The sequence below is a fragment of the Mytilus californianus genome, unplaced genomic scaffold (genome assembly GCF_021869535.1).
Source record: "Mytilus californianus isolate M0D057914Y unplaced genomic scaffold, xbMytCali1.0.p SCAF_3, whole genome shotgun sequence".
NCBI lineage: Eukaryota > Metazoa > Mollusca > Bivalvia > Mytilida > Mytilidae > Mytilus > Mytilus californianus.
Window position 1 is genome coordinate 48,587,370 of NW_026262679.1, and position 70,326 is coordinate 48,657,695.

Genomic DNA, 70,326 nt, shown 5'->3' on the forward strand with positions numbered 1-70,326 from the left:
AAGAAGTTTAAAACTAAGTGGTCAGCAAGTATTTAAGATGGAGGCCTTTTAAAATGTGCTGAAAAGTGCCCAGTTTAACAGAAATAATCAAATAAATTCTTACATCTGTTCAAATGTTGCACCAAAATGATTTTTAGTTTTTTAGATTTCCTTGTACCACTTTTAAGAAAATTGTTTAGAATTGTTTTCAGGGAAAAAATGAAATTCTGATTTCTTACACTTTTACCCCATTATTGTTTCATGAAAATTCAAAGAACTTGAAATAAAAAATAATTGTGGCCTATCCATGTTACATTCATAGCTAACTTGGTCTCTGATAGTGAAATGTCCTTTATTTAATTCAAATATCGTTATGCCATTAATTATGGAGCAAGATAATGATCAGTGATAAGAAAATATTGTAAGAAAGTAAAAAATATCTTCTTCATTTGTTAATTTGTCTTTCTATAGTTTTTTTAAAATTGGTATTTTGAGTCCGATTATGAGGTTGTTTTTGTATTTTCATACATGCATTAAAGATGTTATGTAATTGTTTTTTATTCTGAAATTAAAAAAGAAAGATAAAAGAAAACACACTGGTATATAGTTAAGAAAGATGTCACGTAGAATGAAAAAGAAATATGCCGAGGAATTATTAAAATATCAAGAACAAACCAATAGAAAACCTACCATAAAAAGAAATGTTATTTCATATATAGCAAAAATGTTGCTGAAAGCAAGGCAAAGTTTTGCAGTTTATCGAAAGTTAGTATAACTTTACAAGATCAGTTTCTGAATACTGTATTTGGTCTACAGGTAATTTATGAATGTCCATGCCATTCTTACAAGGTAATTGTTAAAGGATTACTGTTTCCCCCCACCCCTTTTTTGCTAATGAAGTTTTGAGGTTATAAAGACATTTTCAGAGTACTGTAAATTCAGAATTTATTGTGTGCATTGATTATTTTGATTTTTGAAGAAAGGACTAAAATGTGAGGTTAATTATCGCGATTTCTAGAAATTCTGCATACAGGTATATGTTTCTGATATCAGAATGTGGGTTCTTATTATTGTGATACTCACCCAGTCACATTATTCACATTATTAAAAAACTTGCAATAATTTCTGAATTACAGTATTATGTAATATTTGGGTCTACACCAGCATTGCAATACATGCTTGAAACAAATTTAAACATTTACACAATTGTTGTCAAAAACCAAAGTAGTAAAATATTCTTTGCTAATTTCCATGTCCATACATTTTTATGAACCTACATAATGATTTTTTGAATTATTGGTTCTCTTCCTGATTATCTATCAAATGGTTGCCACTAGACAAGAAAGACTGAAATGGGTCAATAGAAATAAGAAGATGTGGTATGAGTGCCAATGAGACAACCTTCCATCAAAGTCACAATGTGTAAAAAGTAAACAATTATAAGTCAAAGTACGGCCTTCAACAGGGAGCCTTGGCTCACACCGAACAGCAAGCTATAAAGTTCCCCAAATCTGGCAGAATTTTTGTACATCTTGAATTTCAGTATTACAACATACTACCAAGAAAGATAAAACAGTAAAAATGAATGTAATGGGTTTGTTAGTCCTAATGTCACTGATTGTCTCAATCATATGTTGTGCCAATTGAATTGGGAGTTAAGCTGAAACGCATATAGATGATTAAACCTTTAAAAAATGTGATATGAGTTCAGATTTTAGATGTTTTAGATTCATGTATACCCCAACTCTACAGTTGTTGAAGCAATAGAAGTATTCAGCTAACAGGAAGTATACATAGAACAGATCTGAATCACGAAATATATTTAGAAAAAAATAAAACAAAACAGGCCAATCAGTACCGATCAATATGAAGCTTCATACCGGTATTTTATTTCAAGCAAGATTTGTAGTTGCAGAGAAAATGTAACAAAAAGGGTTACAGATGACAAATTAGAGCATAAATTGATGGACAGTGGTAAAGAAATTTGAATTTTACAGCCTTTTTTGGGGACTGTCAGAGGACATAAAATGAAGTCTTAGATAAAAGCATATAATACAAAAAATATACACTTTTTAGCTCACCTATGCCAGCTCTTGTAATCTCCCAGTAAAGCTAAAATAGAACATGAAAGTAAAATGCATTATTTTTTTAAACCACAGTATCTTACAAAACCATAATGGGTCGAAAAATGGTGCTCAAAATGTTAAGATTTGCCTACCTCCCATTCCACAAAGATATCGGACATCTTCTAGTGAGTAATTTAGAGTTTGGTGCCTGTTCTCTCAATCTATCCAAATGACCTTGCTATAAAGGATACCCCAGATACAGTTAATCATGCCTCATATCATGACTCTCATCTAGAAACTGACGGGAGGGTCGACTGACAATTACACTTTATGACAAAAGAGATGATTTCAATTTCCCCATTGTGAACATTCCATTTCTGTGATGCAACATTCCAGCAGGACCTGCATATTTCTATGAAGCGATTGATAGACTGTTGTTAACCTTTTCATCAATTTTCTATTTGACCATGGTGTTGTCTGGGGTTTTTTTTCGACTAATGATTTTGCTTGTCCACTTTGGTAACTTCTGCTTTTTTTTTTCTTTTATGTTAGACGGTTCTAGTAGACTGTTCAGGAATTAATCTACAATATTTTATATATTATTGGCCGTTAACTTTTGGTCTTTAGCGTACCTTATATTATGCGTTTTATAACTACCACTGGGTCAGTACAGATGCTTATGGATTATCAGTCCTCGAGAGCACCATCCACTAAGAAGACAGTGGTCCGGCATTTTCATGATTCAAATGATATCAACCTCAAGGATTGACCGGGGTATAAAAATATAGTCCTCCATGGAATTCTCCCGCACGGCAGTTAGTAGTTAAACCTTTACCAAAGTGGGCGTTTGTTTGGCTGTGCTGGGTATATCATTTACGAAGCCACGTCAGCGAAAAGAAGACGTAAAATCTGATGCCCCGTGTAATGCAAGTGTCACGTTCTGTTAGAGAATCCTTGTAAAAACCGACAGGTGTTAGCATAAACACGCGCGTACACAACATTCATATCACTCATTTCTTTGACCTTAGGGTGAGGGAGATTCCAGAATTATCCGCTTTTCATTATTGTCAAACTGCATAGTTTTGAGGTTTTTCACAATTTTTACTGAATTATCTTGAAGCGCTGAACAGTTCTTTGCTTGTATTCAACGCTAAAAAAATTGTGAACAAAGTGTTAGCCGTGAAGTAATTTATTCAAGTGTTTACATTGACATATTTAAAGATATTCCTAAATTCTCCATTGAATTTGCCCTTGTAGTCTTATAGGTTGAAATATTCTGCTGATTTTTTTCGTAGTGTGTTTTTGACAATAATGTTTTCTTTTATTTTCCAGCGACTTTCCCGAAACTGAAATGTCAGACATGGGCTTAGATATTTTCCGCAGTTATCTACCTTTTAATTTGTATTTTGTGAAGATGATAAGATCGAATTGTTAGACCTTCTTTAATTGCCGCATATGCAAGTAGAATTTTACTTCTAATCAAAATAAAGATAGTGCTTTACCCACAGTTGCAAATATTTCATGCATGTTAAGGACGAGATCAAGTTATCAATAAATACAATAGGTTGTTCATGTAATAGGGGACGATCTGGATTAAGGACTGGAATTTTGGACTGCCAATGAAAACTACTTATACTAGTAGTAGATTGTACAGGTACAGAAATTTAGGCATGCAACAGGCCACTTGCGGACCCCTAAATGAGTTGTTGTAAGGGTTCTTAACGCACAGAGACCTTGACACTCTACACGAGGCATCGGATTTGACGTCCCCATTTTAAGTAGAAGTGTCTGCTTATTTATACATCCCGCATAACTAAACGAACGCCCCAAATTCGGAATAGGTTTTACTGTCGGTCGGAAGAAGACCAAAAGTGACCATAATTTCTATTCCCCAGCCACCCTTGGAGATTCAAAATAAAGAAAATAGGTTATACATGTTCACTAATTGAAATTTAAAACTTGACTGTCGTATTTTGTGAGGAAAGAATTAATTATAAAGATGACGTGTTAGATTTTAGGTATTCTACAGAGAAAAGGATATACTATATTGATAGACATAGTTCAAATTAATTATTCTTTAGGGACCAAAAACCCATTTTCAACTGACATTTTATTTCCAGAAGAACTCCTACGCTTTGATTTATGACAGCGTTTACCTTATAGAGAACGGAATTATTCCAGACAATAATTGATTTAATAGAATTGGTTTTTGTGACATTTATCAAAATGATAATACTGTCAATGTGCAAAAGAGAGACAAAAGATACCAAAGAGATATTCAAACTCATCAGTAGAAAACAAACTGAAAATGCCATGACAAAAAACTAAAAACAATCAAAAAACAAAAAAAAGTATACAAAACCTAAAATAGAAACCAAAGACTGAGGAACATGAACCCAACTAAAACACGAGGGTGATCTCAAGTGCTCTGGAAGGTTAAGCAGACCCTGCTCCACGTTTTCATTGCAAGGTTTTTTGCTTTCTTTTTCAAAACCAAATTGCAATATGTCATCATTGCCCACAAAGTTGAAATTGTACAATTTTATATAAATTTATGAAATGTCAAATGAAATAAAAAAAAAAACACTTTATAAATTGTATGCGTCCAACGAGCTATTCTTAATTTACCTTCACCAAAACGCTCAGAGCCAAAAAATGAAAGCCAAGGATGTATAAGTACCGAAACACGTTAAGAGCTACACAACCAAAAGGGATATAAAATAATATCCAACTAAGGTCAATTTTGTCTGATGGAGTTGGAACCTATCTTTCTTAATAATTTCTAAATTTATCAAAGGAAAATTTAGGAAAAGTAGGTTATAAATCATGGTAGTACCAATGCACGGACTACAGAGCTGATGATATCTCGGGAAATGATAGTCTATCATCAGTGGTATCGACTCAGTGCTAGAAAATGAAAACAATACTTTATAAATGAGTTTTAATAAGCGTTTGTATTTATTTACCTTCATCAGGAACGCGCAATCCGAAAAAGTAAAGGATGTTAAAGTACCAGAACACGTTAAGAGCTATATATGAACTAAGAGACCTGCAATAATAGTCAAATCAATCTAAGTTCAACTTTGCCTGAAGAATTTAGAGCCTTATATAGTTACTTAATAATTTCTAAATTGATCTTCGGAGATTTGAAGTAAGGTATTATATAAACATTTACTACTGTCAGCTGATTGTATCCTCTAGCTGCGGTATCGACAAAGTGGTGGAAAATTAAAATAACACTTTCTAAATTGATTGCGTCCAAATGCTTTACCTTAATCAAGAACGTACAAAAATTGAAAGCCATGGATGATAAGTATCGAAACACGTTAAGAGCTACATGTATATGACAAAAACAGGACCTAAAATAATAGCAAAATCAATCTATCCATTTGCATGTGTAATTGACGTCACAAGAGATTGTCTTTACGAGTATGGTAGACAGAAGTTCACACATTTTATACATTTTTGATATTATAATATTATTATTTAGCCTATGGTGTAATATTGCAATGAAATCAAGATTTGTAAATCATTGTGTGGGATTTTAAACTGTTACAGATTAGGGGACGACCATTTGATATTCTGGGGGGGGGCAGGAGGATTTTGAAAATAAATAACTCAGCCTTGATAATCACAAAAATAAATGGTTTGTTCTGTGGTAGGTTGAAAATAAATAACCTGACTTGCAATGTATTAAAAATAAATAACTTGGCAGGTCTATTTGAGAGTATGAGATTGCACCAGATTCTTCATAAAATTCAACTTTTTTTTCAAAAAAAATCGGGAATCACTTCCCAAATCTTTGAATAATAAAAGTATAAATATTATTTAAAATACTTGAAATGTCTGAAAAATGGGTTTCATTTAACTTGAGGTATATTGTCTCAGGAACACTTAACTCACTTTTATTACATATGGCAGTAACTACATTCAGGCAAATGCCTCATGTAGGAAATTTCAAAACCAAAAGCTTGTCTTCATATCAAATTGTTTTCACGGCAAGTGTCTTGCAAGAAGCAAGTTCTGTTCTCCCTCAGACGTAGCTCCTGTTTTTTGAGGATCAATGTTTCTTATTTATTTGTCTTTTGTTCATTGATTGCCCTTCTGTATTCTGTTGGTGTTGCATTCCTTTTGTAATTTAGTAATTTTGTTATTAACTTGATCAAGAGTTTAAAAAAAAACAGCAGCCACATACTTAACTATGTGAATTAAATTTTTGCTTTATCTTTGTCTTTTGATGTTGTTCCTAAAAACTCCTAAAAAAGTCTTACACTGAATCTATACATGTTGCTTTGAGACCAAAGTATTGTCAAAAAATGATTAAAACAGAACTTTCATTTTCAGATTAAGAAAGGGTATGGGAAACACATTTTGCATCATTAGTTCTATAGCAACTTGGGGCCTTCAGCGGCTCCAAAACCCTTCAAATTTTTTTTAGCCTCGCTCCGCTCGGCATAAATGATTTGCAATACTTTTAAAAGACACTTATTACAGCCAAACTTTAATATCTTGTATGTATGCAATACATGTATATGCAGTTGGGAATTCAGAAGATTCATTTCTACAGATGATGATGATTAATTCTGATTAAATGGTACATAATGATTGGACTACTCATGTATTATTTATAATAAAAAATGAATTTAAAAATTGTATGTTTTCAAATATTATAAATATAGTGGTGAAAATAAATAATCAGTCCCTTGCTTTAATGAAAATGAAAAATCTTGCTTCAACAGTGCAGAAAATAGATAATCTGTCCTCTTAGTTTACAAAAATAAATAACCGATCAAAAACAAATCCTCCTGCCCCCCCCCCCCCCCCCCCCCAGAATATCAAATGGTCGTCCCCTTACATCACTCTTTATAATTTATCACTTTCTAGGGTTTCATTAATAAATAATCCTTATAGATTATATTATAGTAATGTTATCAGATATTATTGCAAGTAGATACAAAATATTGAAACTCTACCATCGGTGTTGAACATATTTTGTCATAAATTATGAATTCTTCAATATTGAAAAAAGATTCAATAACAGGTATTGATAATTGCGACAATTTCAAGACATTTCACTTTTCTCAGTATATACATTACTATTTAAGATCGTTTACATTGTCTGATTACACAGTGTTTCTTCTACAAGAGTATGAATGTTACAAGTTTCTTGTTTCAAAGCGAGAAAATATGAGTGTATTATGAACTACAGTGATGCTAACAAGAAACGTATGAATTATCAACATGCTAGACTTTATTATCGGTCGCCCTACTGTCTGTAACACTTTGCTCAGCTCTGACCCGGACATATCACGGACGTCATAATGAATGAACCGACGTTAATAAGTTTGACCCGAACTTACCAAGTCATCTTCCGGTTTGCTGGTGAAACAAAGAAAACACCTGTTTCTATAGAAAATATATTTAAGTTATAGATAATATATTTAAGATATGATAATGTATTAATTGTTTCGACACAATATGAAGCCTTTTGAACTCGTTCGCTGTGCTCACTCGACAAAAGGTTTCATATTGTGACTCGCAGCTGATATTTTACAATATCAATATACTGTACAGACAACCTAATAATTGGTACTTATCGACAACATAGTTATCGATCTATAATTTCAATTTTATAAATATTGATGATGTCATACTTACCACTTTTTTTCGGTTAGTACTTTCATCCCAGTATCACTGTGAACGTGCATTTAAGAAAACTAATGCGACAAAAAGTTCTGCTTTATTTGTAGAAATTTTCCCTTGAAATTGATGCAAATTTATAACGGAAAACTACGAAATGAGTTCAGTTTAACTATTGTCAACTTTCCATCTTTTAGCAGAAAAGTACCATCACCTCAAGCCTATGTTGATTACGTATATTTGGTATTTTTTGGATTTTACAAATAGATGAATATTCAACTTAAAAAAAAACCTTAAATTTCCACCAGAATAGGCGATAATAGTGTGGATATTAGACTAAGATTTTAAAACTCATTTGACGTCATGCGTTAACGTATACGTATGACGGAAGTGATAATATGTTGCTTTTTATTTTTGATGACCCATGTTTAAGTATTAGACAGACGATATTAAAGACTAAGCGCTAGCTGTTGTAAGAATTGTATAATATAACAAATTTTCGTTGCATGGTCGAAAAAGACATGCATTATTAACGCCGCCGTCATTTGTGCTAAATATTGGTTGGACTGTTGGCTATTTGTCTGTACGGTATATATTTTCAGTTTCCAACACAAGAAATGAAAATATTATAACCATTTTTCTTACTACGTACATAATAAGTAGTAGTATCTTTACTCAGATTTTTTTTTCGGATCGAGCAGCCGTTTTCACTTCCGGTTTTTTTTTGGGGGGGGGGGGGGGGGGGAGAGGGGGGATTCGTGTAACTTTTTGTTCTGAATGCTTGTGATGAAAGAAGATAGGTTAAAACCATGTGTAATCCACCATTTCTACCTAAGGAAATGCCTGTCATGAATATGACAGTTGTTTTTCATTCGTTTGATGTGTTTGAGCTTTTGATTTTGCCATATGATAAGAGACTTTCCGATTTGAATTTTCCTTGGAGTTCGGTATTTTTGTTATTTTACTTTTTAATAATCCCTATTGGTTATAGTCATTGTAGACCCCCTTTCTTTGAATTAAAAAAAAACTTTTAATTATCAATGTGTAATGCTGTTTCTGAAGTTCAAAAGGAATTATAATGCATCACCGAAAAAATAAATTGTCTTGTCTTAGTGTAAACATATTTTATTAATTAAATTCAAGTTGAATAATGTACACAAGACCGGCCGGTCGGTCTTTTCTAGAAACTTGTTGAAACCTAAAAAGTAGAATTTGAATTTAAAGAGTTTAAATATTACTTACATTTTATTATTTTTTTTATAAATTTACATTAGTTTTATCTGGGACTATTAATAGTCCCAGGTTGTATCCATAAAATCAAAATGTTATTCAGTGTCACACATTGCTGTTGAGGACAATTTTGACTCCATTTTGAAAATGTTAGATAATTTTGTAAAATATTTCACCAAGAACATTATAAAAAAAGAGTTATTTTGTATCTGAAAGACAACAGACAAACATTTACTTCTAATAGATTTTTGGTTTGATTAAGAATGTCCTTCCTTACACATTATTTTAATAAATATTCTCAGCTTACCACAACTTATCAAATTTGCAGTTTTGAGCCACCTCTGACAGGTGTTAAGACATTTCATACATGGTCAAACGTTCAGAAAAACGTCATCATCATGATAATGTTGTCAGAATCAGAAAACAAATACATGAAACTGTGATACTGTGAATTTTAAACAGAGACGAAATATCTTTCAAAATTGTCAAAGTGTAAAATAAAATCAGCGGAAATTGATTTTGACTCTTATTGCATATCAGCCAAAAAACTTTTAGTTGACTTTCGTTCGAGAAATACTGCTGTAACTGTTGTAATGGGGAAAAGTGCCGGAAACTGTTATAATGAGTAACAAGTGCTGTAACTCTTAACCAACAAGTGCTGTAACTCTTAACCAACAAGTGCTGTACAGGTGGCACGGTAGTATTTCCTTGCCCATAAGGGAGAATGATAGCCTTTTATAATTTTCACCACTTTCTAACACTGCAAAAAATTCTACATTCACAGTTAACTGAAGTACTTTCATTTTACTATTCAGAAATGAATTTGAATGTGTATCATGACCGTTTACTTTTTTTGCTATTTTTAAAAATCTAAGGCCACTAGTGCTTTTAGGTCTTTTATCGTGCAGTGAATACAAAATTTAAAAAAAATCTCAAAAATTCATTTTCATCTGTATGTAAAATTATTTCATATTTTTCTACACCTGATTCATCCCTCAGTTTGGGAAAGTATGTTCAGTTGATGCGGTATTTTTTGTCCAATCACACTGTTCAGATACATTGACTTAGGTAGGGTACACAAGAGAGCAACCTAAATACTGGAATGCAAATACTACCGTGCTACCTACACAGTAACTCTTTACCGGTGACTATCATGTTGTCAAAAACTAAATCTATTTCTTTATTAAATGGCTCATGTCATCATTCCAAGACTTCCATATGATTTATCTATGATGGACAATAAAGTATCATTCCAGTGTACACTGCTCTTCCCGCTATGTCTGGAGATGACTTGGTCTGTGTCAATTAATTCCCATCATTGTACTTTATCACCATGTTGGTGTTGTCCAATTTCTGCTTACATTATATATGCACACATACTCTTATACACTAAGTATTTTCTACATGTATACATTCGTCTAAAAACAGAAAAAATATTGCTTTGCCGAATTACAATTTATCTTTTATATTTTTCTTTTAAGTCTTGTTATCAATTGATATTTTTCAAATTGCTTTTAATTAAACGCTAACACCGTTATCGTCATGGAAGTTTGAGTTCCAATTCAATTTGTTTACATACTGATTCAATACATTAAGATTTTCTTGTTTCATGGAATATTTCAGCGTGTAAGGCATCATAATCAATAAATGTTCATTGATCTAGTGATGTATGTTTAAATTGCATGTTACAATTTGTTTTCCTTGTCGTCTGCCAACGAAACATATTAATGGAAAAAAATCTAAACCTCATTTATATAATTTCATATTTGGTTATGTAAATAACAATTAAGTAAAAACAACATCGTTACCCATTAGAACTTATGTGTCCTATAAATATGTCTAATTATGCTTAATTTGAATTAATTATTTAAGTTATAATTATCTGTTGCTGTTCAGTTTCTTTTCAAAAGTACGCATGTGCAGAGCCGCTGTCCTCTTAGAATAACTAGACTTACGTCAAAGACTATCGCACGAAGATTTGTCTAAGAATCGATTGCCATTATTAAACATACGGATGCTGTAAAACTACCTAAATTGTTGTTTAGAATGGACAAGAAATAATGTAGAAATTAAGCTGTAAATTGGAAATTTAAAAAGTAAAAATGGTGAAAACATCTCATCATATCCACGAAAAGCACCAAGACAGTAAGTATTATTAATACATCAATTATTATTTCATCTTTTTATAAACATAAAAAAATAGTTTGGTTATTGCAGTATTTTAATTCATGTAAGCACCGTTTTTATTTAATATCTTTTTGAGCATTGTAAGATTATTAACTAAATGATATACCCTTTTTAACTAGATAAGAGTGGTTTTGTACATTTGTACCATACTGACATAAAATAAACATTGTTTTATAGATAATTATATTTTTTTTATTTATTTAAGGAATTACTGTAATATTTTTTCTGTCTATGAAGAAATAACATCAAAAATGTTGTGCACACTGAATAACCCGCGTAGTGGGTTATCGAAAATTGTGCACCACATTTTTTAGGTTATTTCGAATAGACAGAAAAAAATATTACAGTCATTCCTTATAATTCAATTTTAAATTCCATTTCTAAGGAGAAAATCATGAAAAAACGTTGATGACGTCACGGTCACATGACAAAATTGTGTCTTTGAGTTGATACACAAAAACTTATTTATTATTATACGTAATATGAGATAACACTTCTTTCTCAACAGATACTTCAGCATGTACATTTTGTTAGATTTTTACAATCAGTAACTTCATATTTTCCGGGTCTTCTTTCTTATTTAGAAAAATATAATCAGGATCATTTTTGACTGTTGCTAACAAAATGAAAGTGCTTTCCGTTTGCATGCTAACAAGTCCTCTGGTTTTCAAAAGTCCCTGAATAAGATTAAAAGAGCAATATTAGTTTAAATTCTCTGAGGATTTTACATGTAACTATTGGTAACTTTTCATTTTCCTAATCTTCTTTCCTAGTAAGGCATATATAATCTTAATCGATTTTGACTGTTTTGCAGAAGTGCTTTCCGTTTTCACGATCCGAGCTGATTGTCAAGTTATTTTGTTTTTGTTTCCCCAAGGTACCCGCCTAACAAAGCAAAATGCATTTTTATTTTACGCTATTTTTACTTCAGTTGATAAAATACGTGAAACATTTATTTTTAAATATTTTAGAATGAGAGATTAGTAATTAGAAGCTATTAAATATGAACGTTAAATTGAAAATGCATTAACTATTAATGATTGCAGTTGTTATAGGCTAAGGTTACCAACGTCCCTTTAAATATTTACATTTCATTTCTATTGAGATCTCATATTAATAGAAATCCGCCATTAGGCATATGATTACACGCAAGATCTCGTTGTAGTTTGTTATTATATATTCCGTTTTAAAAACATTAAGGGAATAGGTATTACGTCAAAAATCAGATATTAGAAAAAATAAATGTATAGAAATAAAGAATATGGGAAGAATGTGGATGACACATTTAACAACAATAAAAATACAAATGATACAGTTCCATTACGGTTCAGACTGTGTGGTGTTTCTGTTTTATTCTTATTCAAATTTTCTGTTCTATGGTCTATGGTCGTTTTTACAATAATAATGATATATACCTATATCAGTAATAGACTGTATATTATCAGTAATTACAGCTGTTTAGTATGGGAAAAGTAGTCTGTAAGAATTCTACAGTAGTAGGATATTAAAAAAAGTTTGCGCGTTTTAATTTATTTGCATTACACAGTGACTTGACTGTAAGTGTTGCTCTCCACCTATTGCAGTTTATTAAAAATTCTGACCAAATTGCAATTTGTTTTATCAACCAGTCCAAACTATTCAACTGGTCAGAAATTTTAACAAACTACTGTAGAAAACCACAGTCAAGTTGTGAAAGTGCAAGGTGATAAAATAAAGCATACTTACAATCCTATAATACTTCACTTCCACTTCATTGATATTATTATGAAAATGTTTATAAGAATTTGTATACATTCTTTTATTGTTATTGTCATACCAAAGGTGATAGGTAGTAATTTTCAAAATGCTATAAAAGTGTCTAAACTCAGCTTTCATACAATTTTTCTTTTAAAAAATCTTCTAAATTCATAAGAATAAGACATCAGTTTGAATTAAACCATGTTATATTCAGTAAAATATATGTGAAATTACAATACATTGTTAATAAGTTTGCATGGAAGATAACCTAAAATCATTGATCATTTTAAATATTGATCTTATCTCCCTTTAAAACATATTTAAGCTTAAAGTACATTTCACGAAGTATATAAGAGATTAATTGAAAGAATGCTTTGTAGCATGCATAGAAAAACATCATTTTAGTAGAAATAATTCAAAAACTTAAATTTAGACATTATTTTAGCAGTTCAAAAATTACTACCTATCATAAATGACAATAACAATCAAAGAATGTATAGAAATTCTTATAAACAATTTCATACAATACAATGAAGTGGATTAAAGTCTATTGGGATTGTAAGTATGCTTTATTTTATCACCTTGCACTTTCGCGACTTGACTGTGGTTTTCTACAGCAGTTTGTTACAATTTCTGACCAGTTGAACAACGGTTTGGTTTGATAAAACAAATTGCAATTTGGTCAGAATTTTGAATAAACTGCAATATGTGGACAGTAACACTTACAGTCAAGTCACAGTAAGAAAATTGAGAAAAGTCACTGTAGCGATCCGACTGTGAATGACGTATCGGAACAAATACTGAAAACGTTATAATGACACGTTTTATCTGTTACAAATTAGATGACATACTAACAACCTGTCATCAGTATCAAAGCGTACACGGAGGCTTAATTGGTGAAATAAAGATCGTTAAAAGCGGCGTATGTTTTATATATCGTGACAAGAAAATATCTTTTGGTCACTAATGACCATAGCTGATATATTAAAAAAATAATTCAACACTACCGACCAGCATCTCATATTTCACTAAAGGGTTTTATGGTATTAATTTAGACATCTTATTCGATATAATACTCCAATATCCCTGGCGGTTAAGAAATCAATGTACAATTAACTTTGTCTTAAACTGCAATTAACTTTGCCTTAAACTTTACAGTCAGTTCCTATCCACGTAGATCCGGAACCATGGGAAGACTCAGGTGGATTTTATAACGGAAAAGATCGATGTCGTTTTCTGAGAAATATCAACTTATTGATTTTAATGTAAAATCAATAATGCAGTCTCTTCGTTACATTTGTACATCAAATGCATATCCTCTATTCCAGTTGAGAAATCAAAAGCCATTTATCTGATAAAAACGTCAAGTCAATCAATTTTCAGTTTTACGTCTTTATAACACAAGTAGATGAAAATTGAATGAAAGTTTTACCGGTAATCGTGATATCAAGTCCTTGTCCATAATTGGTGTAGACATTAAATTTTTCTATAAATGAGTATACTAGTGCTCATATAAACGAATAATATAATCAACACTTATTGGGAGACTAGATATGTCGTAAATCATTTTGCGGATGCGTTGATTGTCTGATATTTTCGTTTGTTTCACAGTCGTGGGAGTAATCATAATGACATTCCTACACATGTTGAATGCTTATAACAGATCTGCTTTGAATGAACCAAATATATTCAACAGTAGACTTTGTGTCACATTTCTTAACAATGAGTCCAAAATGCTATTGAAAGTCAAACAACTTACAATCTTACATTTTTCCTGGTTTAATTTTACTAATCAATAGTTATTGTTTCATGCAATAATAATTTAAAAACACGAAGTGTCTCTTCGTCCTGAACATGTAATAAACATAAGCCATGGATGTTAAGCAACCAACTAATTATTTGAATCTGCAGAATCCTTTTCCAGTGACAAAACGTGATTAGCAGAGAGGGCCGCGTTGTTTGTATTTTTTTATCAGCTAATACATACAAAAACACGACTGCGCAATATTAGATTTATGGATAAACCGTATTAGAAATGGTGTAAAAAAATAAAACAGACTATTCGATTTGTTTAAAAATCTGTCCTTTTCCAGATTTACAACTAACCATGACAACATTGAATCCTTGTTTACGTCTTGTTTTTGTAGCTCTGTCATTTTGTCTTGGATATGTAAAAGGATTTGAACAATTTGCAATTCAAACTACATGTATTGATTAAACTTGGTTTTAAAACCTGTCAAAGGGACAATTTGACATGGACAATTTATTGAAAGTTAATTTATAAAGTTTAAAAATAAGCGCTTAGTAATGAGAAGCTATTAAATATGAACGTTAAATTGAAAATACATTAAATATTAATGATGGCAGTTGTTATCAAAGTACCCTCAAATATTTACATTTCATTTCTACTGAGATCTCTTATTAATAGAACACCGCAATTAGGCATATGATTACACTCAATATCTCGTTGTTTTTTGTTATTGTATATTCCGTGATAAGTAAACATAAAGGGAAAGATTTCGTCAAAAATCAGACATTGGAAAAAATAAATGTATCGTATAAAAGATATGAGAAGAATGTGGATGACAAATTTAGCCACAAAATAAAAATAAAAAGAGTACACAAATAGCCACAAAAATACAAATGCTACAGTTCCATTAAAGAAGATAAAGGGTTGTTTGTTTTATTCTTCTTATTATTTGTTCTGTTCTACAATGCGGTTCTTTTTACCATATAATGATGTAAATAAAATCAGTTATATATCTCGAGTAATTAACCTATCAAATTATATCAAATTGTAAGTTGCTGTGTGGTATGGGAAAGAAGTCTGTAAGCAGTTTAGAGTAGTAGGGAATTGAAAATGATCTTGCGTTTCTATTTATTAGCATTTATGATAAAAAATTGGGAGAAGTCACTAGAGCGAACTTACACCGAATGACTTATTTCTGCAAAAGAAGTGCAGTTTCTTTTCATTATTCCTGTTTCAGAATCATGTGATTAATACAGACATAAATTCCGAACAAATACTGAAAACGTAATAATGACACATTTTATCTGTTCAAATTAGATTACATACTTACAACGTGTCATCAGTGTCAAAGTGTGCACGCAGGCTAAATGGGTGAAATAAACATCGTTAAATGCGGCGTATGTTTTATATCTTGACAAGAAAATAACTGTGGTCACTATAATGACCATAGCTGATTAAAAAAAAAATATCTCAACGCTACTATTACGCATCAGTATCTCATATTACGGGTTTTATGGTTTTAGTTTAGACATCTTATATTATTCGATATAATAGTTCAATATCCCTGGCGGTTAAGAAATCAATGTACAATTAACTTGGTCTTAAACTGCAAATAACTTTGGCTTAAACTTTACAATCAGTTCCTATCCACGTAGATCCGGAACCATGGGAAGACTCAGGTGGATTTTAGAACGGACATGATCGATTTAGTTTTCTAATAAATTTTTAATGTAAAATCAATACTGCAGTCTCTTTGTTACATTTGTACACCAACTGCATCATCTCTATTCCAACAGGGCCTAAGATATCAAAAGCCATGTATCTGATAAACAAGTCAAGTCAATTTTAGGTTTTTATTAATTACACAAGTAGATGAAAATTTTATGAAAGTTTTATCGGTAATCGCGATATCAGACCATTGTCTATGATTGGTGTAGACATTTAATTTTTCTATAAATGAGTACACTAGTGCTAATAAAAACGAATAATATTATCAACACTTATTGGGAGACTAGATATGTCGTAAATCATTTTGCGGATGCGTTGATTGTCTGATATCTTTGTCTGTTTCACAGTCGTATGAGCCATTCCTCTACATGTTGAATGCTAATAACAGATCTGCTTTGAATGAACCAAATATATTTTCAACAGTAGACTTTGTGTCACATTTCTTAACAATGAGTCCAAAATGCCATTGAAAGTCAAACAACTAACAATCTTACATTTTTCCTGGTTTAATTTTACAAATCGATAGTTATTGTTTCATGCAATGATAATTTAAAAACACGAAGTATCTCTTCGTCCTGAACATGCATGACATATTTGCCACTGGATGTTAAGCAACCAACAATCAATCAATTATTTGAATCTGCAGAATCGTTCCAGTGACAAAATGGATTAGCAGAGAGGGCTGGTTTTTTGTATTTTTTATCAGCTAATACATTCAAAAACACGACTGCGCAATATTAGATTTATGGATAAACCGTATTAGAAATGGTGTAGAAAAATAAAACAGACTATTCGATTCTGATTTAAAAACAAATATCTCAACGCTACTACTACGCATCAGTATCTCATATTTCACAAACGGGTTTTATGGTTTAAGTTTAGACATCTTATTCGATATGATAGTTCAATATCCCTGGCGGTTAAGAAATCAATGTACAATTAACATGGTCTTAAACTGCAATTTACTTTGGCTTAAACTTTAAAGTCAGTTCCTATCCACGTAGATCCGGAACCATGGGAAGACTCAGGTGGATTTTAGAACGGACATGATCGATTTAGTTTTCTAATAAATTTTTAATGTAAAATCAATACTGCAGTCTCTTTTTGTTACATTTGTACACCAACTGCATCATTTCCATTCCAACTGGGTCTTAGATATCAAAAGCCATGTATCTGATAAACAAGTCAAGTCAATTTTAGGTTTTTATTAATTACACAAGTAGATGAAAATTTTATGAAAGTTTTATCGGTAATCGCGATATCAGACCATTGTCTATGATTGGTGTAGACATTAAATTTTTCTATGAATGAGTATATTAGTGCTTATAAAAACGAATAATATTATCAACACTTATTGGGAGACTAGATATGTCGTAAATCATTTTGCGGATGCGTTGATTGTCTGATATCTTTGTCTGTTTCACAGTCGTAGGAGCCATTCCTCTGCATGTTGAATGCTAATAACAGATCTGCTTTGAATGAACCGAATATATTCAACAGTAGAATTTGTGTCACATTTCTTAACAATGAATCCAAAATGTCATTGAAAGTCACACAACTTACAATCTTACATTTTTCCTGGTTTAATTTTACAAATCAATAGTTATTGTTTCATGCAATAATAATTTAAAAACACGAAGTGTCTCTTTGTCCTGTACACGCAATAAACTTAAGCCACTGGACGTTTAGCAACCAATAATCAATCAATTATTTGAATCTGCAGAACCCTGTTCCAGTGACAAAACGTAATTAGCAGAGAGAGCCGCGTTGTTCGTATTTTTTATCAGCTAATACATATAATAACTCGACTGTACAATATTAGATTTATGGATAAACCTGAATGTTAGAAAGGTAGTAAAAATGCTTGTTCGTTTTAAAAAATAAAACAGACTATTCGATTTATTTTTTTCAAAAAAATCCTTTCCCAGATTTGACAACATTGAATCCTTGTTCACGCCTTGTTGTTTGTGTAGCTCTGTTGTTATGTCTTGGGCATGTAAAAGAATTTAACCAAATTGTTATTCGTTTGAAGTTTCATACGACCAATTCAAACTACATGTATTGATTAAAACTTAAGTTTTGAAACAAGTCAAACGGACGATTTGGCTTGGAATTGACAAAATTATCAGGTGCTTACAATTTATTCTCCAAACCAATCTAGATATGATGAAAACTGAAAAATAGAAAACATGTATACAATTTTAATGTCTGATATAAAACAATGGCGCAGTCTGGAGAATGAGAATGAAGTTTCCATTAATAAAACATGGAGTGGGAAATCCAAAATAACACAGAAAACAGTTCAACCATATTGAAAATAGCGTGACAGCATTAAATACAAAGTTTTTAAAGTAACTCATACTAAGCTTAGCTGTCAATTGTATCTGAAAACATTTTATTTTTCTGTTGCAATTTTCTTATCGGCAAGTTCACTTTACGAGAGACATGGGAGAAAGGAAGCAGTATCGATGTTTCGATATTATAAAATATAAAATATTGTGAGGTCCTCTAATTGGCAAAAACATTATTTATTACTATTAAGATAAAAATGAGAAGATATGGTATGATTGCCAATGAGACAACTCTCAACCAGATACCAAATGACGTAGAAGTAAGCGACTATAGGTCACCGTACGGCCTTCAACAATGAGCAAAACCCATACCGCACAGCCAGCTATGAAAGAGTTAACTAGCCTTTTTGTACCAACACATTTATATTTTCCAACAATATGACCAACCCCAGATTTTGCTTATACGAAACTAGGACGTTAACCCGACAATTTTGTTCGGCAGTTTTCTAAAAATAACTTTTCTACAATCTAAATATAATTATGAACATCCTGAACGTGACACTGGTATCCTTTATCTCTTCCACAAAGGCATGCTTTTGGATTGATAAATCTCTGTCTCTAGGGTTCCATTTTATTTTCTTGTAATAATATTATTTTACAGTCTGTATTGATTATTTCTTGTTAATGACGACATGACAGTTTGATGGCATTACTTGGCGTATCCATGGTAAAACTTGTCTTCTATTGTAATAAGGAAGTATGATGCCTAAGCTGTTTGTCCGCATGTTAAATAATCTCTTAATACATTGTATGTCTGATCAGAAATCGTCGATACTTCTGGACTGAATATGTTCTGTTTCTATAGGAGCACAAATAGAACTTTTTTCTATGGGAAACACTATATCAGACATTAAAAGCAACAACTGAACGCTGTTTTCAAACAAAGAAATATATATGCGCTACATAAATATAGATATTTAGCACGTCTATAAAAGTAGGTTGATACTGAAATATTTTATGTCCGGCACATTATTTCTTAAAAACGAACTCTTTTACTAGTAGTTCATTTGAGTGAACGATTCCTTAACACAAATAGGTTTCTAAAACTGATAAACTTAAATTGTTTTGAATCTGTTGAGGTTTCTTCAAATAACTATCTGTTTGCTTTAATTTGAAATAATTCAAATGAATTATGTTTCTAATCTCCCCCATATTCAGGAACAAACCCACATGTTCTGGTATTGGTTAATTAGTTTAAAGTTACAGATTTAGAAATCTCTTGTCATCTGTCTTTCGTGTCTTTCTGTACCAAAAGATATTTCTCTGAGATTCCAAATTAACACGATTACTTTCACTCAGTTTTCGTGACAATCATACAATGCCTTTGTACATCTATCTTCTGACGAGTTGACATTTCAATATTCATTTGTTTCACTCTGTTTCAATATAGAAGTTTAAGTCTTGTTCTAATAAAATACATCGTCTTTATCTTCTTTAAAAGCAGCCTAGGTCGATAATACAAATTAAGACACTAGATTGTTTTACACCAATGAAAAGCCGTTTAAAACTATATTATTACCATGTACTTGCGTCTTCAATGCCAAAAAAAAATGGAATAATTTTATTACGCTCAATTTACTTGGGTTTATACATGAAACCATCTTTCCTTAAAACAGTTTTTTCTTTAAGTCCTTATTGTCAAGCAAAACTTATTTTCTATTAGGGTTTCAGTATTTCAAATAAATGCAATGTTAAATTGCTCCGTGTTGAAGGCCGTACCTTGATCTATAATGGTTTACTTTTATAAATTGTAACTTGGATGGAGAGTTGTCTCATTGGCACTCATACCACATCTTCCTATATCTAAATTAAATGCCAGGTAACTTGAATTGCAGATCAACAGTTCGCTTTGGTCTATTTCTGATTTATACGATGTTATTTGTGTAGTGATTAATGTTTCTTGGAACTGCTATATGAACATCAGTGCATTTCTGTATAAAAACAGTTGATCAGTGTTTATGATTTGAAGTTAAACATATTGTATATACTACAGTCTATTGATGAGACTATGTTGACAGGTAGTATCTTTTGGTTATTTGTGGCGTTCAGTTGCTGTCTCATTGGCGTTTACCCAACATCTTCTTGTATTTATAATCATATTCTGGCCTGTCATTGAACAGGTAATCGAATTTAAGCCAACTTATATTTTTTGTTGTCCAGTGGCAAAATCAATTAATAAACAAACATACTTGGCCATTCCCTTGAAACATACCAGGACTTATTCTGTGGCATTGATGTTTTGGAACTTCATTATCTAGTATAAAATCGATATTAACAATCCCGAAGACTTTTATGAAGAGTTGCAGTTATCAATTGATTTAACCAATCCTGTTTAGAATTTGATATACTGTTGCTTTAATCCTATTATGAGTGCAATACACCAGCAGCGTTTGCAGTTAATAGACTCAATGATTTAAAAGTAACATGGAAATGAAATAGTTATTGATCGACCTGTCTTGCACGGATTCAGCAGAAATTTGTTGCTATCAAAGTATTATTTACATTGTTGATTGCTTTGTAAGAATCCTTCAGAAGAAATTTTACTGATGAAATGGTGTAGTAAAACACAAAAATAGGCGGACAAATTACCAAACACCTTGACTAAACTCAATTTGGCTCGTTTAATTTTCATAAAATTTTGACAAAAATATTTACTTTGACCATTTGACAAAAATATAAAAATTTTAAAAAACTTGAACCACACACTTTATCGAAAAAATTTCATTGGATATATAGCAGTTTGATAAACACTAATTTTGATCATTGAGAAGCTTAATATTTCCTTAACAATAGAACGTGATTGAAACGTTCAGCTGATTTTTACAGAGTTATCTCCCTGTAGTGTTATCTACCACCTTAACAATATTTTACAAAGTAAGTTGATCTTCCTTAACCAGTAGTCGAGTTCGGAAATATTTTAACAAAGTTTAGGGTATGAATGTTCAGCGCCAATTAGGTCAAACTCTTTTCCGTTACTATATTATTATCAGATGGGCCTGAGTTACCCTAGAATTTTTTTCAGAGGTCAGCGTTATCTTGCATTTTTTGTGTTGATTGTATTTTGTGATAATTTATTTTTCAAATGACTTTGCTGTTTCTTTATATAATGGTCTCGTCTGTCTTTGTCTTGAAACATATATTTCATTTCCAACTTTTGTCACATTGTCACAAATAATGGTTAAAAAGTTTACACAAAATGATAGTTTACAAATTTGATAATGTCCTCAGGTTCAACAAAATACGTCTACCAATCCACTATCGTGTTGTATATCATCACCGGATATGACTCATCAATTGTTCTTAATTGGGGTATCGCGACGGGTGTCAGTATTTCAGTCGGTGCATTACATTTGCGCGCATAACCAGTACATTTGCGCGAAAAAAATCATTACGTTAGCGCGCAGCTTTTGATTACATTTGCGCGCATTTATTTTACAGACAAACACAGGCAAATTATATATTGCAACTACCCGTCAATCTATGTCCTCTGTTCACCAACAAGGAGGTGATAGTGGGGTTTCGAGTGGAGTAAGTCCGTTTTATTATGCACAAGCAGTAAGTCCTGGAAATATATACATGTACAGTTGAAAATGCAAAAATCTGAAGAGGAAAAATTCCGATTTTACATGTCGGTACGTGCTGCATATTTGAAGACCATCGCTTATAATATTTAAAACGATAAATATGTTAAAAGTTAACATTTACAATGGATTTTGAACACTATCGTAAATAAAATGTCGACAAATTTATTATGAACTATCTTCATATTTACCTGTATTGCCTGTAAAAAGGAATGCGCGCAAATGTAATAAAAAAAAGCTTCGCGCAAACGTAAACAAACCTTTAATCCCCAAATGCGCGCAAATGTAATGCACCCAATTCAGCAGGAGCGGCTTATTCCTCTGAGCAGTATGTTTTATAGTTACATGTACAGTATTGTGTGATTTTATATGGTTATGGTTTAAATGAGGATTTCCTCGATCTTCTATATTTGAGGTGAAGATTAATTACAAATACAGTACCTGAATTCGCCCCCAAATCATTGGGAACATCGTGTTGCTACATCTTTTTTTTTTTTTGTGTATTGCAATATTTCTCAAAAAAATGTGAACAGGAAAATCTCGATTTTTAATGGAATTTTCACATTATTAATTTTACTTTTAATTCCATTGGCGATAGAAATTTCAAATGGCGTAAATATTAAAATTATCCTTTAAAATAAGGTTGACGTTCTATGATTAAGTTATTTTTTCACAAAAGAAAAACATTATTCTAATTAAGCTTAAAATTCAGCAGCTTACATCTTCTAAACCATTTCATACTTGCTTATTGTATGAAAATAAACCGTCACGTCATATTTAAAAATTCTCTGGCTTTATAACATTGTTGCAGTACGAATTTTAAAGCTGATTGAAATTGAAATGCCTTTAAATCCGGGAGAGCTATCAAGTCAGACGAAATGAACGCAAGTCGATCTTTAGTAGGTAGGGCTGATTTTAATTACAAGAATATTCTTTTGAAAGACGCCTTCTTCTGATTAAATAGTATTTACATTCCATTTTTCGATTGATTTTCGCATCAATATTACTTCATTACTTTGATAGTAACTTTGTACTTTCTGGCATTAAGCTGAAAAATTACAGTACATATCAATTAACTTTAAAAAAAAAATAATCATGAAATAATTCCAATTACACGTTGCGCAAGTATTTAATGTGCTGCTGTTGTCGCGATTGGAACACGACATGTTAATTGAAGCCAAAAACAATTTTAACGTGATCTTTGTCCTTGATTTTTTGGGATAATGTCATTATCAGTTTTTAAAATCATGCAATTTGAAGCACAAAATGTATGTGTTGGACGAATTTGATGTCATAAATAGTTCTAATGTAAAAACAACAAATACCGTCTTTTTTGTTATTGTATGATCATGTTTGTGTAGTTGGATTGACTCCTTGGTGTATGTTTACACCATATTACCATGTATTTATTCATTTCAAGACTCGTGCAAAAGACAACATTAAATAACAGAAGAAAGAGAAAGTATGTTTAAAAAACGCAGTGTATTGTTTAGAAAAATAAAAATTAAACTCTCTAAAACAAATTTTCTGTATTGTTTCTTTGCTGTCCTGTCTAGGTTTGCTGGACCTATCTCATTTTATTCACATCCTGGTGAGCATCCTGGCATCTTAAAACGTGTAACTAAAAGTGAAACATTTCATATAAAAGTGCATGCATGATTGTTCTGCCGATAAAAAAAGAAATCCGTTGGTCTTTTAAAATTTAAAAAAAAAAAAAAACCCATTTAACCCAAAATGCCAAAATTTTGTTCATGGCAGCGTCAACATATTCTTACATTTCAACTGGATATTTCCTTGTCGACAATGCACATTTTCCACGAAGCAAACATGTTGTTTTAAGTCTGCCTTTCAAGAAAACATTAGTAACCACTTTTAGCTATCTAGGGAATTCTGGTCGTCTTATTGATTAAATTGTACTTTCTGACTTGTCTGGCATTTAAATAAATGTCAGGTTTAGCACTCAAATTGTAATAAAGGTAGAAATGTAAACACCGACGTAGTATACTGATGTTTGTTCAAATGTTGACGCCATCAAATAAAAAAAAATGAATTAAACAAGCAAAAAATAGATATGTAAATTGAAAAGCAAACAAACAAATACATGGCAGTACGAATATAGGTTGTTATCTTTTATCAAATTACAGCTTTTGAAACGGCTTCAAGTTTATTTACATTAGCGGTTATTTTTTTGACGTAGGTTTTTTTTTTAATTTTTATTTCCAACAAGGGAATTATCCTATAAATTATTATCCAACACAACTGATCTTGTGTTTCATACCTTTTTGTATGGATAAAGTGTTTGGCTTTTAAGAAAGCAACTCCCGAAAACTGCAACATCAAATTAGCTTCTTCTCTCGTAAAATTACATGTTCGTCGCAGGACCTAAACGGAACTGTCTGTAATATGTGTAAACGACTTACTGTTGTCGTGAACCTGTACTTCTGTGTTTATTCGGGCTTTCGTCATTAGAAATATGTCTGTTGACACGGAATAGTAACTGTTCAATCCTTCGTGTCTGAGATCAAAATTGCTTAAACATGTACATTTCGGTTTGTTTTATTTGCTTATGAATTGCTTTTGACTGTCGATCTGATACTAGATTTTATGACTTGCCGTTGCCATTTATTTTTTGATCAAGAATGATATAAAATAAAATAACAATCACATCCATCTTTGAATACAGGTTAGACATGTATTCTGTTTAACGTTTATTTTATGTCCGCCGGGATTTTTGTATTAATGTCTTTTTAAACATTTGGTCCACGTTTTTAATGCAATTTCATAACATTTTGGGGTGAAATTGATGAAGCGTTTAAATGATAAATATACATACACTACATTAAATGCACTGTGGTATTTTAAAAACGAAGTAGATGCAAGATCTAAATCTGCATACATTAGTGAAGAAAGGTTAACCAAAACAACTCTAGTTTTAGAATTACAATACGCACATCTATTCTTGCTTATAAATACACATTCGTTTGGGTTTTTTTGAATCTTTTTTTATTTCCTAACATTTCGGAAGTAGACCTAATGCACTCTTATCCGTACCAAAGATTTTTTTCTAAATGAATCGATGCCAAGCATATATATTTGTCAGAAATTGTCATATCATATTAATTTGAATTCGAATAGAACATTTTTTTCTGGCTAGATTATACCACTGACTTCTTTTTATTTCCCTCTCTTACTGATCAAATTTCCCATGCTAGTTCTCTACAGTAGGTGTTGCCTTGTTAGATTTCTCTCTGTGTACTGTTTGACTTGTCTAGGGTTAAGATATATATATTTAAATTCTGCAAAGAATAAAGAAAATATGATAATTATGTATATAAACACCACCTGTCTATGAAATACAATAAAATAAAATTGAAAAAAGCTAATTATGTAAATTTAAACAATTCCCTATAGGTATGGAAAGTTTAATAGATATAAGAAGATGTGGTATGAGTGCCAATGAGACAACTCTCCATTTAAGTCACAATTTGTAAAAGTAAACCATTATAGGTCAAAGTGCGGCCTTCAACACGGAGCCTTGGCTCACACCGAACAGCAAGCTTGTATTTTAGTTAAATTACATTTCTTTAACTCAACGTTGATATTGCTTTCGAGGTTTGTTTCGTGTAAACTCTATATATTTACATGTAGTATCACTAATCAATTGAGTATATTGGGATTGAAACCAGTAGATCTGAAAAGTTAAAGTCAGCTAATTGGTAAACTATTTGTATCTCAGATGGTAGTTTCCTTCTATCTATCTTTTTTGTCTTTCATTTCCCCCATGGTATTTGTGTGTTTAAACTATGGGTAATGATGATTTAGTACTGGACATTTTGATTATAACACTATATGGTGGAATTTTTATCAAATACCGCAAGTATTCTTTATGAGTGCGTGTGTTTTCGGGCTGACACGTCGTTTCTTTAAATTCGTATTGAGAAGACAAAGGTTGCCCTTAGGTTGAGAGTAGAGCAGGATATGCTTTCTTTGTCGGATCAACCGATATCACACCCGCTTTGGGTGGGGGTGTTCAGAGGGGAGGGTCAAATGGCCCAGTTTTTAGCCTTCTGTGTAGTGTTTTGTAAACAACGGTTTGTCTTTTCGTCGTTATTCGTTTTGGCCATGACATCGTCTGTTATTATTCTTCTTATGGCTTTGGGTTGTCCCCTTGGTATCTTTCCATTGCATCTTTTTATATTTATGAATGCTCACGCAATAGTACCAAAACATGATGTACCCTGAAAAAATTATTTCATCGTATAAATGCAATGTTTAGATTAATTTAAATCATAGAATATTTGCGGTATTTGATAAACTATTGCATCGTACATGTATATATCATTTGATAAAATGAAGAATTATAGATTTTCACTCGGTTGACAAATTAGTAATACATATTAATATTAAACGATGCCATAATAATTTTTCCAGAACAGTACTTTTCGGTACATTTAAACTCACTTTAATACTAGTGATATAACATTGTAAGTTATGCATGTATCTAAAACATATAACACGTTTATGTCCACGGCTAAAATTTAAGGTAAACGATACGTGTACTATTCCCCCCGAAAAAGAGTAAAATTATTTGACTAAAACATACTATTTCTTGAAACCCAGTCAAATATTATTATTCTAAATTGAAATGTATTGCCACTGAAATTTCCTTTTTATTGATATAAAATTTGTATGGGTTGTCAACATTTGAAATAGATAGAAGGACATAATGTATAAGCTATTATTGACCGAAAAGATCATGCTAGCTTCACATCATTCATTTTGTGAGGTCCCGAATGAAGTGGACCTCATATGAATAAATGAAAAAAACGATACGAAGAGGAGCACAGTAGGTTCCAATATGAATGCTAACTATCTGTTGAAAAACACGCCCACTATGAATACCAATATATTGCCAATCGAAAAATCATGTATTTAAAATATTCGGGTTTCATATTTATATCGAGTATAAACTTCCATACTTAGCCAAGATATTTACATGTACCCTTGTCCTTTTTTATGGTACGATCTATCTACGTTAAAAATGAGGGACGTTTGTTTAAAGGATAAAGTGTCGAAGAATCCAAATGTTAAAATATTTACAGAAAACTTATTTTATAACATTAAATGTCAATCACAAAAAAGCATTAGAGAATATCAACGTTTTAGCTTTCTTTCTTGTTTAATTTTTTTCAGTGCACTTGCAATACAGTTTTCTACTTGTACCATTATTCATAAAATAATTTTCCTTTCTTTTCTGATGAAATAAATGATAATGATGAAACAGTAATGTTTTGCTTCATTATATTTTCAGTACACACTATAAATGCATACGGAATCACAGCCATATGCCTTGGAGTGATAGGATGTCTTTTATTTCTTTCTGTGGTCACCTACAAGTGTTATCGAAGACGCCGAAGTCGTCTAGCACAAAGTCGCCTTTCAACTGCCATTAAAAAGGGTCTTAAAGAGAGTTCCGGTGTTAAAAAGAACATCCCACCACTTGGAACGCCAATTAAACACAAAGCAACAAGTCCATTAGGTCATACTAGACAGGATACATCTCCGGGGGAAAGAAAATTATCACCAACCTATTCAACTCATTCTGAAAAAGATCCCGGAAGCAAGCAGAGATCGCCAGACCAAGCTTATATTGAAAATGAGAAAGATAATAAGCCAGAAATGATCCACGAAAAAGAAGAGAGTATGCGTGAAAAGCAGCCAGACGAAAAACAGAGATCTTTAGGAAACATGGCATTTTCCATTGCATATGATTTACAAAAGATGGCGCTGTTGGTGACGGTAGTCAACGTCAAGGACCTGCCAACACGTGACCCTAGTTTAGGTGGATGTGACCCTTACATAAAACTACAGCTTCTACCAGAAAAGCGACACAAATGTAAAACAAGAGTCTTGAGAAAGACATTGAACCCCCAATATGACGAGACATTCACATTTTACGGAATCAATCCCAATCAGATTGCTGATATCACCCTTCACTTTGTAGTGCTGAGTTTTGACAGATTCTCGCGAGATGATATTATCGGTGAAGTTATACATCCATTGAACGAATTTGATATCTCTAAGAATGAAATGAATCTCTGCAAAGAAATTTGTCCACGTCACTTGACGGTAAGTTTGATTAATATTTTGTTTCTCGAGTAACCTTGAACCTTTTTGCTTTCACAGATAGAAGAAATATGTTTTGCAAAAAGGATTCATCGACCATAAATATTGAAATTTAGATCCTACTTATTCTAAGTAACATATTGATATTTCTCCGTTTCTTTGTTATTATTCTTATCATTTATAATTATTCTTCCAATTATTTGACCGCTCAATTTCTCAAAGATTACTAAAACAAGTATAATTAAACTTTATAGAAATGTCTCAAACGACCACGGTTAACACAGGAACTGCAAAAGGAGGAATAAAAAAATATCTTTGTATAATTACACCAAACCATATGAAACTTTACAGAAATGTTGCCTGTCAAGTGTAGATCTGCAGACAGTAGTTTATAAATTCCAAAAATGGCCATGTTATTATGAAAACATAGGAATTGTTTTACATAAAACCTTATGGTAAACACATTTAAGTAGCTTGTGATTGCAATTTTAGTTGTCTATTTTGTTTCCACCCGTCAATTCTGTTTCTTCCCTTTACGGTTATCAAAAACACAGATTTAAAGACATCATTTTAAGCTATTGGATATTTCTAAGCAGCGATAGCTTTGCTGAAGGGTGTTGATGATGTTAATAGAGTCGTTTATTATTTTTGAAGACAATATCCCTAAGGTATTCGTCAAGCATGCAAGAAGTGATTTTTTTCTAGTAGTGAAAATGTTTTAAATTTGTAACGGAATCCTTGAAAGTGAATACTATTTTATCTGTTATCTGGATTTTACTTTAATTGTTTGTTATAATTGGTTATTTATTATTCTATCCCAAGTTTTTAAATGAAATACCTTTATAAATTGTACTCGAGCAGATCAAACGGTGACAATCGTTAATAATGTAAAATTCACATTCCATGCTCCAAATGTTGATATTTCCTACAAATATCAAACCGTTTTTGCAAGTGTATCTCATAAAGACAGGGAATCAATTGTATAATTCGGTGTACAGACAAAAATATTATATTAAATGATTTCAGTTATGCACCTTCAGGGATTCACGTTCATTTGTATAACGATAATGACTCCATTTTCTCATATTAATTTTAAAAAGGGCAACATTATACTTTTGCTAACTGTTATATATGTTGTATGACTTTTGACCAATAAGAACAGTAATAATAATTGTCATAACTATCCGTTATTTTTTCATTTAAAATTAAAAAAAAAACTGTATATACCTTTACTGGTACAAAAATTCGTTCAGTTCATTTTATTCATAGAATATCCCAAGTCTGATTTTTAGATTCATTAGCAATGCGTCAGACACATTTATGACTTGAAACGAGTGGTAGGCGTCAAATAAAACATACGACAATAATGAATTTTTATTATTGCATTTCCTGGTCGTTTCCGGGACTTTTATTCATCTTCTTTACTAGATAATCATGAAACATTTTTGTAGACGGTTGTTACTGATCATTAATTTCTGACCAAAATGGCTCTTCAGTTGTTACAAGAAGATAAGAAATGAGTGATAAAAAAATAGGAAAATGAAAAGTCCACGCAAACAAATAGAGAATGACCTTTCACAAGAGTAAGTGGGTAAAGGTCACGCTATATTTTGTTTTCGATTATATTTAATTTACATTTTTATTGGAATCAATTAAAAAGATCAATACGATTTTTTAGCTAAATGTGAAAAGAATGAGGTAAATGTTTACAGCGCATGTCAACTGGCGAGAATGTTTAACCAAGTTGCAGTTTTTCAGCTACAAACTGATCAATTATAAACATACCATCCTTTTCCAGGTATTGACTGTCAGTTTTGTGTAAATGAACATTTTTTAACACCTGCTATTCAGGAACACAAGTTTAAAAACAGTTTGAATTGGAAATGAAAATGTCTGTTATAATTACATTTTATTTGTAACTAGTTCTAAACATTGTTTTGTTGAACAATGAATTATTGCTTTTTTATCTGACAAAAAGTTATTGTGTTCTTATAATTTGAATATATTTTCTATTGTAATAAATGAAGTAATGATATATAAGGTAAACAATTTTACAGCAAAATCAGTTAATGTTTCTCAAAACAGAAGGCAATCACTGAAATCTGTTGGTAGGATATGTTTTTTTTACACTGCACTTGCTTCAAACATAATAGCTAATTGGTATTGTAACAGGACAAAGTCTTTCGAATCCGCATATTTATATCAAATATTTCCTACGTATTCATCATTTATCATTGTACGAGGCATGTGAATTTTTGTATATGTTTTACGTGACGACAACTTGTTACATTCTTTACATTTTCCAAGTGGCATAGTATTGCACCTAAAAGTAGACCATTGTAGTGGAAGTCACATTCTTTAAAAGACTGTCGTGTCTACCCTGCAATCATTTTATCAAATGAAAACAGATAAGGTCATCGTACGGCTTTCCGCTACCATGTACGTCAAATTTCATTAAGTCATTGAATTTTTTCTCATAGCTTTATGTTTGTTATATAAGTTCTGAAAACATGTGATATTTCTGTAAATCTAATTGTAAATGCCTAAAGTGACTTGATTCTGCAATTCGAAAGATTTTGGCAAAGTTTGATACAAGTATGTTTTCAATCTCACATATTATTATTGTAATAAATTCATTTCGTTCGGAATGTCCTTAAAAGCAAAAATTTACAAACAAATGTAAAATTTTAAATATCTTTCCAAATTGTCTTTCAGAGCAATTTGCACTTTTTTTATTCGAGCTTAACGGATGAGTCTTTTGTAGTTGCATCTGGCGTACACAATTGTAAGCCTGGTATTTTTGACGATTTTTTTACAATCACTGGGTCGATGCCACTTCCTCTCCGAGAGTATCACCAGTCCAGTAGTCGTCAACTCTCTGTTGACATGACATATCATTAATATGGTCATATTAATTAATTAATAGTTTACAAAACTTTGAACGTTTCGAAAATCTAGAGATTTTTTACACCTAGGAATAGAGATTCTTAGCTGTATTTAGCAAAACCTTTCAGAAATTACGGGTCTTCAATGCCTAGTCTTAGTACTTGATTTGGCCATTTTAACTATTTTTATTCGAGCGTCATTGATGAATCACTTGTAGACGAAACGCGCGTCTGGCGTCCAAAATTATAAGCCTGGTATCTTTGATGAGTTTTTATTTTGCAGAGTTCAATGAGAAGCTTATTGTGTAAGTATTTGCAAAAATATTGCAGAGTATTTCATGTATAATATTTTTTATACTTTATATATAAATTAATCCTGCAAAGATCCGTCAACTCTCAAACGTTGAAGCAAACACTGTGTAAAATCACCATATTTTTTGGCAATTGCAAAGTTCATATAACATACCTTTCATAACAATATTCCTTCTAAAAATTTAATTTCTTATAACCATTAATATTGCTCACTGTCTACAAACTGTGAAATTTTGAAAAATCTAAGAAATAGATACGATTTTTTATGTTTACTAGTCTTGGATAAGATTTTTCAATTTGTCATAAATTGACTGATTTTACCCCATTTGAGACCAACAAAGTGCGATTTTTTGAAAACTTTTATAGTTTTTGACATTTTTGTGTTTTATGATAGACAGATGTAAAGCTATATATCTTGATAATTCTTCATTGAAATATTTAATACTTTGCGATTTTGTTTTAATTCCAGGATCCTAATTTGGGCACGCAACACAAAAATAATCACAAAGAACCGGTCTAATACTTGAAGATAGTTCAACGCTGATTCAGTTAATAAATAAACAATCTTTTCTCACAAGTAATACATCTAACTGCGTTCATTATAGAAAATAAAACTGAAAGTGGAATTATTGCAAATAGTTATGCATCTTTTTTGAAAGATTCTCTCTCCGTATTTCTTAAATCAGTATATATTTCCGGATGACGTCAAAAAGTTTGTGATCATAACAATAGCGTTACCAAGTTTATAGCACCAGATGCATATTTCGACAATAAATGTCTCTTTTCATTAACTATATGTAACAACGTCGCAAAACATTACGAAATTGTATATCCTAGGGTATATGGTATAGCCTGAGCAAACATATATTTCAGAATGTAAAATAAAGGCAATGTCACTAAATGAAGGCTTATGCAGTTAAATAAGGCCTTAACACCTAAAAATAGTATTTATACCATAACGGTACGTCTTGAGCAATCACGTCACAGAAAGGAAAGTGAACATGGTATCGAATATGAACAATCCTATTAAGTATATGACATGATTAATAGCGATGTAGCATTATACAGACTGCCAGTCTGATTTGGGGCTTCCAGAAACAAATTGAATTTTTCACATTTATTATGCGTGGGTAAATGGCATTTAGGAAATTATGTAGAGATCTTGTTGAGAAGCATTGAACAATGTGCATTGAAATATGCGTGCCATTAATTAATGCATGCCAACCTTCTGTCCGATTTTGAAAACGTGAAAACGGAGAAAAGCAAAATTATTTGAAAATTGGTAAAAGTAAAAGAACTAAAAATTCAGCTACAAAACACAATTTGAAAGAAACAATAAGCAATCTACTACGGTTGTGTTGACAAGTATAAATATTAAGTATACGCTTTTACTTTAAGAAGTTGGAAACTGAAAGAATACAAAACAGAAAAAAATATCTTAGACAGAGACATTCTGTCTTGGTACTGTATCATCAGAAATTCTAATATATTGATCCGACAGAATACCTGAAATTTTTTCATTAAAGAATCTGCTATAAAATTCACCTTGTATGTTATCATAAGGAGTGGACTTTGATTATAACCACGGTAATCTATCGGATTTTATTATCAACTTTTCTGTTTTTATTAAAAAAAAATGATTTACAGTTTAATCGATTTGGTCTGGATGTTACTGAGGTTTGTCATAGATTGTAAAGAATCGCAGAGCTAGTGTTTGTTTTTTCATAATTCCATCCTACATGATATCAAATCAATATCATTATGGAGATGGGGTTTTCTTTCGGGTAAATCGATGATAAACCAATTATCAGTGCTGCATTTGATCAAGCAGTGCTTTTATCAGTATTGACATGGTCACAGCTTGCAAGTTTCGAAATAATGCGTACTTGCTTTTCAATGCAACACGTAGACAGGAAGACCGTATGCTAAAAAATCAGTCATTCCCACAAGCATTTAGCTTACATAGTGGTTTTATATTACATTGGATCCTATAGATAATAATTCAAAGACTTAAAACAAATTAGGCAGATATTCTTTTAAAGTTTACATGTCATTATTTAGAGGTCGTTTTCCCTATTTAAAAATTTACACAATATGCGGTTTCAAAACGATCCTGTGGCATTTGAAAGATATTTCTGTCAGTCAGTTTTTAACATGTAAGGTGTTTGCATTAATGGTATGATTAATTGAGACAAGTTTCCTCCTCTAATCATGTAGTAGTTGTAAAAGAGACATTTGTTAGAGTACATAAAAGCTAACTTTCCTACGAAATGAATTTGCATTTCTTCGTAATTGTTATCACAAAGTGATCTGACCCACATTCCACTTATTTTCTTACCTTCAACAAATGTTATTGCATTGATTTGTTTTTCTCAATTTGTCGAAACAAAAGCTGTAGTAAAAATGTCTATTTGGATACCAATATTACATTATATATTGGAAGTCTATTTCCTGTGAAAGTAGGAATCTTCATCAATACCCATTACTGTAAACACAGCCATCCATCAGAAAAAGCAATAACATTACGATGTAATAGCTGTGTACGGAACAGTCAATACAATATTTCATGTAATATGTCACTAAAAGAGACGTTGTATTGTTTAAATGAATAGCTTTAACCTTTCCGTTTTAAGATTCATTTTTCAGTTAATAACATTCCATTATAATTGCCTTGAAAGATATGAATTGATGTCTTATTCATATAACTTTGTTTGAGTATATATTCAGGAATTATATAACAAGCATAATCCTGTAATGGATAAAAATCTTGATAATAATACGCTGCAATTCAACCCTTGATTGAACATGTCGATTTATAATTTCATATACTGGTATTAATTGTATATTTGAACACCATTCGTTTTAATGATCCAGGAACATGATATCTTAATAGATTCTGATGAAGTCATGTATTGTCATATTTATTGTCGGGTTTCTGTATCTGATAAGAATTATCATCATGCAGATTTATTAACATTGCTTGTGATCAGCGTACAAAAAAGATCGATGCAAACATGTACATGTTGAAAAATAGATTTGTTAAATTCCTCTTCATGAGGGCGAAATATATCAAAGGGATATTTAAACTCATACATAAGTAAACAACAAACTTACAATGCCATGGCAAAAAAACGAAAAACTACCAAAAGTCTTTTGTATTTTGAAAAGACAAACACAAGTATACAAAACATACATATATATATATATATATATGGTATTTATTCCTGAAGTGCTAAATTTAAAAAAAAAACGGTCAAGGTTATAGTTGCTATTTTGTTACCCGAGGATACGGTTAGATAAAACTATCCAATCAATTAATGGAAATCAATTATGTAACGACCATATATGTCATGTTACCTGAAAGACAGGAATACATATAGTATAGTATAACAGTTGTTTATTCAATTATTAATGACAAAGCTGATATTATACTGTCAGTCTGGCTGAATCGTGTATCATGTATCATAGACTGACATAGACTGATATTGCATATTTATTTATTTTGTAGTTGAAAACTCAGGGGAGAGGAGAAATACTGGTGTCGTTATGTTATCAGCCAGCGGCTAATAGACTGACAGTAGTAGTGCTGAAAGCAAGAAATTTACCAAAAATGGACATAACAGGATTGTCAGGTAAAAAGAATAGGAAATTAAAATGTTTTTCGTTGATTTAAGTAGCCGCATCTGCATTTTCAAATTTTGATGGCATCTGAATTTTGTTTTCGAATGGAAAGACAACTTGTATAATGTGAACATTTCTGAATACTTTTCCCACAAATTGTAGCAAATCTGATTTAATTAGATATGAAAATACCAGCTCACTCCTCACAATTCAGTTGTAAGGCATACACAAACTAAAGAGTCCTTCAGATTATTTTTAATACACTTAAACTACCGCTACATAATTATCTAAATGTGAAAACAGTAGTTACCGAAGCTTAATTTCGGTCTGTGCGTCCGTTCGTTCGTCCGTCCGTTCGTTCGTCCGTCTGTCCCGCTTCAGATTAAATTTTTTGGTTAAAGTTTTTGGTTAATGTTTTTGCACAAGGTAGTTTTTGATGAAGTTGAAGTCCAATCAACTTGAAACTTAGTACACATGTTCCCTATGATATGATCTTTCTAATTTAACGGTCCACTGAACATAGAAAATGATAGTGCGAGTGGGGCATCCGTGTACTATGGACACATTCTTGTTTTAAATACATTAAGCAGATACTAATCAATATAACCAAAATAACAAAGGGAATTTATTTAGATATGCACCTACTGTCGTGTTATAAACATTCGTCGAATTTAGTATAATTGTTATAAAATATCTTGTAATATTTGAGACGGAAAATTAGTGTTGTTTGTTTTTTTTTCTGTTATTCAATAAATACATATGTATCCATATAACTGAAATATAGTTGTGCCTACAATCAATAATGTCTTGGACAATTTGGAATTTTATGAAATGATTTATACAGACTGAATTACTGACTAGAAGTCATAGTGAAACGGCAAATCAATACAGCTTAGATTTTATATGAAAATGTTCTTACAGGCAGTCTCCAGATTTATTCCATTAATTGACAAATGATACCATATATGGACAATTTTATCCTTTACTGGGGAAATATCATATCAAAACGTAATCTGGTTGTAATAAACACGTCAATTACAGTGCTAGAATGGTCCATCTGGTACCTAAATAGAAACACAGGAAATTAAACACTTTTCCATCGAGTGAACTATTGAATTGTTTTCTCAATTTGGTATCAAAGTTAAATGCTAGTAATTTATGAAGAGTATTGACATACATATTATTTCAACAATGTCAGGGAGGGGAATTAAGTAACCACACTGTGTTTACATAGTGTATATATATATCTGTCTACCCGTCACTCCACCACAAATCATAACTTTTCAACACACTGTAGACTAAGTATCATCATCGTGTTACACGCATGTATACTCTTCAAGAAGAGAAGATTGATTTAAAAGTCATTGTTTAAGCGGATTTCAAGTGTCCGAGTCATTTGTCTGTATTGTGTTAAAGTGTTCAAATCGGAACATCTTAAACTGTTAGGCAAACTTCATTGCACTCGAAGCAGAATTAGTTAACAACAAAAGTTATAACAAGTATAAAAAATCTTAAGTAAAACGGAATTATGATGGAACAATAAGATGTGAATTTTACAGTTCTAACGCTTTGCAACATGCCAAATTCCGAATGGTTATTTGTTGTTTTAATATGATGACAGTGTGCAACCTCCTAATGGATGCATACACAGTAACTTCCAAATTAAGGCGACAGTAGCGATTTTATAACCGATGTTAAAATCTCATAAATCAATTAAGAAAACAATTCAAGGTAACAAACAAAAACTAAGGAAATCGCCCGAACGCCAAAATAAGAGAGAGCGTCGATAGCTTTTTTTTTGCATTTTCAATCTTGCTGTACGTAAATATAATCAAAACATTTCTTTGCAGTCAACAAAGGTATGCATTTGAGAATATGATCCACTTTTCTGTTCCCTAGTTTAGTTTTTTATGTACTTATCAAAAGCAACGGAAATGGCTTTTCGTATTAAGTCTTTATTTTTACAAAATACAGTCAATTATAGTTGTTTATATTTTCTTATCCTTCTTTTTTGTAGATCCTTATATAAAAGTATACTTACTTTACAATAACCAAAGAATTGCTAAAAAGAAGACACATGTCAAGAAGAGAACACTGAACCCTGTGTATAATGAATCGTTTTTGTTTGACGTCCCTTACAATGAAGGATTGGCAAATATTAGTCTAGAGTTCCTTGTCTTAGATTGGGATAGGATGACCAAAAATGAAGTCGTTGGACGTCTGGAGATAGGGTCCAAAGCCAGTTCACAAGAAATCCATCATTGGAACGAAGTAATGAATTGTCCAAGAAAACAGATTGCTGAATGGCACAAGTTAACGGAATGATTGTATGTAATTGGTTGACAGAATGTGTTTGGAAAATGTTTATTAATGTTGTTAATGATAATTACAAAGATATATTTTACTAAGAAAGGAACAGTTCAATCTATATTTGTAATATAATGCAAAATATAAAATGTACATTTCAGAATATAACACACGATACATTAAATTAAAAGTAAATTTTGGTTTTAAAATGAAAGCTCACAATATCCTCACGGTTTTCATGAAACGAATGAAATTGTGACAACCAGATTTGAAAACGTCATTTATTTGAAATGAACAAAAATATTTAGCACTATATTACAACATGGTTATTGCATTGATTTATCAATAATGCTAAAGACACTTGTCTGTCATAGAATGAAATGCGAAATAATGATATAAATATGTTCTGTTGTTTTTGGTGAGTAATTATGTGCTGAATACAAAATACAATAACATTGTCGTACAACAAACGCGGGAATCAGTTTCAATGATGTTAATTAGATTCAGTTTATACAATATTAATTTCATTTAGAACAAAGTTATATAAATTAGAAAAGAGCACGTTCACAGTTTTAATCACGCTCACATACTGATCATTTTTGCTTTAATAAAGATAAGGAGTGATATCGTCCAGCTGCTGACTCTTAGTCCAAGAATTAATTTGATTAAATTTTTCTAAGTGTTGGTTGCTTTTTTGTTCAAGGAAAAACATCATTTACTCCTGTAAAGCTGTAATTCAAAAGGTTTTCTGTTTGATTTACTAGTATTTACAAAAAGGTGAAATGTTATTCACCGTTACGCGAACTTATTCTTGATAAAACTATTCGAAGCTTTTCCTTGAATAATTTACTTTCATTTACTCTAGGGACAAATTATCTCAGTTATATATATTTAGAAATTTATCTGCCCCGATTAGTTTATGTAAAAAAGTTCAAGGTGATAACAAATATTAAAAATAAAATAAATAAATAGCAGTCATCGGTAGGAAACAAATAATTGATCACAGCTGAATAGGAAATTGCTATATATTGCCTTGCTTGAAACGGCTATTAATAATTGTATTATTATGGACATATAAAGTCATGGTTAATTCTATTTGACAAGTATGAATATTGTTTTCTCTTTTCTCTATAATCTGTTTAATTACTTTTACACTCGTTAAAAATGTGATGCAGAAGAAAGAATTTAAAATTGCAATAACAAAATAAGCCTGTTATAGTTTTGATCAATCAGACGAGGATGCTGAGTCATAAGTTTTCATTGAACTTTAAACTTCTAAATTCCAAAGTCGTAGATTTTTCTTTAAGTGGTTCATTTTAATTACATAATCAATGAAAACAATATATAAATGATACGTCATTATCTGAGAAGAATGGGAATAATCAGAATGAATGTTAAAATAAAATTGATGTTTTGTATAGAAATGCAGTGTGAAAACATTCTGGTGAATTTGTAATGTGTATTGTTCCATGCTTGTATAAAGTTTCAAAATATATTCTTCACTTCCGTTATTTTATTACGAGTATGTATTTTTTCATACTTTGTAACATCACAGTAATATACTGATAATTATTTTATTTACAAATTAAAGTCAGATGGAATATATGTGTATTTTGTTTACCCTAAGAAAACATGAATGAATTCTTATCTAAACGAGCACGATGATATTTGAATTAAAACGACCAGCGGTTTCTATTACATGTAGCAGCAAATGACAAATTAACTGAAAAATGTCATAATGCTCCCTATTTTTTCCACTGTGTATACGGTGCTAAAAATATGTTAATATACTGAGCAAATTAATTTCACATAATATTGTTATATAAAAATGCCATTCGTATCGATTCAAAACCTTGCAGCGTATTCTCTTGATCACATATAGACCAAATTTTTTTCTGGTGTTTTTTATTCAGAGTTTTCAATTGAGAGATTCAAAAAAAGGATTACAAAACTTCAGAGACTCTTCTGCCTTTTTCCAATCCATAAACCGAGACAATAAGGTGAAACATTCGAGAAATTCTGTCAATGTTCATTTAACATAATGAATTTAACTTCAATCTCTGACAATTCGATTGAAGCGACGTTTTTATCTAAAGAGAGAAACCACAAGGATATTCGAACTCATAAGTTGAAGACAAACAGAAAATGCAACGGAAAAAGTGATAAACGATCAAAAGACAAACAATAGTCTTCAAAATACAGAATAGAAAAATAAATACTGAGCTACAAGAACCGGATGTTATCTTAAGTTCTTCGGAAGAGTGAGCAGATCCTGCTCAATATGTGCATCCGTCGTGTTGCTCATGTAGGTACAAATTTGGTGATTAGTCCACATCGGTGATGTCACATTCGAGGAAAATAGGGTTGGAATGTGGTTACCACAATTAGGACGTATCCATCCTCATCTTTTAAACAAATATTCAATAGCGGTCAACCAATTTGTGAAAAGTAAAATAACAAAAATAACCAACTCAAAGGAAAATTCAAATCGGGAAGTCCCTTATCAAATGGCAAAATCAAAAGCTCAAACGAATGGAAAACAACTGACATATTCCTGACTTGAAGGCATCAGTAAAATTTTCGAAGGGATGACTTCAATTTCATCGCATGGGAGCCTTGGTTTAATAGCTTCTTTGTAAGCAGCAAACCTCTATCAGGGAAATCATGATATGAAATGCATTAGCTGGAATATCGTATTAACTGGGTGATATGAATTCCATAAGCAGGCTGTGCTTGAATATTGCCACATAGAAATGAAAAGTTCACAAATGATAAGCCGATATAACCTCTTCTGTCGTTAAATCAAAATCAGCCTTGAATCAGAGCATTTTTTATGACAGGTCAAATTTAGGTGGCCAAAATTTGGTTTTAAGCATATGCATTTTCACGAGCAAGGACAACGCTTACAGTGTTCATTGACTTTTAAACAAGTTAAAAAATATCCTCAACAATCAAACATTAAAACGTACAGTTGTTATTGTTAGGGGGTGAATTGGGAAGAACATTTCGTATAGGAAGTGCATTAAAATGTCCGATGATCTGATGGCCAAAGAAATACGCACATAAATATAATTATGCTTTGGTTAAAAACACAGGACAAATACAGAGAAATTGGTTGGAGATTAGATTTTAATTGCAGAAACAAAAGTGAACAATGAATGGTATCGAAAGTCTTAATAATGTTAACATTTAAAACAGTAAATGGTCATCGTACCATTCAATAATACTGTTCCGTTCAGTTTTTAAATTCAGTGTTAGGCCTTTCTTGATTTTAATAATTCCACCTACAATCATAATTAGTTTTGAAGTGTTGCTTTGTCTTCCAAGTTTGTCTCGTAACATTTAATGTTAAATACCTAAATATCCCTGTAAGAGAGGAATTAAGCTTCTTACCATTATTGATATTTTTTTCGTTTTTAAGCAAGTTAATCGGATTCAGCACAGAGATTGAGTGGAAGTGTGAAATGTCATGGTAAATTGTTCACAAAATAAACTAAACAAGTTCATTGAGTGGTTTACAACTGTATCGTTTTATGCAAGCATGATTTTATGGATTCATCAAAAATGATGATGCTTTCCATATGGTTAGCTTCGAGTCTTAATTCCGATTGAATCAGAAAACATCATCTTTGCTCTAAGTCACATAAATATTTATAATTTTCATTAGATCTTTAAATTCAAATTATTTTACGTTTGCCTTTTTTTTAAATTCGGATAAGTAAAAACCTTGCTCGTTTATTTTGTACCTTTTTTATTTGACAATGTTATTAAAATTACGTTATGGATTTTACTATATCGTTCTTAATTTTACCTATTACAACGTAGAATAAATCCCGATATAAGAATAACATTTTGAATTTAAAAATAGCAGGATACAATTTTTTCACGTTACAATTACGGGTGTTTAAATATATATTTCTCTTGACAGGCATCAGGACAACCTTGTATCTTTATGCAACAATCTAAAATGTCGACTTAATATAAATTGAAGCCAGTATGATGTGTCTAGAAACATAACGTTGCTGTTGATGTATTAATTGATGCATGGGCTTCCTTCGAATTTTGAGGACGAAGTCATCAACTATAAATGTAATCTGACAGCAAATGATGTGCCTTATGTCTACATGAAAGGAAAAATAAATTCCAATATTTTTTAGTATCAGCTTGCCGAAAATCTGAGGGTAAAAATAGCTAACTTTAATATTTTGAATAAAATCTATTATTGATGAATACACGAAGCCATTCTGTAAAATAAAACGCAGGAAGACGAAGTATATTTTCTTATAAGACTGCTGTCCACTAAAGATGACTTGGGAATACGTTATTACAAATCATTACTGTAGCTTTCACAAATATAACTGCTTCCTTAAATGCACCCCTAAAAATAAAAACTTTATAAAAAACCATAAATCCATTAGTTAATATTTTTTAAGGACAGAACATTATAACTATTCTAGTACTCTGCAATAATGCTGTTAAAGACGACAGATATCGAAGGGATATTCAAAATTCAAACTCAAAAATCGAAGACAAACTGATACCATGGCAAATACAACCGAAAGGTGACCAAAAGACAAACAACAGTCAAAAGTTTTGGTTTAATAGCTTCCTTGTAAGCAGCAACCCTGATCTGTTAAGCTAAGACGACAATGCAATGACAATTACAAAATGACACACCATATACTCCGCAAATAAAGGTAGCAATACACAGGTAGGGAAAAAACTTAAAAAATGAAAACAACACTTTATAAATTTCATGTGTCCGAAGCGCTTTTCTGGATTTACCTTCATCAGCAACGCTCAAAGCCGAATATTTGAAAGCCAAGGATGTATAAGAACTGAAACAGTTGAAGAGCTATATAACCAAAAAGGATAGCCACATCCATATAAGGTCAACTTTGCCTGATGGAGTTGAGACCTTAGTTTCCTACAATTTCAAAATTTATTAACGGACAATTTTAGAAAGGTTTGTTGTAAATCATGTCAGCACCGAAGTACTGACTACTGGGCTGATGATATCCTCGGGGACTGATAGTCCACCAACAGAAGAAACGACCTAGTGCTGTAAAAAATTAAAACAACACATAAATTTCATATTGACACTCATATTTTTTAACCATCTTTCCTTAGCTTTCTAACAAGTTAGACTTACTGTTTGTGTCATGTATGTTCATATGTATGGAAACAGCATCCTCCATATATTTGATTTCCAATAGTTCATGAAGTTAGAATGGTGAAATATAATCTCCTTCTTGTGATCTACGACAACAATCTGCATTTAATTGATACAAAATAATGCAAAACGGGGGAGAAAAATGTCACAAATTCCACAAAATGAGGTCAAAAGTAGAATTTCAATCCATTCGAGTGATACCTTATTCTGAAACCATTGACATTTATCTATCAAGAAATCAAATAAAAAGTATATGTATTTCACCTCATTTTTCCATAAAATTGAATTGAAAAGTTCGAGCGTAAAATATTTGTAGGAAAATATTGCAATAATTTCTGGACCTATGACATGTAAAAAAACAATCTTGATGTTCATATTAACACACGCTGAAGGCTATATTTATCTTCAGCTATCTAAAAACTTATTATATTGTACAATAACTTACATATTTGAAAAACTCACTGGGCACAAAATGCGAAACCAAACTCCTAACTGTATATTGCTACCAAAGGACATATATTTTATTCACAATTGTCACCGAACAATAAGCGGAGGATCAGGAAACAACCGGCATAACAGATTCGTGGTAAAATAAATGTATGAAACTGATTCTAGTGCACACCACACGCTTTTACAGAAATTTCAACGGCTTTGGTTATGATAAATTGATTGAAAAGAAAGACACGTGAAACCTTACGGAGCATTAAAACCAAAACAGAACCAAATGACATACACAACTCTTATTTGGACAATTTTGTCTGAGTGACTATCATTCTAAGTTTTGGTTTGTTGGCATAATTTATTACCTCGTTACTACACAATTAATACAATTTAAGTCATACCTGTAGCAAAACGCTGGCATCTAAACGTATGATAACACACGGTACTGTCTGTCACCCATAAGCAGTACAGACTAGTAAAACGGTGTCCTGTAAAACGGACGTCATCTTGACTAAGGAAAAAGTTCATCAGAATATGAGATGCAAAGACTTATCACATAGAGTGGTATTATAGGGTTAAAGACATGTTCTGAAGTTTATTGATGCATCCACGGCTTGAAGTTTTCACTCACAAATTTTACATGAATTTTCTTCTTTATTTGTTTTGGTTTGAGTTAAACATCAAGTTTAACAAATAATAGTCTAAATGTCTTTTCTGCAAAGGTTGTGAGTGAATTGTCCAATTTACACATCAATAAAGTTATACAAATGATAAGTCATTGTAATTCTACATTTTCAGTTTGAAATATTTCATGTTTTGCCTCTGGGTTTATTCCTGTGCGGATCCCTAGCATGCACAAAGTGTGTGTATATTCCATTTGTATATCGAGCATGACTATATAACGGAAACAAATGTCAAATGAATTCGAGCCACAATATTGTTAATGTCCGACGACTATAATTTATCGAAAAAAAACACTTTACCAAAACCGGTTGTAACTAATCATAGCATAGGACTACTACTGCGACTTGACTGTAAGTGTTGCTCTCCCCTCATTGAAGTTTATTCAAAATTCTGACCAAATTGCAATTTGTTTTATCAAACCAATCTGTTTAACTGGTTTCAGAAATTTTAACAAACTGCTGTAGAAAACCACAGTAAAATGGTGAGAGTGCAAGGGGATAAAAAAAAAGCATACTTACAATCCTATTAGACTTTATTTCCACTTCATTGATATTAAGAAATTGTTTATATGAATTTCTATACATTCCTTTATTGTAATTGTCATTCGAAAGGTGGTAGGTAGAAATTTTTAAATTGCTGTAAAAATGTCCAAAATAAGCTTTCATACAATTTTTCTTTAAAAAAATATTCTTAATTCATAAGAATAAGACTTCAGTTTGAATGAAACCATGCTATTTTCAGTAGAATATATGTGAAATTACAATACATTGTTAGTCAGTTTCCATGGGAGACAATCTAAAATTATTGATCATTTGAAATATTGATCTTATCTCCCTTTAAAACTTCAAGAGAACATATTTAAGCTTGAAGTACATTTCACGACGTACTTTAGAGATTAATCTAAAGAAAGCTTTCTAGCATGCATATAAAAACACCATTTTAGGAGAAATAATTCAAAAACTTAAATTTGGACATTTCTTTTAGCAGTTCAAAAATTACTACCTTTCACCTTTTTAATGACAATTACAATAAAAGAATGTATAAAAATTCATATAAACAATAAAGTGGAGTTAAAGTCTATCAGGATTGTAAGTATGCTTTATTTTATCACCTTGCACTTCCACGACTTGACTATGGTTTTCTACAGCAGTTTGTTAAAATTTCTGACAAGTTGAACAGTTTCGTTTGATAAAACAAATTGCAATTTGGTCAGAATTTTGAATAAACTGCAAAAGGTGGAGAACAACACTTACAGTCAAGCCACAATAATAATTCCAATACGAAAACATTTATTGAATAATATGATGCAATCAATGCGTCTCAGACCTATTTACTCGTATGCAAGGCCTGAACCAACCGTTGGCATTAGTAAATATATATTCTATATCAATGTTCATGTATAATGAGCATACCGTTTTGCTTGTCATTAGATGAACTCCCTCAACAACTATATTAGACAAATACTTGTTGCAAGATATGTTTACAGCAGCTTATAAGCACTCTTCAAACTGCTTCAGAACTTATATTACATTTGTCTGAAGTGAAATTACTTCCATCGCTTTACAACTTCATTCTACAAAATCAATTAGCTCATGTTAAAAAATGCAGGCGCCATAGTTACGCAATTCAGTAAGTACCATATACAAATCTCTGTGGAGTTTCATAATTTTGCCACAAAGAAGCTGCTAAATATACTTATAGATATAATATTCACAGCTAATAAATATATAAGTCTCAAAGTAATACGTAAGTGCAACAAACCGGTTATAAACACCATACATTTAGATAATTCTTATATTGATAGCCATTTTATATCAGATGATATGGGTTTATTGCGATTCAATGTTATAATTAATTACCTTCGGATCTCTCAAATTATAAGACAATGACCTATGTATATGTAAAGATGCCCAACAGTTTTCTAAGAATGCCGAGAATTAACGCATACCTGCTGCTATGATATTTAAAAAATCACAACCATGAGTTGAAAAAAGACAATACCATGGCAAAAAAACAGGAAATAAAAAGACAAAAATTAAAAAAAACTACACAGAAAACAAAAGATTGAAAAACACGAGCTCTATAAAAAGACCGGATGTAGAGGATAAGAATTTCCTGCTCAAATTGTGGAACTCACACTGTTGCGTTTGGCAAGGTATCAATTTGTTTATCATTCCAATTCTATGATGTCAAAATCGATGAATAGAGGGTAGTATTATAGGTACGACTAGTGATACATATTCGTGGTCAACAGATATTTTGGTATTTTATAACGGTCAACACAATCAGGATTGTGTCCGTTAAACTTTGGAATCTTTGGTTTAAAAGTTACCTAGTAATTTATAGAAAATTGTTAAATAAAACTATTTAGTTTGAATAGACAGAACATGATCAAAACAATACAGATATATGCAGACGAAAATTTTAGTATTTTACGGCAGTTAAAAGCGTGATATGCCTCTTTTTATTTTTTTCTTGAGTATTAAAAAAAATCTTTTCAGATGTCAGCAAAAACTTAAAATGTTAGATATAAAAAAAAACAAGAACAGTGTTACACGCTTATGATTGAATTTTTCTAACTGGACATCAAGTGTAAAAAAAACATTTGCATTTATGCTAACCTTATTTAGGATAGAAATATCCATCTAAGTATATTTATAATAATAATCATGGGATTTTGTACTACTGTGAATTCATTATTATTCGTTGGATACCAACTTTCGTTGATTTCGTTGGTACAGAGGAACCACGGATTTAAATGCTCAACGAACTTCAAATTTTCTATAGAAATGTATGCAGACTTTAGCAAAATCACGAAATCAAATATCCACGAAAATGCAAGTTTTCCTCAATCCATGAAAATGGATACCCACGAAAATAAATTAATCCACAGTAACAGGTAGTGTTTAATAGATTTATATAAAATTGCAAAAGTGGTTGGCAGTCTTTACAATTGTTGTTTGATTTAAAATGTTCATGAAATTTTTCAAAAAACTGTAACCAAGCAATATATATGTATGTAAAGCTCAATATTATTTTCTCGTATGAGTAAACCATTTAAATATGATTTGTTTACTTTATTTAGGAAGTCTGATATCTTCCTGTTGTCATCGTGTCATTGACTGTGTGGGCTTCATTGAAATCAAAACCATCTATGCAATATCATTTACACATGATCGGTTGTGTCGAATGGAGTAAGCAAAATAATAAGCGTTTATGCTGATGCTTAAATTGTTTCTCAGGTGGAAACATTTTTTTTATATTGTTTTTGGTAAAAAGTAATAGGTACTGTTTTCTTTTTTATTTCTATAGAAATATAGAAATGAAATTGACTGGTTTTGCCTTGTTTATTTTAAATAATATCGACTGACGCATACCTTCTGTTTGTAAAGTAAAGTCAAGTTTATTTTTCTGTTTTATTTGTTATCTGAACCAGGTATTGCCGAATTAATTCTCATTTTAATAGTAATTATAAGTTAATGATACCAGGGTCGCTGAAAAAAGGAATCAGACGTTAAGTAAGAATATATCAAGATGGCAATAAAAGTCAGAATTCAGACAACATGGTCAAAAGAAAAAAACGAACAATCGAAAATTAGAAAAACATTGAACGGCTCATATATCCAAACTTAATCTCTTGCATTTTTATAGATACGGCAAAGTTTATATTTTGCCTACTAAAATTGTCGAATCGAAAATAAATTGGTGAGGTGAGGCAAAGCTTTGTTATATGAAAATGTCATTGAAATAAGTTTAGTGTTATGATAAGTGATTCAGAAACAAGATGTAGTTATAGAAAAATCCATGTTTTGAATAGTAACCTCCAACATTATTTGGAACAAACCATCAAATATGAGATGCACAATGTCATTGGGTAAACGTTTGCTAGTACACAGGCCGAACGATTAAAAAAGACATACACATCATATGAAAACACTACAAAAACTAAAGATTGAGCAACACAAACCATGGCTGAACTAAATAGTGCTTGCTTAACTAGTTGTACACATCGTGTGTCCATATTGTAAAGTTTTACAGATATGCAATATTTACGTTCTTTGAAGTCTGAGACTAAGACGTTGTCCATCACTGACATGTGTTAGAATTTTATGAAATAATATATAAAAAAAACCAGTTCTACTGTTTAATTCTTATGATGTCCTTATCTACTTAATAAACACTGGAAATGAAATACGTAAACATGTGTTAGAGTTGCATTTTTTTTAATTGCTATAGTTCATTTCTTAAAGAGAAGAAAAAGGTGTGTGATAAACTATACTGAAGATTGAAGGCAATAGGCCAACATGTTATTTCCATCGACATATGGCATTTCTTAGTCGTCATTTAATTGAAGGAAATTGTTTGTAATTCTAATTGATAACACATTTAGTGTTTTATTCAATTACTATAAAACACTAAAATTAGTTCTATTATAAACTATTTCCAATAATAAACGTCTGACTATTTTTGTCACACAAAAAAAATGTAAGTCTTACATATATCCGTCTCAAAAGTGTACAACAAAACAAAATAACTATTCAAAAAATGAATATTAAACGATAAATTATTAAAAATCAAACGTAGTTTAAATTCATCAAAGATACCAGACTAAACTTTTGATACGCCATTCGTGCGTTTCCGATTGATAAGACTAATTAAAACAATTGGATACGACGTTGACGAGTTTTGGAAACCACAAATTCCGTTTGATAAATGATAAACATATGTCAGGTTATTTTCGCGTTTGGTTTTGTTTGCAGTTTGAGCCTTAGATGAGGCTATTAAATCTTCGCTGTATTTAGTATTCATGTTTAATAGCTTTATACAATGCATTCAAATGAATAGTGTTATCTTAGCCTAGGGTAAATTTCGCGTAATACCTAACGCGAAAATAGCAAAAAAATGTCATGACATACATTGTATGATTTTTTTTTTTATTGTGTTCATAATTCTCTACAAAAGACAAAAATAATGACGATAAAAAAGGTCAGGTGTGTTCATATATGACATCCCAGTCGGAACTCATACTTAAAAGGGATAAAAAAAAACTATTGTTAACAACCATAGAAAAAAATAAACATTTGTTTTGTCATGCCATAGAAAATATAAAAAAAAAACATTTGCAGGAGACTGATTTATCTCTAGTACGGGGTAGTACGCACTTTTGGATGGATTTAAATCTTTCTCTTGTACTAGAATATGGATGTGACATTCTGCAATTGCGATTTGAAAACATTGGTGGAAGGTTCTCCAGACAGTGTTAGCCGTGGTAAGGACTATAATTCCAATATCTGGACCAAAGGAATCAAATGTATCATTATACTGGTCCGTGCACCTATATTTTACAAAAAGTTGTATCCCGCACATGTACACGAGTTGCTTACAGACAATTGCTGATCAGTGAAACAATACTAACGCAGTGGTACTCCAGACATTGGATTCAGAGAATATTAAGAAAGAAAGAAGGATGTTACCAAAAACCGAAATTTCAAAATTTCTCGGTTCACATCCAGTAATAACATTAACGGTACCATTTTTTTTCTGCACCAGATGCGCGAAATGTTTCCCAGTGAGTCTCGACGCCAAAATATCCGAAAATTAAAATGAAGATTTCATTATACAGAACTTGTATATGCAGTTCTGTAAAGGTTGATTAACCATCACCTGAAATTAGTTAGACGGGTTTAAAACCATGTTTAGCTATGCACAATGCCTTTCAATAGGACTAAAACGTAAGATATTAAACAAAAATACAGAACTCCACGGAAAATTCATAACGGAAAGTTCTTTCAAAAAATTGCAAAACCCAAAGCTCAAACACATCAAACGAATGGAAAACAACTGTAATATTCCTGACTTCGTACAGGCATTTCCTTGTGTAGAAAATGGTGGATTAAACCTGGTTTTATAGCTAGATATAAAAGATCATAGATGAAATTAAGCTAAAATGAATTTTGATGATGGGAAATGAATAACTACACGAACACTGATCAATAATTATTTGTAAAAGGACCTCATTAAACTATTAATGGTGACTAAAATTATAACAATATTGTATTAGTCTGTGTAACATTTTCTGTTATCTTCAGTTTTGTTCTTTTGAAAAGAGAACAAGCAACAATATGATAATTTCAAGGTGCACATTTAACAACATCAGCTTATAGTTCTTCGTGATAATGTTACAACCATAACCGTGAGCCTTAACTTTGATAGGCACTATGATATCCGTTTATTATGCAACTACCTTAAATGTAGACTTAATTTAAATTGAACCCGATATGGTGTGTCTAGGGACATCACGTACTTGTTGATGCTTTCATAAATGCGTGGGCTTCCTTCAGATTGAGGTCGAAGGCATCAATTAGATAGATAATCTTGTAACAAATGATGTGCCGTTAGTTCCAATGAAAGGGGAAATAAATTCAGTTTGGTGAAAATCTGGAAGTAAAAATAGCTTTTAATGATACAGTAATTTTAGATTATGTAGAAAATCCATTATGGATGAATTTCATTACACAAAACAGAACCACATCACGCGTTCAGTAAATATAAAACAGGAAAGTGAATTATGTTTGCTAATCATCTCCGAACTTAGACGACTGGGGAAAATGATAAATTCTCAATGCACCTTACACAACTGAAACGGCCTTTCAAATACACCCCTTATAATAAGATTTTAAAAGCAAACACCAATACAATTATTTTTGGAAACTGCAATAACCCAGTAGAGCTAGTTATAAAATGGTTACACAAATCAAACATTAAGTTATGGTTCCAGATTGGGGATGGACTCGTAAAGAATGTGTTTGTAATTAGAGCTCTATATATAAGACAGAAAATCAAACAAAATTATAAGCAATATCCTCGGCAAACAAATTACATATAGTTTATGCACAGTTGTCATTGAACTGTTAGACATCAAAATAGAAATTATGTTACATCTAAAATACACTCTGTCATACAAATATTAAACTCTTCCCCGCGCAGACGACCTTGTAACGTGTTACTGGAATATATTTCTCAAGGAACGCTCCACAAGTTTACGAAGCCAAATGCATGAACTGTTCCTCCTTTGATCGCGAAAAAAAGGAAAACAATATTTGTAGCATAAAATCGTCCAAAATAATTTTCGAATCTAGCCGCTCGGGAGTATCTATTACATTTTCTGGAATTACGCCCCTCCCTTTTTAAAAAGTCCTTGATCAGCCCCTGAACGGTAAGACCAAATGATTAGGAAGTTAGGTACATAGCACACTCACTGAGTGAATGGTTCTGTCCGGGACATAAGCGGTATCGACCAGGTTATAGTTTAGAGTTTTACAGCAGTTTACCGATGTTTATCAATTCATTAAGATACATTTAAGTCTGCCTCAAATCTTTACTAACATGTAGAAATTGACAGTGAGGGTCGATTTTGAACAAAATTTGACGACACAAGAGATGATTTCAGCTTCCTAATTGTGAACTTTCCATTTCTATATAGCAAAATTCCATTAGCACCTGCATATGGAATATATATCTGCCATTTGATACGATATTACAAAGCTTGCATTTCCTATCATGATTTCCTTGATAGAAGACTACTGCTAACCAGGTAGCTATGAAACCATGGGTTCCAAGTGGTGGAGTTGAAGTCATCCCTTGGAAAAATTTTACGGACGCAATCACGGGTTGGTTGACAGTTATGGAATATCTGTTTCACAGATGACGACGGATATGATCCAATTGTCTTTACCACTATCCCTTCCTTTTTTCATCGAATGTGACATCACCAAACTATACATGTCACCAAGTTTGTACTTACATAAGGAACAAGATGGTGGCCATATGTGGAGCAGGATCTGATTACCCTTCCGAAGTACCTGATATCACCACCGGTTTTGGCAAGGTTCGTGTTGCTGAATCTTTAGTTTTCTATGTCGTTTTTCATGTATTACCTTGGCGTTGTCAATTTGTCAACGACTTATGAGTTTTAATATCCCTTTGGTTTATTTTGCCTTTCTTTATTAGTCATGTATAGGGTTGTATTTTTAACGTTTTGATAACAAGTTTATATAATGAAATGTTGGCTGTTTAACCTATCCATCTTTTTTCGTCGTAGTTAAAACTGATATATCATGTTCGAGAGAGCTTTTTGTGTGAAAAATACCAGTCTGAGAAAGCAATTTCCTTCGCCTAGCAGCTCAGACAATTTACCTTCTCTCGATCTGTATTTTCTTTTTTAATTTCAAATGTCACTCCGAACAATGGGTCATAATTTTTCAGTTTGTTGTGCAACGATCTTCACTGAATTTCCCAAACTCTTTGTCATTAAAATTTCCACATCTGCTGAAACTTATTGACACAAGTTTTTTTATTGATCAAATTTTATTACACATCGATCTATTTGCACTAATTTTGTTGAGTTTATTCTCATTGTGTGTCTTGCTTAATTTTGACAAATATATGAAATTCAATGGGTTATGATTTCGCTGTGAAATATTTGTATAGGTAGGGATTTCACAATTATTCAATATATGAATGAGGGGTGTTTTTTAAATCCCAGCTGCACAACTGTACCCAAAATCCCATGTTGAGACCACCCCGTGACTCCGAACAAGATGTATCTAGTTAAAACTAACTTTTTAGGCTTTTGGGCTTACTATTCCATTGGTCTGAAGTGAATTCGCGTTCGTCGCTTTACATTTTTATTCTACAAAATCAATTAACCCAAGGTAAAAATACGTTGAAACTATAGCTACAATATGCAGTATTAAGTACAAAAATGTACAATATACAAATCTTTTTTTCAGACGCATTTACAATGCGTTATTTCCATTTTCTAGAACTGGATTCAGTTCAGTAGTCAGTGATTCGTTACTGACATGATTAATAACATACTTTTCATAAATTTGCAGTCGATAAATTTAAAAACTACCAAGAAACTTAAGTTCCAACTCACTCAAGTAAAACTGACCTTAGATGGGATCATTTTAATGACCTTTTGGTCATATAGCCCTTCACGGGTTCCGGTACTGTTCCATACTAGCCTTTGTTAGTCTTGTGTGTGGTTTTTTTTATTATTATTTTTGTTCATTTATATGCTTTAGAGTTTAGTGAGGCGTCCATTTCGCTGAACTAGTATACATTATTGTACACGGGCAAGCTGAAGCCAGCCTCCGGTTGCGGAATTCTCGTTGCATTGAAGACCCATGGATGGCCTTGGGATGTTTTCTGCTTTTTGGTCGGGTTGTTGTCTCTTTGATACAATCACCGTTTCCATTCTAAATACTATTATGTTACAATTTTTTGTCCCAAGCCCGAAATGCGCTTTAGACGGATAAATTTAATAAGTGTTTTTTTCATTTTCATAGGTGTTATATATAGATTCTACCACTGCATCGAGTAAAATCACAAAAATACTGAACTCCGAGGAAAATTCAATCGGAAAGTCCCTAATCACATGGCAAAATCAAATGACAAAACACATCAAACGAATGGACAACAACTGTCATATTCCTGACTTGGTACAGGCATTTTCAAATGTAGAAAATGGTGGATTGAACCTGGTTTTATAGCGCTAAACCTCTCACTTGTACGACAGTGTGATACGATATTTATCCACTCGAGACAGTTAAATTTTCAAATTTAAAACGCGAGGCTCGCCGAGCGTTTTAAATATTTAAAATTTAACTGTCGAGAGTGGATAAATATCGTAATACACTCGATTTGGTGGTGGAATCTGTTTCTCTAATGATTTTCAAACAATATGCAGGCAAACTTATTCCTTATTTTTGAATGATCTGCAAAAAGATGTGTTCTTTCTATGTGACGTCATCAGGCATGGTCGCCTTTTTTCATGCCGTCACAATAGGAAATTCAGAGGAAAGCAAGAAAATTCGACGTCATAATCGGATTTTAACCAATGAAGAACTGAGATCAAACGAACCACACGTTGATTAAACTTTTTTATACAATGGGTGCAGAAAGGGATAAATTAACGAAGAATTAGAGAAATAATGTTCACAGATAATAGATATAATGCTTTCAAATTACTACTTTAGTGCAACAAACAGGTTTTATATAGTATACATGATAGCTATGTTGTATCAGACAATATATGTTGTTTTGAGTTGAGCTATTAACACGAAATGTGGCATATAAAAGATAGTATTTATAGATGTACAAAGGTTAATAAAGAAAGCTGAGCTGAAACAAACACTTTCTTCTGGTCTATTAAAATATAATTTACAGTTACAAGTTTTATCATTGTCCTCAAATAGAATTGCATCTCAAAACGTCCTATTAATTTTTCATTCAAGAAAAAAACGTATTTGCTTCGTCTGGTGGCAAATATTGCGCATTATATATTTTTCAATGTTATCAGAAATGTCACCTAACAAAAAACATTAAATTAGTTAGGAGGTTTTATCTTTAAAGACAATGTAAACCAAAGGGAGTTTATATGTCTTAAAGTTTTCAGTCTTGTTAAAAAGGGGGTTCTGAATCAATTTCTACGGTTCAAAATTTCCTTGATCTGAATATCAGAATTTGTTTACAATAAAGCAAATGAGGATTTATTTTGAGTAGTCAGGTCATGTTCAAAAAAAAAAAAAAAAAACTAAAAAAAAAAACTCAAGATGTCAACAAACACCTGGAATGTCCATCATGAAGAATAAAATCAAGAAAGTTTTGCACTTTTATAATTTGGTTTTCAAACTGGATTCAATTGCATAAACAAATTTACAGATTTGGACACCATATTAAGGATGAACATTTTATTTTGTATTATAATGATAGTTGAATTTTGTATTAAAGGTAGTTTTAATCGCACTGATGTTTTTTTTAAGAAATTTATATTAAATTGCAAATGCAGTTTGCAGTTTTTACAATCAATATTATATTTAAAATATTCACAAATCATTACAATACAATTGTCACAGAGAGATAAATATTTACGTATCAAGCTCAATATTTTTCTCGCAAAGGGTAAGAGAAAATCATTAAATCCAGATTAAGATTTGACTGCTTCTGTTTAGGAAGTCTGAGATCTTTTTGTTGGCGTTTAATAAGGTAATTGACTGCGTGGGTTTCATTGAAGTCAAAAACATCTATCCGATATCGGTCGTGTTGAAAGGCTTAAGAAAAAAATAATTAGCGTATATTCTAGTCCTAAAACTGTTTTTCGAGCTGCAAAATTCTTATATGTTGAAGATGGTAAAATGTATATTGTAATAGGAATTGAGTTTGCCTTTTTTATTGTAGTAAAATATCAACTGACACAAACCTTCAGATTATGATCTATAGCCAAGTGAATGTCGGGTCTGTTCAAATAAATAAATGGACCATATATTGAGTTTCATGAATAAAGGGTATGAAAATCACTACATTTTTGTAGTTTGTTCTTTTGTTGAGCTGTTACACCACTGTTCCAGGTTAGGGGAGGGTTGAGCTCTTACAAACATGTTTAACCCTGGCACATTCTGTATGTGCATATCCCAAGTCAGGAGCCTGTAGTTCAATGGTTGTCGTTGAGTCATGTCTGTCATATTTGTTTTTCGTTAATGGTTTTGTTATAAATAAGGCCGTTAGTTTTCTCAATTGAATTGTTTCATATTTTTCATGTCGGGACCTTTTATAGCCGACTATACGGTATTGGTTTTTCCCATTGTTGAAGGCCGTACGTGTACCTATAATTGCTTACATCCACTTTATTTGAACTTTGGGGGATAGTTGTCTCATTGGCAATCATACCTCATCTCCATATTTATATATCATGGTTTATGATTTTTCAGTATTTCTTCCATCTTCAATTTTTACTAACAACGCAAAAACTTTAAAACATAAGTGTATCAAAGTTAACATATCATCCATTCGTGTAGTTTATTTTTAATGCTTTAAAGCTTTACTTCTTTAATGCTTTATTCGAATTCACATATTGTGATGCACCATTTACACAATTTGATCTTAAGTTATCAATTTGAACATTATATTTTTTTTTCAATTTTTTTTTTATCTTGCTACAACCCGGTTATTAACGGTATACAGTAAAATATTTAACATATGTTAATTATAAGCAAAACATTATGTTTGTGATAAACTGTTTGACAATAAATGGCTTGGCCAACGCATTTTCTCTAACGACAGTCTTTTCTTTGTCAACATTCAATGGAAGGAAATGGTTGTAATTGAAATTGATAAGAACTTGTTTTCCCGATAACTATTTAGAATCAAAAATAGTTCCATTTTAAACTTCCAATTAAAAACGTTTTATGATTTTCGTCAAAATATATATAACATACAAATTAGCCTTATAATAAAAATATTTATTTATTGATGTACAAGTTATCGTTTTTTAAGAAACTCGAAAAACATCATTGTATATAACTAGTACACTGTAGTCACTGTCTTATTTGCATGACTGCATGGAATAGCCTTATATATAACACTTTTACAATATATATTTTGGGACTGAAATATAAATTTTATATCATTTATGTTTTGGTAATACCTTTTTACATTTTTTAAATTAAGATATCTAGTCAGTACTTTAGTACTTTAGTACTGACATGATTTATAACAAACCTTTCTAAAATTTTCCGTTTATAAAATTGAAATCATACAGAAACAAAGGTTTTAACACCCTCAGGCAAAGTTGACCTATGACGGATTTGTCTATTTTAGGTCCTTTTTGGTTAAATAGCTCTTAAACTGTTTCGGTTCTTGTACATCCTTGGCTTTCAGATATTCGGCTGTGAGCGTTTCTGATGAAAGTAAATCAAGAAAAGCGGTTCGGACGCTTGAAATTAATAACGTGTTGTTTTCATTTTCTAATGACAACTACTTCTCTTCTTTGCTCTCTTATTTTCTTTTATCTAAAATATTTTTCCTCTGAAGTTACATAATTGTGATCACCAGCCCAGAAGTCAGACATGAATTATCATTGAAATTGTCATATTTATAGATTAACTGTTTACAAAACTTTGAATTGTTAGTAAAAATAAGGATTACGAATGACGAGCCTTTTGTAGACAAAACGCGCGTCTGGCGTACAAAATTATACGCCTGGTATCTTTGATGATTTTTTTACAACCACTGGGTTGATGTCACTGCTGGTGGAGGTTTCCTTCCCGATGTTTTCACCAGGACAGTAATCTGCACTTGTTATGCCTTTTAACTTTTTTTATTCGAGCGTCACTGATAAGTCTTTTGTAGAAGAAACACGAATATGGAGTACAAAATTATAAGCCTGGAATATTTTATGAGTATTTTATGCACTGTATCATTCTACCAAAATTCAGATTTTTTTTGGCACTGCAACTTTAATATAAACAATTTGATATATATCAAATTCTTTATAAAGGTAATGGAGCAATCTTAACTACATTTTGGTGAGGTGTAATTTTAAAAGCCCAATTTTTTACAAAAATATTCGAATTCCTAAATACCAAATATAGTGGAACTCTGACATGGCTTTCCATTGAAATTTGCAAATTCATAAATCTTTTCCTAACAAAAGCACTATTGCTCAGTCTTTACTTTACTCTGTTGTGTTTTGTATACTGTTGTATGTCTTGTGGTCTTTTTCTTTATTTTTACCATGGCGTTGTCAGTTTATTTTCAACTTATAAGTTTGAATTTCCCTTTTGATATATTTCCCCTCTCTTTGGTGAATTATAAATACTGATATCTTAGTATCTCCTTTAGTTTCAGAGTTTTTCAGATAGTTCATATAAACCATAACTGACATAAATAACTTTTATTCAATGGTTTGTACATGTGTATATATATCGTTCATGCATGTCAGTTTTTTTCTAATTAAGGGATGGACTATGCTTGTGGTCATGCTAAGTAACTTGAGTTGTTTGTATTTTGTATGAAGTCTTCACTTCTGTTCAGTTCCAATTTTTATCAATAGCTAAATTGTGTGTGTTTGTAGTTTCTGAATCATTACAATTACTTGACTTTCAATGTTAAAAAAATAGTATTGTATGGTTAGTTGGCAGCTAAGAATTGATTTGTTTTGTTTTGCTCTGCTTTGCTTTTTTGGGGGGAAGGGTGCATTTTTGTTTTGTTATGTTTTCGGGTGTATATTTTGGTATATATTATTTCTATTTTCATTCGTTTTGATTTTGTGTTCGTATATATCTGTTTATTGTGCAAACCAGCATAATAAATCTATGAGTGGTGTTAGATAACGTAAAACAGTAGTCTATATGATCCAATTTACCTTTGCTAAGAGAGTCCACTTGCCAGAGTGTGATGTATAAATTAAAAAAACTGTCACGTCGGACATGATTCAAAAAGATAAATCAAATACATATGTTGAGTACACAGGGCTCTTGTATGTACAACGCCCCTTACAGCTACTCAGGGGGTATAAAAATACGCAGTAACACCTGGTCGAGGTGCCAATTAAGATACATGTGTTGGGAGTTACCGATAGTATCTGGCAATCTGGAGTTTTTATGATTATCATTTGATTCGAAATATTCAAGGAAAGTAACCATGAACCGTCCCCAAACAATATGTTAAGCTAGTGATCTTCTCGTTTAACTGAACTATATACTTCAGATTAAGTTTTGATTTTTCCCATTTGAGGTGTCTAAGAACATTCTGTTGGCGTTTAATAGTCTTATTAAATGCGTGGGTACCATGAATCCAGAACATTAGTTACAATGCAATGTCGTTGTAGAAACGTGATTTGTCGAGTAACGAGGCTACAGTGAGAATAATTTAGTACACATTTTATATAAAATACAGATATTTTCAAAAGAAAGCAGTGGGCATATTTGCGTAATTTGCGCCTACATTTCCCACTGATACAACGGCTGCAATATGCAAACGTCAAAGAATAAGCTGAAGTTTATGTTAAGCAATAATTATCTTCTTTTTTCATTGGGGTTGGACAAATCGACCAATCTCCCTCCCGAAAGACAAAATAGTGTCAATAATAAGTACTGATAAACTTGTTTTTTTTCATTAAATCATTAAATTTTATATCAAACATTTATGTATGTAAATAAATTGATGAATGTTAAAACTAGATGAAAGTGACAATTCCAACTTTTATATTCTCAGATGAATGTATACTTAGAACCATTCTTCAAAGCAAATAATGTGAGCAGAATTTAATTGTTTTTTTTTTTTTTATTTTAAAGTGTGGTTCAGTATTTTGACTTCCTCGAAAGCCTGTACATTACTGTTTAATACCTGTATTGCGTGATGGAACATGTTGAAATGAAATTCTATTGGTTAATACGAGGATAACATTTTACTCATACACTTTGCTTAAAGGGTACTATAGTAATCATTCTTTAATGTAACTATAGTGGAGAATACACAATAAGTAGCCTCATTCCTTCAATCATTCCTAGATTGTAGCAGAAAAGCAAAGTCCGATTAAGAATTATTCGATGCAGGCCTGAAGAAGTATAATTACCGATCTGATACTCATCCACCAGTAAACATTTAATTATTGATACAAATGAGTTTTTAGCGTGTGTTGTGAAAATTAACAAATGGGATTTATTATTGTCGAAAGGGCATTTGAACAAATAGTCCTGTGATAAAGGTAACAGTATTGAACTGTATACAGTAAACTGGTTTCTTTAGTGATAAGAGTACAGTTATAAGAGGGACGTAAAGGGGGGTATCTGCACGGAAGAACGCGAAATAAAATTGCCATTTCACGATGAACGAACAATTAAAAATTTCTTGCACGTTGATCTTTTTGCCGATTTCACGAAACACGGTGAATAACGAACCTTTTTCACGGCTGCACGTGAAATAAAAATGACAAAACACGTTGCACGAAAATAACTCTTTACCACCCTCTTATAATGAAACAAACTTTTCTTAAAGGTAAAATAAGAGTACTTCATTGCAACATCATATTTTAAACCAACTAAATCATTAATCGTTACCAAAGTGTAAAATTTGGTACAAAACCAATTTTTACGTACGAAAAGTGTTTAAGTTTGCCTTAGGATCATATATAATACGTTTACACAGGTATTGACCAATGATGGCAAATAAATCTTGGGTTATTAAAACTGATACAAGTAGACAATTCATTGTATCCTACGAAAATTAAACATTTGCGAAACTATACATTTGATACTTAAGGAAGACAGTGTGAATTCAAAGAAAGTCGTCGTATTTAAGCATCCTCATAATCTCCAGTAGTATCAATTATAACATTATATATTGGATAGAAAAACAACATTATTTACATTTATTCATAAGTTAAAAAAGATTCTAAAACATAATTGGTTATTTGATCAAATAACTCAGAAATTATCAAATGTGCATCCTTTTGAAAACTGTGTGTCTCATTAAGGAATAATAGCATGCCTGCGCAAAAGGACCGACTGCGCTGCTAGTGATACCATCGGGACTTATATTAACAGAGCAGTGACATCAGAACAATGATGGTAAAACAAGATTCCGGAAATACTTAGATGCACCGAAACCATATGATTAAAAAAGATATCAAATTTGTTTCTAAAGGCTTTTTCTGCTTCTGATATTTTACAACTAGCATAATCAATATCAAAGGTAAATGAGTCCAGTAGCGGATAACGGGCTATTCTTAAACTATTTACACTGCCATTCCAATGTTCCTCCTTCAAATGTTCATGTATGTCATTATGTTGTATCATAAAAGCTTATCGACCTAATTGTATAAATCATTTGTTAAATAGCACAATGCGTGGGAGAGCTAGTCTATGGTTAAACTAGCTAGATATACAGTCTGTGCACTTACCTAATTTGCCATTGCTGTTTTTTCCTGACTAAATATAGTATAACGATTGTTGTCCGTATTATCCGTGATATGTCTTAGTTCAAACATTATTATATCAATAGCTTTAGATATCACGTATTCATAGGAAAACAACTGCATATCGTGTTTACTTAATATGTTGATTTTCTATCTACATCGAAATACATTATTCTATTATATGTTGTCAGAGGTGAAAGGGTTTTAAGATACTTTAATTTGAACTCTAAATAGTTCACCTGATAAGGAGTGCTATTGTGGTCTTTGGATATAAATATTTATCATAATTTTATAAACAAATTTGCATAGTTATGTGCATTGTGCATGTGTTATTGCAATATAATTATACCTACCAATATTGTCTATTATGATAAAACAACAAAGGCTCATATATAAAGTGTACCTGACTTTCTATTCATGATAAGATTATTACCAATTTTTCAAAATACTGTTGCCAGGGGCATAGATGCAAGTAAATGCTTCAACAGAACACTATCTTACCTTCATGTAGAAATTTATTAAAATGTAATTTTATTTACGCATCTTCAAGTTTCAAAATGATTCAAACACACCAAAACCAGTTGTTTTGTGTCTATTTGTCTTTGGTAATAACGATTTTTTAGAGTACAATACGTAAGCAATTCAGCATAAAACACATTTTTAAGGAACACATACCGTAGCGCATGATATGGAATGCTCCAAGCTTGCATGCCTGCGAAAATTATAAATAACCAAATAGAATAAGACTTTTCTCGTGCAAATGTCTAAATGACCTTGTTCTCCACAATTTAACTTAATGCATTAGTAAATAAGTAAAACTGCAGATATCTTAAATACTTAAGTTCATGGTTATTCTTTAGAAGTTAACATGCACTCGAAAGCAGTAAGGAACACTCATTTGTATGTAAATTAAGCATACAGTAGAAACCTCGTATACATTTGAAATACCACTTTTCGTATTTAATCAATACATTAATTGAGTAATCGGACTCAGACAAATAGATAGTCATTTCAACTTTATCGTACGTATATGGCTACTCCGATACGTATACGTATCTAAATACTTCAGTTCTGCAACAACTCTATGCATAAATGCAAAACGATTCTAAAACATAATTGGTTATTTGATCAAATAACTTAGAAATTATCCAATTTACATCTTTTTGAAAACTGTTATTCTCAAAATTGAATTATATCATGCCCGCGCAGAAGCACTGACTACACTGCTGGTGATACCCTCGGGCCTTACAATCACCGAGCAGTAGCATCAGTACAATGATGGTAAAACAAAATTACAAGATGATGAAAAATGCACCTAAACCATAAAATTAAAAAGATATTAAATCTGTTTCTTAAAGCCTACTCTGCTCTTCATATTTCAACTATCCTATGCAATATTAAAGGTATATCAGTTCTGATCCGGATAAAGGTCTATTCTTAAACTATGAACAGCACCATTCCAACGTTCGTCCTTCAAATGTTCATGTATGTCATTATGTTGTATCATAAAAGCTTATCGAACTAACTATATAAATCCTTCGTTGAATGAGTAAAATGCGTGGGAAAACTAGACTATGATTAAACTAACTAGATATACAGCATGTGCACTTCCTTAATTAGCCATTGCTGGTTTCTTTGCCCTGACTAAATATAGTATAACGATTCTTGATAAATCCTTGCAAAACAATTATTAATGCTGTTGCATCGATTGTCCCTCTCCAAATCATCTTTTTATTATAATTTTTCAATCATTTTTTATACATTAATAGCTCCTAGCAGCATTATCAGCGATAAGTCTTGGTTCAAAAATTATCATCACAATAGCTTTAAATGTTACGTATCCATGGGATAATAACTGTATATCGTGTTTGATTATGTTGATGTTCTATCTTAACTGAAAATCAAACACATTGTTCTTTCGTCTGTTGTCAGAGGTGAAATGAATTAAAGATACTTATTCAAACTCTAATTATTTCACCTCATAAAGAGAGCTATTGTAGGCTTGAATATAAATATTTATGATAGCTTTTGCACAAAATTGCATAGTTTTATATATTGTGCATGTGTTGTTGCAATAAATTATACTAACCAATATTGTATTTAATGAAACAACCAAGCCTTATATAATTCAATTGTTTTTCGTTTGCAGTGAATGACCGACATATTACATATACAAATGAATATCTACGAGATTTAGATATTTGATCAATGATACTAAAGAGATATGTTCGTGCATTATAACATTGTGCTACGATGGACTTTGTATGTATGATTTGTTCTGAACCAATGCATTTACATAGATGAAAATAACGCTTTATAAATTTCCTGCGTCCTATGCGCTTTCCTGGATTTACCTGAATCAGGAACGCTTAAATCCATACAAAATGGCATCGAAATTAAATTAGTTCCAATGTCAGATCACTCTTGCAACTCTGCTCCTTAGCGTAAACGCAGCCATGGTCGTCGTATTTATACATCAAATCCCTATCATTATGTTTCTATAAATGACGTTTTATTGATACGAAAGACGTTGGATATACATAACTACCCCTTTCAAAACTTTTTTGTACACATTATGTTTAAAAAACACCGTTGCAAATACCTTTTCTAATGAAGACAAACTTACAGCTATCATCTCGAAAATTGTCCATTACATACTTATCATGCCGTTTAGACAACGGAAAAGATAAAACATGTAAACTATCTTTTCTAAACCTTTCTATTTCTGAAAATGTCTGTATGTCATTATTTTAGGAAGTATCCTTCATCATATCTGCTGTTGATGCCCTCGGGGACGGATAGTCCAACAGCAGCGGTATCGACATCAGCTCAATAGTCAGTACAATGAACTTCGGTACTGATATGATTTAACAAATCTTTCTCAAAAATTTCGTTTATAAATGTAGAATTTAAAACTAAATAAAATTTCAATTCCCTCAGGCAAAGTTGACCTGAAATGGATTTGGCTATGTTTCATGTTCTTTTTGGTCATACAGCTATTCAACTGTTTCGGTTCTATTCATCATTGGCTTTCAAATATTCGGTTTTGAGCGTTCCTGATGAAGTTGAATCGCTTAGGACGCATGAAATTTATAAAGTGTTGTTTTCATTTTTTTTTACTCTACTTTTCTTTGCTTTCTTTCCAACTTAAACGGGAATTCAAAAACAGCATTACTGTGTTTTGGTTTACTCTCAGTATTTGTTTTTACAATTATCTGATTCCATTATTGCAATAAGTGTTCTTCAAGCTAAACCAATTAAAAATCGTCTTCGTGATAAAGCATTTAAAATAAAAGGTATATGTTGTTTATTTTAATGTTTATGAAATCGTAATATACTGTGCGTTTTCACAGCAAACATTTCCACAGAACATTAATGAGGAGGGTATGATTGAATTCGAAAACAAACAGTATTACAAATCTATAAAATATTCAAAAGACATCAGTTTGTCAGTTATCAGTATTTATGTTCTCTTTAAATTTTGTCTTGTATACTTTCGTGAGGACTTCAAACTACTTGAATAAAATACGAAACTGCAAGAATTGGCAAAATACTATCTCATTTTGAGATATTGTCATTAATATCTGCTTATGACCTTTCTCAAACAGATATGTTGCTGTAAGAATTTATGTTATTTATCTTTGTTGTGAATGTAAGATTTTTTTCTTCGTCATTTTTTAAAATTATAATTTCTCGCTTTTGAAATATATTTGTTTACAGCATGTTTTCATTTATACTTAAATATGAATATTGTTTTGAACAACGATTCAATCAATGTGATGGGTCTTTTGTCTAGCTTTTTTTTTAATTCAGGTGTTTGCTCTTAGTAAAATTATGATCTCGCAGCAACATAGTCCATTATTGCAAATTATACAAATCATGTACGACATTGGCTCGCTTGCTACCCATAATGTTAATACCCACTAGAATTGGACGAATTGTATATTTGTTACAGATCCTGTTTCCTGCAATAATTTCTGAATAATCTCTAATGACAGTTGATCCAATCGGAGAGAAGGACGCGGATCTACAAGGAAGTGTTTTGATATTTCTATAAGATATAAGTTATGGATTTAATAGTAAAATGCTTCTCGCTAAAGATCAGTTGCTGTCTTTCCTTTATCGAAACAACTTTAGATCCTAGCCTTGAGATTTTCTGAAAATAAATGTATACTTTCTCATGTTTCTATCTTTGTTCGTATCAAACTCTTTAAGTAGCTGTATATTAGCGAATTGAATTGTACAAACTATATAATTTTATATTTAAAAAGTGTTAAATATCAGTATGATATATAATAACACTAAATCAGTATCATGGACGTTTCTCTTCACAAACTCTTTGGTTCGCTAATTTCCAGACATTTTATGAATATGGCTTGCGTACTTGCTGAAGGTTACGAAACACGTGTTGTGCACAGTGACATTTCGTGTAGAATCACAAACTGTTTCACCATATCAATATTGATTCCAATATCTTAATATGTTGAAATATCTTTTGATCAGTGGAAGCTAATTGGACTGATGAGATAAAAGTTAGAATGTAAAACATTAATATTTTCGGATGTTACTTATTTTAGTTAAAGTGATTATCTCCTTTACAAATGTTCACGTGATGGGTGTTTTGTTATTATAGATGGATATATCACTGTGTCTAAACCACCCCGGCAAAAAATGTTTGGACTCGATAGTATCTAATGTCCGGTACGGTGACGGACAATCAACAGACAGAGAAAAGGTAGAATTTCTGTTTATTTATTTGTTATTTAATGACATTGAAGAATAAACATACACATATAACTATTTTCGATTGTGTGATGTAATATTTTCTACAACCGTTCTAGATTAATGGAGAAATAAGTAAAAAGGCACACGAAAATGGTGAATTGAGTGAACATTGCTACGAATTTGTTTAATTTCTCTTTAAATTGTGCACATTGTACGGAAAGAAAAGTACGGAAAGAAAGATATTAACACAGAGATTGCATGGCTAGTCACTATGAGCACCTCAATATTTGCATTTCTATGCATGGAACGAAATAAATGGGTCATGTCAAAATGGAAGGACCCTGTTTCGTCAATGTTGTTTATTACACAAGGACCCTGTTTTGTCTCAGTATAGGACCCGGTTTTGTTTTGTTTTGAAACCACAAATTTATGAAAAGCTACGTTAGCACGGATCTGGACATTGCCCATCGGAAGAAATTAAATATTTGAGTCAAAAAGATGTTATAAAGATGTTATTGCAATACAAACATGTGTTAAAATATATTTCAAACGGGAACTTTTCGAAATAGGCAGTAGACATTTTTGAATGCTATACGTATACCTTATTGATCTTATCTTCGAACTAAGTTTAAATGGAAATAAATACTTTATATCATGTACTTACATCAATTCCTTATGATAGAAAAAAGAAGATGTGGTGTGATTGCCAATGAGACAGCTCGTCACAAGAGATCAAATGACACAGAAATTAACAACTATAGGTCGCCGTACGGCCTTCAACAATGAACAAAGCTCATACAACATAGTCATCAATAAAGGCCCCCAAATGACAAGTGTAAAACAATTCAAACGAGGAAACTAACGGCCTAATTTATGTACAAAAAAATGAACGAAAAACAAATATGTAACACAGCAACAAACGACAACCACTGAAATACAGGCTCCTGACTTGGGACAGGTAAATATATACAGAATGGGGCGGGGTTAAACATCTTAGCGGGATCCCAACCCTCCCCCTAACCTAGGAAATTGGTGTAACAGTACAACATAAGAACGAACTAATAAAATCAGTTGAAAAAGGCTTAAGTCATCAGATGGATACAAATAGAAATACATCTCAAAAATGTTTGTTTGTTTTCTATACTACTGTAATGATGTAAAAATAAGAAGATGTGGAATGATTGTGTTACCATATCAATTTATCAAAAGAGTAAGGATAGTATGCTTTACTACACTATACGCTATGTTTACAAAATATTTACTCATTCGTTCATCCATTGACGGACAGTGAGAGAAAAAGCTCCGTTTTGAAGGCCGTACTTTGACCTATAATGGTTTACTTTTACAAATTGTGACTTGGATGGAGAGTTGTCTCATTGGCACTCATACCACATCTTCTTACATCTATTAGAACGTTTTGGATATCTCAATCAAAATGGTTGCCTTTCGAACGTGTATTTTATGTCCGCTTCGAAATACACAAGTTCTAAACTTCCCCATTAGAAACAAAATAATTCTATCATGCCATGCTCTACGCTCATTTTAACATAGGTAGACATTATATTTGTCAATATTTTATACCTGGCTAACGCTTGGTTTAAAAACTTTAACAAATATAATGCCTGCCTATGTTAAAATGAGCATTGAGCATGGCATGAAAGAATTAATACTTTTTATAAATAAAAGTTGGTTTACAACATTATAACGTCCAATATCTTCGTCTTCGTCTTAGTAGAACAACCTAATAGGCAATTTAGTCCGTGAAAAATGACAATGAGACAACAACCAAATGACGTATAAGTTAACAAATATAGAACACCGTATGGCATCCAACAATGAGAAACGTCCATACGGCATAGCAAGCTAAAAAAGGCCCCGAAATGAAAACTGTAAAAAAAAACTAATGTGGAAACTAACGACCTAGATTTATGTACAAAATAAAAAACGAAAAACAAATACATGTATGATATATAGCAACAAAAGACAACAACCGATTTACAGGCTCCTTCGGTACTGGTACATACAGAATGGCGAGGTTGAACGTGTAACCCCCCCCCCCCCCGCCCCCACGCTCCCCCTCCAAAAAAAAAAAAAAAAGTGGTATAACAGCACAACATATGAACAAACTATAAAATTCAGTGAGTTGAAAAAGGCTTAACTCATTTGATTACAGAGCCCCTATAGTAAATATGGGATTGGCGGCTGTCTCTGTTTTTTCGTCTTTTTTTAAATTTTATGATGGTATACGATATAGTTACATTATATCAGTGGCGGATCCAGGGGAGTAGATGGAGTACGCCGACCCCCCCCCCTTTTTGGTGGCTAGAAATAATTATTTTATCATGTTTTTTAGGATTTATATATGATTTTTTATTTAGCATTAAATCGTTAAAAAAAGTTCCCCTTGCTACGCTCGGCGGTATAAAATCCGTTTATGAATACGTCCCTTTCAAACATCATGGCCTCGGTCCGCCCTTGCATATTGACAATTTTAAACTTGACCAAATTGCTTAAATTGTAGAACATTTGTCAATGTACGATAATCATTATACAATGAAGAGATAAACCTATATATAATAGTTGTACTATATAGGGCAGTTGTTAACAACTTGATACTAGTGCATTAAAGAATTTGTTAATGCTAAAAAAAAAAAAAAAGAAAAAAAAAAAGAGAGATGAAACATCGTTTATTTATATAAATTACTAATCAAATAATCATTATTGCAATTTCCGGATGGCCAAAGACTTTTATACTAATTTATACTTAGTATTATTATAACAAGGAGGGGTAAACAGATTTTTAACGCACTATTATTGTGATCCTTTGCGCCGCATGGAAATTCCTTATCTTGGGCGATTCTGCATGCACATACATTTGTCTTATTCTCTTGCATTATAATGAACGTTTAGTTTCAGAATATTTATTTTCAAACGATTATACTGTCTTCCCTTTAAGTAGAGCGGAACACTAAGATAACCATCTTGTTGTCCCAAAAAATCACATATCAAATGTGTCCTTAAATTTTCAAGGCCGTACCCTAATTAAGTTTGAACACTTAAATTTACATAGATGATATAAAAAAAATCTAATTCCGTTTCAAAACCTTCATTTCTTTTGAATTTTTCCTTTTTTTTTTATACAAAACAAAATTGAAATTTGCTTTGTTCTAATATAGCAGGAGTTCTAGTGTTTACGGATTCAAAAAGGTTATAAGTTATCCTCTGAAAGAAAATGTTTTTCAACGATCCCTCAAACTGCTGTTGAACGCCATATTTTAATTTTCGTCATGCGATTATGCATTATTTTCTATGACAAAACCGGGTCTGCTTTGTGAAATATAAGGACAAAACCGGGTCGTACACATTGACAAAACCGGGTGCTTCAATTTTGACATGACCCACTTCTTTCATTCCATGCACAGACATGCAAATATTGAGGCGATCATAGTGAAAAGTCTTGAAATCTCCGTGTTAATATCTTTCTTTCCGTACCTTTCTTTCCGTACAATGTGCTCAATTTAAAGAGAAATTAAACAAATTCGAGGCAGGGTTCACTCAATTCACCATTTTGATGTGCATTTTTACTTATTTCTCCATAAATCTAGAACGGTGGTAGAAAATATTACATCACACTATCGAAAATAGTTATATGTGTATGTATATTCTTCAATATTATTAAAACAACAAATAAATAAACAGAATTTCTACATTTCTCTGTCTGTTTATTGTCCGTCACCGTACCGGACATTAGATACTATTGAGTCCAAACATTTTTCGCCGGGGTAGTTTAGATACAGTGTATATAGCGAACTGAAAAGGTGTAGAAATTCTAGTCTATTAGGTCTTTTGTGAGTAGTTTTCTTATTGGCATTCTTGTTAGGTAACATGATTAGCTCACCTGGCCCAAAGGGCCAAGTGAGCTTTTCTCATCACTTGGCGTCCGTCGTTCGTCGTCGTCGTTCGTCGTCGTCGTCGTCCGTCGTCGTCGTCCGTCGTCGTTAACTTTTACAAAAATCTTCTCCTCTGAAACTACTTGGCCAAATTAAACCAAACTTGGCCACAATCATCATTGGGGTATCTAGTTTAAAAAATGTGTCCGGTGACCCGGCCAACCAACCAAGATGGCCGCCATGGCTAAAAATAGAACATAGGGGTAAAATGTAGATTTTGGCTTATATCTCTGAAACCAAAGCATTTAGAGCAATTCTGACGAGGTGAAATTGTTAATCAGGTCAAGATCTATCTGCCCTGGAATTTTCAGATTAATCGGACAACCCGTTGTTGGGTTGCTGCCCCTGAATTGGTTATTTTAAGGAAATTTTGCCGTTTTTGGTTATTATCTTGAATATTATTATAGATAGAGATAAACTGTTAACAACAATAATGTTCAGCAAAGTAAGATCTACAAATAAGTCAAGATGACCAAAATGGTCAGTTGACCCCTTAAGGAGTTATTGCCCTTTATAGTCAATGTTTAACCATTTTTCGTAAATTTTTGTAATCTTTTACAAAAATCTTCTCCTCTGAAACTACTAAGACAAATTTAACCAAACTTGTCCACAATCATCATTAGGGTATCTAGTTTAAAAAATGTGTCCGATGACCCCGCCCGCGAACCAAGATGGCCGACATGGCTAAAAAATAGTACATAGGGTAAAATGCAGTTTTTGGCTCATATCTCTTAAACCAAAGCATTTTGAGCAAATCTGAAGGGGATAAAATTGTTCATTAGTTCAAGATCTATCTGCCCTCAAATTTTCAGACCAATCAGGCAACACGTTGTTGGGTTGCTGCCCCTGAATTGGTAATTTTAAGAAAATTTTGCAGCTTTTGGTTATTATCTTGAATATTATTATAGATAGAGATAAACTGTAAACAGCAATAATGTACAGCAAAGTAAGATCTACAAATAAGTCAACATGACCAAAACTGTCAATTGACCCCTTAAGGAGTTATTGCCCTTTATAGCCAATTTTTTACAATTTTCATAAATTTTGTAAATTTTTGTAAAATTTTTTCAAAATATTTTCCACTGTAACTA

General features: G+C 31.7%; 2 protein-coding genes across 2 annotated transcripts in view; both read left to right on the forward strand.

Annotated features, from left to right (window-relative positions):
- LOC127734759 (G kinase-anchoring protein 1-like) overlaps positions 1 to 529 on the forward strand; it is a 14,662-nt gene extending 14,133 nt beyond the window's left edge. Inside the window, exon 10 of the mRNA XM_052244767.1 lies at positions 1 to 529. This exon is cut by the window's left edge and continues 1,554 nt beyond it. The gene's annotated coding sequence lies outside the window, so the exon portion shown is untranslated.
- Positions 530 to 10,802: 10,273 nt separating this feature from the next.
- Positions 10,803 to 39,105, forward strand: LOC127734758 (synaptotagmin-4-like). Its single transcript, XM_052244766.1, has 4 exons — positions 10,803 to 11,060; positions 27,561 to 28,378; positions 35,081 to 35,204; positions 37,211 to 39,105. The coding sequence occupies exons 1-4, from the start codon at positions 11,018 to 11,020 to the stop codon at positions 37,516 to 37,518; spliced, it is 1,293 nt and encodes a 430-aa protein (XP_052100726.1). The 5' UTR covers positions 10,803 to 11,017; the 3' UTR covers positions 37,519 to 39,105.
- The last annotated feature ends 31,221 nt before the right edge of the window (positions 39,106 to 70,326 follow it).

Excerpts from the sequence above, each read along its gene's own strand:
- LOC127734758 (XM_052244766.1), top strand. The coding sequence starts at position 11,018 with ATGGTGAAAACATCTCATCATATCCACGAAAAGCACCAAGACA. Across the intron at positions 28,379-35,080 it reads TTTGTCCACGTCACTTGACG|TTGAAAACTCAGGGGAGAGG; the intron begins GTAAGTTTGATT and ends TTTATTTTGTAG. Across the intron at positions 35,205-37,210 it reads GGACATAACAGGATTGTCAG|ATCCTTATATAAAAGTATAC; the intron begins GTAAAAAGAATA and ends TCTTTTTTGTAG.